The sequence below is a fragment of the Momordica charantia genome, assembly GCF_013281855.1.
Source record: "Momordica charantia cultivar OHB3-1 chromosome 6 unlocalized genomic scaffold, Mcharantia_2.0 BLBB01000006.1, whole genome shotgun sequence".
Taxonomy (NCBI): domain Eukaryota; kingdom Viridiplantae; phylum Streptophyta; class Magnoliopsida; order Cucurbitales; family Cucurbitaceae; genus Momordica; species Momordica charantia.
This window is the reverse complement of record NW_028275164.1, coordinates 18100299-18172096: the sequence shown is the minus strand read 5'-3', so window position 1 is coordinate 18172096 and position 71798 is coordinate 18100299. Positions and strand designations below refer to the sequence as shown.

The window sequence follows — 71798 nt, the reverse complement described above, 5'->3', positions numbered from 1 at the left end:
TTGTTGGACCTTCTTGGTTCTTCAAAATTGTCAAAATTTTCTCTTGGGTCCAATGGAGCTTCCTCTTTTTAGGGGCCTCTCCTCTCGATCCTCCTCCTTGTTGATGTAGGTTGACTCTTGGAGTTTTTTTGGCCAATTATAATCATATCATCTCCTCATTCTTGACAAGGATTCGTTCTCGAATCAAGTTGGGTACCTACATTTAAACAAAGCAACTTAATCCAATGATAATCTTCAATAGTTGAATATTTATTTTTATGAAGTGTAGAAACTTCATTTTTCTTCTTCTCCTAAAAAATCTCCAATTTTTCTTCTTCTTTTTTTTTTTTTGCAAAGGTAAATAAAATACATAAACAATAAAAGCATAAGGAATATCTCACAACTCGAGATCAAGGAGACAAAACAAAAGGTAAAGAGAACAATCGAAATCACGAAAATAAGTCCCAAGCAGAGACAAGCATGGGCTCAGAGCTCCTACAACAACTCCCTGGCAAAGTAGTGCAACGAAAATACACCTCAGCTTTAATGACCCTAAGGAGCACAGATGACGAGCGACCCTGACCACCATGAATACGAAGGTTTCGCTCCCTCCAAATGAGAGAGACAGTCGAAGTCCAAGCTAACCGCCACACATGCCGCCGAGCAAATGACCCACCACTAACATGACAAATCCAAGTAAGCTCAGTAGACCAATATGAAACCCGATGAGACGAACCTGCCCACGTAATCATACCAGCCCAAACCGCTCTACTATAAGGGCAATCAAAAAACAGATGATCCCTAGACTCCAAACCAGCACAAAAAACACAAGTAGCAGGCACCAACGCATTCCACTGGCGAAGACGATCACGCGTAGGTAGGCGATCACGAATTGCCAACCAAGAAATAAACGAATGTTTAGGGATATTCCCACCAAACCATAACAAGGAAAAATAAGGAACTGGGGGACGACGAGGACGAAGAATCCCCCAAGCACTAGAGACCGAAAAAAGGCCAGACACCGCGGGTGTCCAAACAAGGCGATCCTCCTGACCAACCACGGCTCGCACCGACATCACCTTTGGGAGAAGCTCAAGAAGATCCACCGAAACACGAGGCCACCGCCAGGAACCATCAGGAAGCAAAAAGTCAGCAACCTTAGCCATAGAAGAGCTAGCAGCATCATAGATGATCCTATCCCCACACCTCGGGTGAATCGGACCCCCCGACAACCAGGAATCGTGCCACACAAAACAAAGCCGACCATCCCGAAGAACAGTACGCACCAGAAGACGGAGAGAATCCCGAACACCCAGAATATCCAGCCAACACCTGGAAAACCGAGATGAAGGCTGGACAGTCCAAATACAAGAACCCCATAGAGCATAAGCCTCCACCCAAGCGACCCACAACGACTCAGCATGCGTGAGAAGAAGCCAGAGCAGCTTCATAATAGCAGCACAATTCCACGAGGCCAAGTGGCGAACACCCAGCCCCCCAACCTAAGAGGAAGACAAACCTCAGACCAAGTCACCTTCGCCCCAGAGGACCCACCCTTCACAGCCCTTCCACAAAAACGAGCGAAGAAGACGCTCCACCTCATGCACCACCCAGGCCGGAAGAACAAAGACACTGGCCCAGTAAACCTTGAAACTCTGAAGCACCGAGCGAATGAGCTGCAAAAGACCAGCAAAAGAAAGCACACGAGCCGACCAACTCCGAATACGAGCACTAATCTTCTCCAACAAAGGCTTACAATCTCGAAAAGACAACCGACGAGAAAGGAGCGGAACGCCAAGATACCGCACCGGGAGAGTTGCCATCGAAAACCCCAAGAAAGAAGCCAACCCCTGCACCTCCTCAAGAGGAAGACCGGCCCCAAAAACAGAGCTCTTACGAGTATTAGCTACAAGACCCGACAACGCCTCAAACTCCACCAAAGAATCCCGGATAAAGGAAAGAGAAACAACATCCCCATGCGAAAAGATCATTAAGTCATCCGCAAAACACAGGTGAATCAAACTAATCCGATCACACTTCAGATGAAAACGAAACCCCGCCGGAGGTCGATTAAGCATACGCGACAACACTTCCATGGCCATAACAAAAAGATAAGGGGAAAGAGGATCCCCTTGACGTAGACCACAACGACCAGGAAAATAACCCTTAAGCGAACCATTCAGAGAAATGGAGAACATAGGAGACGTAACACAAGCCCGGATCCAATTAACAAACCGAACCGAGGTCCCAATGGCCATTAACAGACCAAACAGGAAATTCCAATGCACCGAGTCATACGCCTTCTGAAGATCCACCTTAAGCACACAACGAGGGATACCCTTATTAAGATGATACCCCCCAACAAGCTCCTGACAAAGCAAAATATTGTCCACAATACGTCGTCCGGGCACAAAAGCAGATTGATTCTGACTAATAAACCGGGGAGCCAAACTTTCAACCGGTTAGCTAAAAGCTTCGTAATGCACTTATACAACACATTACAGCATGAGATAGGTCAGAAATTCCCTAACCCCGAAGGATTGGGGATCTTAGGGATCAAAGTAAGCAACGTAGCATTCACCCCAAAAACCGCTACACCGCTTCGAAAACCAAAGACGAAACCGACTTCGGACTCTTTAGGATATTGGAATCCTTGATCTTGCTTTTCTCCAACGATGGTAGTCTCCTTGGCATCTCCTTGGGTAGCACCTCCTCGAAATCCTATTAAAACTCAACACATACACTAGGTAAAATAGCTTGTCACACTAGGTAAATCATATGATAAAGGAACTAACTCAATTATGCATGAGAACTTCCTTATACAAGGTGAACCCCCACAACAATAATAAGAATAACCCCAATAACAAGATGATGAATCAACCCCAAGAAAGCTAAACAGATTTGTGCTTGGAAAAGATGATCAATGATCAAGAATAAAGGAGAACTTGTTCCTATATTCAAGATTTCGAACTCTCCACAACCTAATGGATCAAACTAGATTGAAAGTTCTAAGACATGCATTCTAACACAAGAATACAAAGAAAGCTTAAAAGCTTGAGAGAGACTAAACTCAATCTGAATTTTTCATTCATCAAAATGTTGTGTTTGAAAAGCAAATGTACATCCCTATTTATAGTAATTCAAAAGACATAATGAAAAGACACAACTCTTGGATGAAAAGACACAACCCTTGAAAAATACATAATAAATTAAATATGTGGATGAATCTGGATTTTTAGATTCATGAAGTTTCTTGGAGGACAAGATGTCTTTTCAAGCTTGAAGGGATGCAACTCTTCACCAAGTGTGAACACCTTAGCTTGGAAGTGACCATTCAACCTTTCTTGTAGTCTTTCAACTCTAGCTCTTGTGATTGGACCTTGTGGCATAATGATTGGCTCATGATTGGGTTGACTTTGAGCATAAGCTTCATTTGAGCTGATTTGAGCTTGCTCCTCTTGTAGACTTTCCCGTGTACTCTGTGATCATTCATTTCTATATCAGATTCCAACCAAGAGTAAGGTTAGAAGATGAATCACTCATAGATCGAACTTAGAATCTACGATGGTCACTCCTAGATCCTAAGACGACTCACTCCAGAATTAGCTTGATCGAGACTAATCCAATGAATCGGTTTAACATCAAACCTAAAGCAAGATTTGAAAGAAGCAACACCAAAAGTGTTAAGGAACAAAAGTTCTTGAATTTCAATATGTTTAATCTTAAGTTATCCCCATAACAAGAGCATTACAAGCCTTTAAATAGGCCAAATGGTCGTTCAACAGAAGAACACCAAAAGTTTTTCAAAATACTACTTAATGCAAATTGTAGAAAATAAGACATGCAAATTAAAACTTGATTGCACATCATTCTAGAAACTTAAATGCGGATCAGAAAACGTAGTCACGCTTCAAATTGTCTTATCTATGTGCTGTAGAAGGCACTTCACATTTGGATGGCATTTGACAAGCTTTGACTTCACAAACTCCCAAGGGGTGCAATCTGCCAAGGCACCTGTTCACAATTATGCACACATTTTTTGTCCTCCGTGCCATCTCTCAAAATAGACAACTTTTCCCATGCCATATTTGCTCCATTCCCTTCTTGACTCATTGAAGTAACATTATGAATAAATTTGGGCTCAAAACTCTTTGTTGATTATTGTGCATTAACAAGTTTTTGAAGGTGCAGTGTGAAAGCCTCTTGAATCTTCTTGTTTTGCTTCTTGTAATTGCTCCTTTGGTACATGTAATTGGTCACAAATGGATTCGTATCAATGAGTCTCCCTTCTCAAAAACACTTTTGGACTTAGACTCTAAGGGCTTGGTCTTAATCTTGTCAGTAGTGGGTTTAGAATTGTACTTTAAGTAAAGCTTAGCCTTTCTTTGGTTTTTTCTCCTTTATTTGACAGTGAGGTGTAGAAGTTCTTCTATGTCTTTTTAGGGTTGCAAGTCAATCTTGTCAGTTATGTCTGGATTAAGACCTTCAAAGAATCGTATCATTGTGGTATCTTCATCTTCCTCTAGTTTCAAACGACTCGTCAACATGTCCATCTATCTTGGAACTCTCTCTTTTTAAGGGTAAGGTTTTCTTTAACTGCAATGAGGTATGTATACACTTACCTTGAACAACTAACTTGGTTGCTTGTGGCAAATCAACCTTGAGTAAGCAAGCAACTGAATTAGGTAAAGACACCAAATGATACCAATGATACAAATTTCAAAGAAACAAAAACCTTTAGCCTAATGCTTTAAGTGCAATCAAGTAAAGAAATAAAACTAGAAACAACACTAACCTTCAAGCTTAATACTCTCGGATAAGGAATAACAGCAATATGTAACTTGAAGTCAAGGAAACAAACAAACAAAAGATAAAGTAAGAAAGTTCGAGAAAATAAAAATGTTTATTCAAACACACACAAAAATGTTTACCAATAAAATAGTAAAGCTTGCGGCAAAGGGGTATTTTAAGAACAAGGGTGTGTGATGTACAAAGCTTGGATTGGGGTCAAACATGAGGTAACTCAAAGCATAGTGAGTGCACAATACCAACTTGGGCTATCGTGAGGTTCGGAAAATGTTTGGAGGGGCGGCAACAAAGAAAGAACTCAATGGCTACAATGAAGAAAGAACTCAGTGGCTGCAAAGGACTCTCTCTTGGAAGGGAATCCATGCGACGGTTGTCCTCATTCTTGGAGGTCTCCTACTTTGGCAACTTAGTCAAAAGTAATTTTAGAATGTTGATAATCAAATAATAAAGATATTTGCTAAAAAGAATTTGATTTGGGAAGATTTTTTTGTCCTAAAGATTTTCCCAGATCTGTCCAATTCGAAATAATGAAAGTTTTTCTGTTGGACATTTCCTTTTTACTTCTGCTCCTAACCTTGATTGTGATCTTAGTATGCATGGAAAAGCTCTTTCAAAGGCCTTCAAAATGATATGTGCTTTAACTATAATCAAAGCATAGGTCAGTAAGATATAAATGATCAAATTTAACATGTTGAACTCTCGAATGCTAAAGGATTGTCTAGAAAATAGTGTTTACCAAATTCGCGATAACTTTTCGACCACTAGATGTAATTTATCGATTTTAGTTTTGTTGGAAAGCTAACTCAGATATCTTTCAAACCACACTGGTTTCACTCCATTTAGAGTCCTAAGAAAAATGATATAGGATTTTTAATTTTGGGTCTTGGTTTTGCAATTTTCAAGCTTCTCACAAATTCCGTGGTTCGAAAAAAAATATTGATGTAACTTTGGCTAGGGGCTTAATTTGAATTGAAATTTTGTTTGTTGGAAAATTTTTTGAATGCTTAACAAAAAACAAAGATTTGAATACGTTAAAATAATTTTCAAATCTCAAACAGTTAATGCAAGAATGATAGACAAAATAGCTATGCGGAAGACAAAGAACAATGGATGAATGATTTTGGATTTTTGAATAAGATGAAAGTAAAGACAATACAGAAAAGTAAAGGGATATCAAATCTAAAGCGTAAGCTCTAATACCAAATGATACACGATAACCGAAGCATATGGACTAAAAAACCTCTAGCCACTTGAATCCAATCGTATATATGGTTCAACTCGAAAAGTCGAAATTAGATAGATTACCTTTGCAGTCAAATACCACGAGTAGACAAATACTCACTATACTCGAGGCTAAAAATACTCCACAAGTTTGGTGACCAACCAAACAAGCATGCTCCGAGATAATGTATCATAACTTCAACCAACCAAAGGAGTACACTATTAGGGGGGTAGGAAGTTGCATAAATACAAGGAGAAAAGAAACCTCTCTATTTGAAATTTACTTATCAAAATCTGTCTTTAAAAGACAGAAAGGGGGCTACTTATGGGCTAAGACCAATATCCTTTACAAGAGAATTTTGTAAAATAAAAAATTGGCTGCTATTGTGGATTTTGTGTGGCCTCCTGAGTGTGGGGTGGAGTTGTGTCGTCCTGTTACTTCTCTGGAGGTGCGGGAGGTGTTGTTTTCGATGTCTAGTGGTAAGGCTCCTGGTCCGGATGGGTTCTCTGTGGGCTTCTTAAGGCGGCTTGGAGTGTTGTGGGTGATGACTTTTGTAAGGTGGTGTTGCATTTCTTTGATACTTCCTTTTTGCCTTCTGGGGTGAATGCTACGTCGCTTACTTTGATCCCTAAGATACCCAATCCTTCGGGGTTAGGGGATTTTCGCCCTATCTCATGCTGTAATGTGTTGTATAAGTGCATCACGAAGCTTTTAGCTAACCGGTTGAAAGTCTGGCTCCCCAGGTTTATTAGTCAGAATCAGTCTGCTTTTGTGCCCGGACGTCGTATTGTGGACAATATTTTGCTTTGTCAGGAGCTTGTTGGGGGTATCATCTTAATAAGGGTATCCCTCGTTGTGTGCTTAAGGTGGATCTTCAGAAGGCGTATGACTCGGTGCATTGGGATTTCTTGTTTGGTCTGTTACTGGCCATTGGGACCCCGGCTCGCTTTGTTAATTGGATCCGAGCTCGTGTTACGTCTCCTATGTTTTCCATTTCTCTGAATGGTTCGCTTGAGGGTTATTTTCCTGGTCGTTGTGGGCTCCGTCAAGGGGATCCTCTTTCCCCTTATCTTTTTTTTATGGACATGGAAGTGTTGTCGCGTATGCTTAATCGCCCGCCGGTGGGGTTTCGATATCATCTGAAGTGTGATCGGATTGGTTTGACTCACCTGTGTTTTGCTGATGACTTAATGATTTTTTCGCGTGGGGATGTTGGTTCTCTTTCCTTTATCCGGGATTCTTTGGTGGAGTTTGAGGCGTTGTCGGGTCTTGTTGCTAATACTCGTAAGAGCTCTTTTTTTGGGGCTGGTCTTCCTCTTGAGGAGGTGCAGGAGTTGGCTTCTTTCTTGGGGTTTTCGGTGGCAACTCTCCGGTGCGGTATCTTGGCGTTCCGCTCCTTTCTCGTCGGTTGTCTTTTTGCGATTGTAAGCCTTTGTTGGAGAAGATTAGTGCTCGTATTCGGAGTTGGTCAGCTCGTGTGCTTTCTTTTGCTGGTCGTTTGCAGCTCATTCGCTCGGTGCTTCAGAGTTTCCAGGTTTACTAGGCCAGTGATTTTGTTCTTCCGGCCCAGGTGGTGCATGAGGTGGAGCGTATTCTTCGCTCGTTTCTGTGGAAGGGTTGTGAGGGTGGGTCCTCTGGGGCGAAGGTGGCTTGGTCTGAGGTCTGTCTTCCTCTTAGGGATGGGGGGCTGGGTGTCCGCCACTTGGCCTCGTGAAATTGTGCTGCTATTATAAAGCTTCTCTGGCTTCTTCTCACGCGTGCTGGGTCGTTGTGGGTCGCTTGGGTGGAGGCTTATGCTTTACGGGGTTCTTGTATTTGGACTGTCCAGCCTTCACCTCGGTTTTCCTGGTGTTGGCGGGATATTCTGGGTGTCCGGGATTGATATGAACCAAAGTGTCTTAGTCCTCAAGATTTAAAGGAAGTTGTTGGAGAATCCTATGTCCAAGATGACAACAAAGTGGAGTTGCATTAAATGCACTCTAGTGTCATTTATGGCAACCTCAAGTAGCATTGAATGAAGTCAAGAACAAGTCCAACTTCATTTACTACAAACTCAAGTTGCATTAATGGAAGTCTAAGTTAAACTCAAGATGCATTAAATGAACAAGACTTCAAAGTAGTTCAAAGTCAAGTTCATTCACTCTTGGAGGGTTACAACTTCTTGGTTTTATGGTGGAGGAGTTTCATTCTCGGATTTAAAGCATGTTTAATTGTATTTTCAGTTTTAAACATTTCATTTATGTGTTTTAAGTTACATTTGAGTTAGTGGTGGTTATGGTATTGATGTAGTAGGGAGTTACAACCTTTACAATTCTTTTAGGTTACTTGAAGGGTTGTTTTGGAGGCTATAAATAGCCTAGTTTGTTCCCTTGGAAAAACAGATTTGATGATTGAATGAAAGTTGCAATTTTGCTTCAAAAGCCTAGAGCTTGTTTTTTCTTTGCAATTCTTGGGTGTTAGATTTGCATGCTAAAATCATTCAAGTAGCCTTGATCAAGCTATCTTGTGGAGTGGTTCGAATCTTGAGTTTAGAAACAAGTTTTCTCTACTCTTGATATTGATCACCAAGGTAAATCCGTTCTAACTTCTTCCGTGGGTTGACATCATCTCGATTTGGGGGTTTTAGAATTTGTGATCTAGGGGTTTGAATAACCATAAGGGTTCTTAGATCCAATTGGCTATTGTTTTTCTTATCAGGGATTCACTCCGTCCTCTGGTGCGTACTGTTCTTGGGGATGGTCGGCTTTGTTTTGTGTGGCACGATCCCTGGTTGTCGGGGGGTCCGATTCATCCGAGGTGTGGGGATAGGGTCATCTATGATGCTGTTAGCTCTTCTATGGCTAAGGTTGCTGACTTTTTGCTTCCTGATGGTTCCTGGCGGTTGCCTCGTGTTTCGCTAGATCTTATTGAGCTTCTCCCGGAGGTGTTGTCGGTGCGGGCCGTGGTTGGTCAGGAGGATCGCTTTGTTTGGTCTCCCGTGGTGTCTGGCCTTTTTTCGGTCTCTACTGCTTGGGGGATTCTTCGTCCTCGTCGTCCCCCAGTTCCTTATTTTTCTGGTTTGGTGGGAATATTCCTAAACATTCGTTTCTTTCTTGGTTGGCCATTCGTGATCGCCTATCTACGCGTGATCGTCTTTGCCAGTGGAATGCGTTGGTGCCTGCTACTTGTGTTTTTTGTGCTGGTTTGGAGTCTAGGGATCATCTGTTTTTTGATTGCCCTTATAGTCGAACGGTTTGGGCTGGTATGATTTCGTGGGCCGGTTCGTTTCATCGGGTTTCATATTGGTCTACTGAGCTTACTTGGATTTGTCATGTTAGTGTTGGGTCGTCTACTCGGTGGCATGTGTGACGGTTAGCTTGGACTTCGACTGTTTCTCTCCTTTGGCGGGAGCGGAACCTTCGTATTCATGGTGGTCAGGGTCGCTCGTCGTCTGTGCTCCTTAGGGTTATTAAAGCAGAGGTGTATTTTCGTTGCACTACTTGGCCAGGGAGTTGTTGTAGAAGCTCTGAGCCCATGCTTGTCGCTGCTTGGGACTTATTTTCGTGATTTCTATTGTTCTCTTTACCGTTTTGTTTTGTTGCCTTGATTTCGGGCTGTGAGGTCCTCCTTTTGCTTTTCTTGTTTTTATATATCTTATTTACCTTTGCAAAAAAAAATTAAAATCTAAGGAATAAAAAAATGCATAATTCTTCCCTAAAATCGAAAACTTGCTTATCAAGCAAGGATAATATTTCATAAATCAAAAGACAAAGCAAATAAAATCTAAGGCAAAATCATTACTTAAATGTTAAGGAGTGGGCCAAGCATATGGGAGGCAGAATGGGCAGGCACATGCGGGCGGTGAAGGCTAACGGGGTGCAAGGCGCCACAACTAATGGGTCGTTATTGTGGCGCTGAGCAGGCTGGCGTGGGCGTGCGCGGCCGTAGGTGGCAAGGTAGCAAAGGTGCGTGCAGGAATTAGGCAGCAAGTTGTGGGCGCACGATCAGCAAGCGATTGGGCGTGTAGGGGAGCATAATAGGGTAATGTGAGCTGTGAAGCTAGCGGCCAAATTTGGTGCGTAGTTGGGAGGCCATGAGTACATGGATCCCAAATTCTTTAGGCACTATCAATTTCTTCGCTCATCTTCAAGCTCCCTCTTCCTCTTTGATTTTGTTAGGCCTTCTTGGTTCTTCAAAATTGTCAAATTTTTCTCATGGGTCAAATGGAGCTTCCTCTTTTTTAGGGGTCTCTCCTTTCGATCCTCCTCCTCTTGATGTAGGTGGACTCTTGGAGATTTTAACCAATTATGATCATATCACCTCCCCTTAGGCTTCAGTTGCAGTGGTGCCCGCAAAGGGTGGGATCTCGTAGAGGAAGGGGACGAGGGTGAGCATGAGGAGGAAGGAGGATGAGTTATTAATATTTATGGGGTTCCATCTCAAAACCAATTGACAATGGAAGGAGTAGCTCACTTATATTATAAACCATTGTTGGGTCTTTTATCTTATCAATGGAGGATCCTTAACATGCCCCATCAAGATCGTGGTTCTTTTGACTCATCGATCTTGCCCGAATTTCATTTTGGATCGGATGCTCATTTGAGCGTTTTGGGCTCTAATACCATATTAATATTCATGAGGTTTCATCTCAAAATCAATTGGCAATGAGAGAACTATATAGCTCACTTATACTATAAATCATTGTTAGGTCTCTTATCTTACCAATGTGGAATCCTTAACAAGGTCATCGTAGAAGATGGAGATGTAGGGATCTATGAAGATGGTAGTGCTAAGGCTGACATAGCCGTTGAGGATGCAAAAAATAGGGTCGTGATTCTTCACGAAGTTTCTGATATAGTGATAGCCTCCAATATGAGCTATATTTTATAATCGTTATAGTGGAACTAATTATTAGTTTCCATTTCTTTATGATAAATTTACACTCATAAATGTTGTTTTGTAGAAATAAGTTATCAACAAGAATCAGAACATCAAATTGAAAAAAAAAATGAAAAGAAAATTAATAGCCCAAATGAATCAAAGGAACGCCACAACATAATTTAGAGACGAAAGACCCGAGGTGATAGCGTTAGAGCATCTCAACGCTCTAAGAGGAAGCCTAGCCAATTGACCAGCAAGGGTAGCATTGACACTACCCCATAGCGTCTCAACGCTTCGATGTAAAGTGTGTTTATTAACACTTCACCTCGTAGCGTCGAGATGCCACTTACAGCATCTCAACACTACGACTCCAGGATCCGCACATGCCAGCATTTAGGGCACAACCATAGCGTCTCAACACTTTCTTAAAAAAATCTTTAAATAAGGACCTTTGTGATAAATAGGAGGGGGAAGTCGAAAGGGACAATTGCAGAGTATTTCAAGGAAGAAGCCGGATTTTGAAGATCGATCGTAGAGATTGAGTCGGGGACAATCAATCAACATGATGGATTCACTTTCTGTCTCTTTTTCTTTTATTTTGCTAGTTTGATCATAAACATGAGTAGCTAAATTCTCTTATCTTAGGGATTGATGTAGTCATTGACGTTTATAGATTGATTGTTTAATTTTCTCGATTGAAGGTATTTGTTTATTCGATTTATGTTTCTCTTTGCTTCATGTCTTTAATCTACTGGCCACAGATTAATTGAACTTAGACTCACAATCTTATGCTCGGGAGAGGTGGTTGAGACTTGAGAACTGAGATTCATAACTGAAGGGGTTTTAAGATCGGGAGATTTAGAATTAGAGGTCGTTAAAAGACTTATTTAATAAAGCCATTACTTGTTATAGAAACTAGATAGGGATATTGGTTTCTTAATTAGTAACAAAAATTAGCTTGCGCTCGGGAGAGATAATTGAGATTTGAGAGTTATTACCTATAGAATTGATAAACTATTTGGACTTGATTAGTTAAATAATTAGTCCATAGATTCAATTGGTGAAATTCATTTCCTAGGATCGTTCTTCCCATTAAATTTACATTCTTTTAATAGTTTATGTTAATTTGCTTTAATCATATTCCAATATTCCAATATTCCAATTTGATTTTCTAAATAAATTTGGGCAAAAGTATATGCGGTTCTTGAGTCATCTCAAAACCTAATCCTATAGACGATATCTATATTGAATTACTACTTTATTAAAATTTGATTCATACACTTGTCGTTAGCAATTTCAACTACAACAGGTCGTCGGCACCGCCGTGTTCATCCAAGTCGTGCTATTTCCACCCATCTGAAGGTGCACATTTGCGTCGTCAACGAACGCCATTTCTAACTAACTAAATTAATAAAAAAAGAATCATACATAAAAGAGAGAGATAATTGAATAAAGTGGAAGTAATAATCGAGTAGTTTGAGCCTTCCTGTTTGAATGAAAAATAAAGTTAGCTGCCAATAAGGGAGTGGGTTAATTATGCCATTGAGCACCATATACCTAAGCAGGCCTCGGATGGATCCAATGAGAAAGATCATCTGAATTTCAAGTGTAAGGCAGGGTGAGGAGGCGTGTTCCTCTATTTTTCTATCTCTCTCTTTTTTAAACTACAAACCTATCCAAATGTAAACCAATCCCGACCCATAATTATGTATATATGGCTTTTTAATTTATATAGTGGAGCATAGTTGGCAGCCACCTCACATTTCTGTTAAATCTAACCTAATATTTAATGATATAAACTAAATTATAACCAATTTTAAAGTGAAAGAATTAAATCGTTACTTTTGAAAGTTTACCAAATTGTTACTTTGACAAAAGTATAGGGACCAAATATGTTTTTTATCCTTAATTTTAAAAGTTAAACAGTTTTTTTTCTCTCAACTTTACCATATCAACTTTCAAAATAAATAATCAAAACAAATATTTATAATGAAATAACCTTTACAAAAAGTTGCTATCAAAAACCTTTATATTGTATTTGAAACTTGACCAAAAGTTACAAAATAAAGGTAAAATTAGGTTTAATCTTAACTTTATTGTGTTTAGTTTTAGTCCATCAACTTCTTATAAATAATTATTTTTAGCTTATTGTTAATATTTTATTAATTAACCAAATTCATTTCAAAATCTTATACCTAACTGTAGTGCTTTGAAGACTTGTTAACGTTGATAGCTACTCATTAATTATCCATCCGAGCCTGGCTTAGTAAATAAGGTCACTTATTTATTCAATCCCCAACCTCATGCTTTTTGAGTAAAAAATATATGTTTGGAAAATGCAACTAAAGTCTCACGTTGGCTAATTAAGAGAAAGATCATGTATATATATATAAGAATTGGACAACATCTCTGATCTCTGTTGATATAATGTCTTTTTGGGTGAAATTAAAAGCAAAGTTACGAGACTTATGACCAAAGCGAACAATATCATATACTCGCTGTGTGGGTACAATCTTCCAATTGATATTTGAGGTACCTTTGTCTTTAACAAAATTTAATAGGTCGCCAAACCGAGCATAGCTCAAGTGGTTAAGACACCTATCTCTGACCACGTACCCTCACCTCCCACAATATTGTACTCAAATAAAATAAAAAAACAAAATTTAATAGGTCCAGGGCATAAGTTATATTTAAAATAGAAGAAAAGAATCAAAATAGGTTGAATTAAATTTGGGTTCTCATTTCTCACACTGTGTCGGTGCTCAGAAAAAGTACACAAGTAATTTTCCAACAACAAATATTATAGATGACGATAGCCTCAAACTAAAATCATGTACTGCCCAGCTACCTGTTAGTTCCCATCGATTGATTCCATTTCTCAAGAAACACAACCAACCACATGAACACCCAACTCCAGAAAATTCATCAGAAATTCCCAAAAACGCCAAAAAAATAATAATAATAACAAAATTAAAAAAAAAATAGATAGAAGAAAAGTTACATCTCTCTTTTAAATCGTTACCATTTGGTGTAGATTCAAAATAACTGTCCCTTATCCTCTAATAACAGTCCGATACAGATTTGAAATACTGTTCTCAAATTCTCTCTAGTGGCGTAAGACCGTCTGCCACATTGTTTTTTTTTTCTGGCTGTACTCTTCAACATGCAATTCTTTGAGAGGAATTGGGGAGGTTTTCCGAGTGGTCAGAGTGGTTTTCCGGGGACACAGCCGGGCAGTTTTCGAGGCGCTTGATCCCTCCTCCTTGGTTGTACAAGTTGCTGAGTTGGTGGAAATAAGGGCAGGTTCTAGAGTCAAGAGATCTCTTCTTGTTGACATCTTTGGTTTTTCTGAAGTACTTGTTTATGTTCTCCCATTTCTCTTTGCACCTCTTGGCACTTCTCTTGTAGCCCAATTGAAGCATCCCTTGTGATATTCTCTCCCACAGTGGAGCTTTCGATGACGCCCCTTGCTCGCCACTGCCACTGCCACCACTCTGATCTTGATCACCGCCACCGCCACAGACACCATTGTTGTAGAGGCTGCACCTCACATTTACTAGAGCCAACACTTCATCTCTAGGCCATCTTTTTCCCAAGTCATCTAGTTCCTTATGATCTCTGGTTTTAGGGTTTTGGGGGAGCTTTTGAAGGGAAGCTGGTGGAGGGTGTGAATTGGGGTCTTGAGGAGCAAGGATTTTGGTTAATGAATAAGGGTTTTTAGGGTTTTTTGGGTCAGTTTGGCTGGTGAATGAGCTTGAATTTTCATGGGGTGGGAGAGCAGCCATGAGAGAAGAAGAAGAAGCTAAATTAGCAATAACTTCTTGGTTCTTGTTGGGGCTTGAATTGGTTTGGGTTTGGATTAAGGAAGAGGAAGAAGGGGAATTATTATAATTTGTGGCATTATTATCATTATTAGTATTGTTATTATTCAAACTTAGGATCAAATTTTGCAGCTCCTTTTTGGCTTGGGAGGAAGAAAAAGGGGTTGAATTTGTGATTTGGTTCAAAATTTCAATGATTGTGGCCTGCCTATCACCTGCCATGGCTTGTTCATGGGCCATCACTTCAAGCTCCCTATGAAGCCTCTCCATTTGTTGCTTCTTCCATGATTCCTCTTTAGCCACCTTCTCTTCTTCCCTCTTCAACATATCATGTAATAGCTTTGAGTGAATTTCCTCTTGTTGGACCATCATTTTCTTCACAATCTCCTCACAATATTCCTTTAGAATTTCAAACTCCTTCTGCCTCATCATCCTCCTCCTCTTCCTGTTCTGCCTTTTCTTCCTACTCCTCATCGCCGTGCTTTCGATTTTCATATCTTCTCCTTCTTCGTCTCTGTCCCTGAAATTCGCTCCGTTTTCTTCCTCCCCCTCCTCAACTTCTGGCGCTCCAACGACAACACTCGGGTCGTCAGGCTTCTCATCTCCTCCAGGAAAGAGAAGGTGGTGATGATCGTGATCTTGATCATCTCGATCTTGATCTTGATGGTGATGAGGAGGAGGATAATTAAGCTCATGAGTGAGGAATCTGCAAGTTTTGTTGTAGTTAATGTGGTTGAAGTATCTGCTCTCTTCTTCAAATTTCTCTTTGCACTTGTCTGCAGTCCTTCTGAAACCCACCTCTCCCAACTTCCTGCACCCACCATAATTAAATAAAAATACTCAATGCAACCCAACATATATGCCTGCATTTATTCCTACTGTTTTAACTATATATATATATATTATAGCTCACACACCCCATCATACTTCCCAAGAAAAATTAATAATAATAATAATTTCTCTCTCCCTAGTCCAAAAGTACAGTAGATGCTTAGAGAAGACAGACCTAAAGAAATTAAATGAAAATTACATTAAATTTTATGATATACCTGGAAACATGTTCCCAATTAGTGGACTCAGGGAAGCAATTGTCCATGTTAGATCTGATTCTGAGGAGGGCAAGAAGCTCATCATTGCTCCAGTGATGTTGTTGATGATGATCGTCCATTAAAATGGATCTGTTGGTGTTGTTGTTGTTGTCTCTCCCAGCCTCCAAATCCATGGCGACAGCGTGCAGCTCGGTGGCCGTTGTCGTCGGGGTTGCGTCGGGTTTCTCCTCGTCGTGGCCACTGCCATTGTTTTGGTGAGGTGGGTTTGGAGAATGGAGAAGATGGGGATGAAGAGGGTTGGTGATGTTGTAGGAATCAAAAAAGGGATGGTGGAAGTTGATCAAATTGGGAGCAAAATTGAGGGGAAGAGGGAGAGAGGAGGAATTTGGAGTTGGAGTTGTTGTTGTTCTTGGAGTTAAGAATTGGTGAAGCTGCTCAGATACTGATCCTTCAAACATTTTTTGAGAGATGTTTTTGGCTATGTGAGTTGTTCTTTATCTTCCTCTCTTCTTTCAACTCTCTCTCTCTCTCTTCTTCTCTCTCTCTCTTATTGTAAAATTGGCAAAATGCTTCAAATAACACAACAAAACACGCACCCCTATACTATACCTCTCTCCCTCTCTCTATTTTTTTCTCTCTCTCTAGATCTCAATCTTCTTTATGAGAGAATTTGTCTTGTTGTGGAAGACAAAAAGATATAGCCCACCACACCCTTTTCAAAGAAATTGAAAGTCACCCTCCAAGAACACACACATAGGGTTATTCACTCCATGCAACAATTACATTAAATTTGGTGTTTGGTTATAGTAAAAAAGTTCAAATTAATGAAACCTACTTACTTATAACTAGTTTAAGTGGGGATCTATCAAGTTAAATTTGATAAGAGATTAATTTACTGTAACCTCATTAACTTAAGTTTTTGGGTTGAAGTGTCATTTAAGATGATATCATAGCATGAGATTGATGTGTTCGAACTCCCAGAATTTTATTTCTTTCACAAATTAATATTGATAACCCATTAAACTTAGACTTTTGGGCTTAATTGGTGATTTAACATAAGATACTTATTTAACTTAGGACCTATTTACTTATTAGTTTCACAAATTAATATTGATAACCCATTAAACTTAGACTTTTGGGCTTAATTGGTGATTTAACATAAGATACTTATTTAACTTAGGACCTATTTACTTATTAGGAATCGGAATGAAAATAATCAAATCAATCATAATCGAAAAATATTACTCATTTAATGTGGTTTAGAAATTTTCTAGAATCAGAATAAAAATTTTTTTGATGTTGTTTACTAAATTTGTCTGGGATTGAATAAGAATTAGATATATAACAATTACTAGTATATTATTCTCTTCTTTCTAGCTAATTACAAATACATTATTGGTACCAATCATTTTTAAATTAAAATAATAATAAGTTTTAATTTTTTAATTATTTTTTCATGGACAATAAATATTTTTTATTATAATAATTTATTTAATATTAACAAATAATAAATAATTGAAATAAAAAAATAAAATTACATCAACTAAAATCCTTTTTTATTAGAAGAAACAACATTTAATATTAAATTTTATTGTTCTAATAATTAATAATTTTGAATCCTTTTCTTTTAATATCGATATTAATTAATAATAACAAATTAAAATTAAATAGAAATTTACAATATTTTATAATAAAATTACATCAACTAATAAAAGTTGTATAAAATTTTTATTAGATGAAAAATTATTAGTAGAATAGATTAAAGAAAAAAAGAAATAATAAAAGTGAAACAATTAATTAAAAAGCTATAGATAGATAGATAAGAGAGAAAGAGTAAAAGTTGTAAAGTAATTATAATAAGAGTGTGAGGCCATGGAATAAGTAATACTATGAGATTGATGAAATTGTAAAAGAGAAATAATAGGATTACACCTTTTTGAGGTGGGTCTGATTCCCATGGAGTAAAGAGGGCGTTAAGTTACATTTTTTTAGTATAACATGTGAAGGTGATTCTCAATCTTATGGTTGGATAAATGTGTTTTTAACCGATTGAACTATATTCTAGTTGGCCGTTAAAATACTTATTATTACCATAAGATACTCTAAAAAAATGGTTAAAAATGTACATAATTCAATTGGTTAAGAGGTTAGATATGTGTTGAAGGCTTCAATTATTCCTACCTTCCGTATTTGTATTTAACTACTTACAAAAAGTAACAACTCTCATTAATTATATAGTTAATTTGAATATAGCTCAACTAATTAAAATACGAGTAACTTTCATTATACGTCCAAGGTTTCAAATCATCATCCCACATTTTTGATACTATATATTTTCATTCAATGTAGCTACAAATCTACCACGATGCAGATAAAATACTATAAAAATAGAAACTAAAATAAAGAGTGTGAATATAGCAAAAATCAGAATAAGTAGTTAAATATATGGTAGGTTTTTAGCAATGGCTTTATTTATAAATATTTGTTAAAAGAAAACAAATATTGTATTTCTAATTTAGATTTAGAAAAATATATTTTTACTAATATTTTGTTAAATGAAGGTGTTCATTTTTTTTTGTACAACAAAAAGTTGGGGCAGAGCTCCGACACACAAAATTTGAAGTTGACATGAAGCTACTTATATAAACAATATATATGATTTTGGTCCTACCAAATTTGATCCATTTATTACCACCACATCTTAGTTTCTCTCATTAAATTTCAGTACAGTTTCTTATGTAAGTGGGAAAAAAATTCAAATCAACCATATTTAATTAAACACGTATTTCTTTAAGTTGTTGATTGTTTTTTATGTAACCATTTACTCGAAGTATGAGTGCTTATATGTACTATGATAAATTTTGTGAATTTATCTATATTATATTTAACAATTAAATAAATATTATTAATATAATTCTTTATGGTAACAAATTTGAGCGCAACTCAATTGGTTAAAGTATATATCCTTAGAGGATATAGATTCAAATCCTTTATCCTTGTACTAAGAAAATACAGACAATAATTTAGTACATAAGACACCTATATTATTATTTCAAAAGTCGATAATCGATCACCTGCACATTTAATTGTTGAATTTATTTATATATATATATATATATATTTTGGTTTGAATTGAATTTTTATTTTGATAATGAAGCAAGAATATAGACTATTTTCTTTTAGATGATTTTCAACCAATCAAAATTTATAAGGCTTCAGCTTTTTGTTGAGGTTTTCTTTTCCTTTTTCTTTAACGATAATTACTACAAGTCTATAATAATGACACGATACCAAATTCTCTCTAAAAAATAATTTGTTAAGACGTATTAGTATTATTTAATTAGAGCTAATCGATAAGGATCTCAGAAAGTTTTTCAAAATCCTAACTAGATTTTCTTCATTTTGACATTTTTTTTGTTAAAATTTTATGGCCAAAATTAGATTGACATATTAGATAGAGATCAAAATTTTGAAAAAAAAAAAGAGAATAATAGTAAATACCTAAGATATGAAAATTTTTTAAGAGAATTGAATTTTTTAGATATAAAAATTTGCGTAGGAAAAAAATTTTAGAGTGGAAAAATAATGTGTAAGAGAGGAATATGTCAAAAAGAGAAAGAATGAGCATTCGAAATCAGAAGAAAAATTAGATTTTAAAAAACATAAATATGTTTTAAAAAAATTATTTTTTTTTTTATTTTTGAAATAAAGGATTTAAAAATCATATAAAAAAAAAAGAAAAAAAACTGAATGTATTATGAAACAATTCAATTTTTATGAACCGTTTCATTTTTGGTTTTTTATTTTTGGTTTTTGGTTTTTAGTTTTTCAAAAACATGCTTATTCGATAAACAATTCAATTTTCTGTTTGTTGTTTTTCAAAAACCATTTTGAAATTGAAATTCTAGGTAAATTTCAAAAATAAAAAAAAAAGTACTTTTCAAAAGAGAGGTTTTTATTTTTCAAAATCTCATTTTTTTCTTTTAATATTCAACTTTTTTTTTCTCATATTTATCTCTAAAAAATTTATTTTTCACTCTAAAATTTTTTTATTTCTAAATTTCTCTTTACAAACTTTATTTTTCTCTCTCTAAAATTTTCATATTTGAAATATTTATTGTTATTTGTTTCCCTCCAAATTTTTATGTATTTTTGTTTTTTTCTAACGGGCCAATTTCATGGATCTCTCTCAAAATTTAATATTTTTCCTAACTTTTTTCTCTCTAAAATTTCATCTTTTATAATTTTTCTTTCTCTTCGTAATCTATTTTTCCTTTGAAAATGATATTTTATTTTATCGTTCAATTTTCTTTCACTCGAACTTTTATTTATCTTTGTATTTATTTATTTTCTCTAAAAATTATATTTTGAATATTGTTTTTATCTCTAAATTTGATCCACGGTAATTTTTCTCTTTCTTTATAATTTTTTTCTTTAACATATCTTTTCCTCTGACTTTTTTTTTCCTCTAAAAATTTTCTCTTCTTGTCTTTATTTTTTCTTTCACTATTTTTTCTAAATATTTTTATTTATCTCTCTAAAATTTAGCTTCCAAAAGTTTATTTACGTCTCTCTAGTATTTTCATGTCTCTACAAAAAAATTTATGCAGAGTCGGGTCCCAAAAATAGAAAATGCATGTCCCGACCCTGTCCTCGTCCCCGATTCCATTCTTTAAATAATTAAAATATATTTATTACACATTTTTTATACTTAAATTATAAAAATAATTAAAAACAATTATAAAACCGATAACTTTTCTTGAGAACATCTCTCAGACCCAAGAACGAGGTGGAGACGGAGACTAAAAATTTTCACGAGCATGAGAATGAGGGAGAGAATCCTCACTCGCACCCACACCATTATCATCTCTACTCTACATAAAATCTTTTCTTTCTAATATGTATTTTCAATTTTCTAACTTTTTAAAAACAAACAACTAAAAATGTTTACCAAAGATGTTTTGGTTTTCTTTTTTTTAAAACAAAAAACGATTATTGGTTTTTGTTTTTCAAAAACAGAAAACCAAAAACCAAAAATTAAAATGGTTATCAAACGGAGCCTAAACTTTTAATTTTGTGTCTAATAAGTTTAAACCTTAAAAGTATCGAATAAATCTGAATTATGTGTGTAATATGTTCATAAACTTTCAATTTTGTATATAATCGATCAAAGATCTATTTAACATTTTTTTTAAATAGAACATATGAGTGTGAGAATTTGAACTCAAAATATTTACCACAATCAGTTAGATATACTCAAGTCAGCAGTGTATCTTAAAGTTAACCTAGTAGATACTCTCAATAAAAATTTAGAGAATTAACCTATAATTCTCTCTTTTTTCTTCGCGAGATTGGTAGAATTGAAGGTATGTGGTGGGAATGCATACGACGGACACGCGCCAGTAGTGCGACTGGGGAAGTGAAGGTGATATATAGTTTTTTAAATTTTAGTATGCAGAGGAAGAAGGGGGTGGGGCCCATCTAGAATCCTATGCAATTGCGAAGGCAGAAGAGAGGGCATGATGGTGTAATTAACGGCAACTGGATGACACAGACACGTGAACACATGCAGAGATTGGGGCCAATTATTTAAGGGAAAAGAGGGAAATGGGCAATATTCACATGCTACGCGCTCTATTTTAACTACTCTACGCCCGCAAATCACAGCCCTTCATTTCTCATCGTCCAGCGGAAGGGGGAGTGTTTTCTGGATCTGGGCACTGAAAAATTTGGATCCTTTCTTGGAGATAGATGGATGGGATGGATTGGACCTATTTTTCTTAAATAAAAAAAAAACGAAAAACAGAGAGAGAGAGAATATTTTCTTTTTTTATTTAGATTTAAATGTCTTTTTTTTGCTAATTTGTTCTCTCTCAAAATGGAAATATAATTCCAGCTTTTTTGTATTTTTTGTTCTAGATGAAATTTATGGTATCAAATTTGACTCTTCTCTCTCCATTCCTCTTGCTTTGTCTTTTTCCATCATTTTGCTAGTGCTAGATAGAAGAATTAATGAGTACTCCTACAAATTGGTTTGCAAAAATGTTTGAGTATTATTTGTTCCTTTTTAATTTGGGTTCAATTTTTTATTTTAAACTTGACCAAATGATAAAATTAAATTAGGAAATTATTTACCAACTAATAGGATTGCAAAAATTTCAACCAATACTCAAAATCAAGCTATATTAATGTTCAAATTAAATTATAAAGATACCCGAAGCTAAATACAAAAATTAAATAAGCAAAAAATTACTTCATATGAACTAGAAAATGAAAGATGTTCGACCTAAACTTAAAAAAAACATCTATTGTGATTAGAAGAACCATTAATTAAAAAATAATCAGACAAATGCTTGTAACTAGTCATAAATTGTAAAAATTAGAAGAAAAAAGTTATTAATTGAGGGTATTAAATTCATTACAATTTCAAGTCCTAATTAGATGAAATAACAAATTTAAGAAAGCAACATGAGTATAATTCAACATCAAAGACCTTAGAAGGTTCAAATTTTTATCTTTATCATTGCAATGCAATAAATTTTATTTTTAGTAGACAACGCAATAATTTAAAAAGGAAAAAAAAAAGTAAACTGAGTTGTTGAATCACGTTAATATAGAAAGAAAAAAAATCAAAATACTTTTAAATGATAAGAACTCAAGGGGAGGTAAGATCAAAAAAAAAAAAAAAAGATACATAAAAAAAATTATAATTTTATTTAATCGCTTTAAATTTGAACCCTAAAAGTTCAGTGGCTTCTAGATTCTAATCAATTAAGACAAATTTTAGTTTTTTTTTCCTAGCCAATAAAGTCAATTTTCTTTAAATCGACTCAGTGGTTTTTTCTCTCCATCGATTTAATTTTTACGGCCTATATATTCCTTAGCAGCACAATTATCGTAATTAGAATTTTTAGTTAAACAATATGTCAACTATGATCAAACAAAAACTCTTTAATAAGTCGGTTTATTTATAAAACTTTATATTAAACTGTTGTTTAGATTTAATAAATTTGGATAAAACAAAAATAGAATATTGATTAATATATTTTCTCAATAGATCAATCTTATAAAGTAAAAACATACTATATTTGCTGGCTCTGTAAAAAAAATATATATTAAATTTTACAATATGGTTAACGTAGCGCCTTAAAATATTAAGGATTAAATTACTATTTGATTAAATTACTAATACTTTATCTACTTATGTTTAAATATTCTCTTTATCATTTTAGTTTCTCTATTAGTATTAGGCAAAATAATAAATAATTAAAAAATTTATGGTTTGAAAAAATTGCGGTAATATCGAATGTATTATTTTTTAATGTAAAGAATTCTAATAAAAGTTTATGTTTGCCGTCTGTTTCTAATTTTTGTCCAACAATAGACCAAATTAGACCATTAAAAATTTCTAAGACTAAACTAGAATTTTTTGTTGGAAAATTAATAATATATCACAGATGCAATTATTAAATGTATTTTGCCTATCTCAATTGAACTCCAAGGAAGTGATTAGATTATGTATTAATTTTGTTAGATGGGAGTTAAAATTACCATGGAAATACATTTATAGATACTATTAATTAATTTCTAATTTAACAAGATCTCAATTAGAAATAAGGGGCACTTATAATTTTACGGTTAATTTGGTCAATTACAAAAGGACTATGGTCCCCGACGTTAAATAGAGTTTTTCATGTCATGTTGCTCTCATCCCTATCAGAGAAAAATTACTTCTCTATATGGAGAAACGAAATTTAAAGCCAAAACGTGATCTATCTTGAAAAATAAAACTTGTACTGTACTCTTTCGATAATAGATATAGATATGCTTCCATATACTTTTATAGATCAATCTTTTGAATTCAACCCGAGAAATGGATTGTTTTAATATTTGAGTTGTAATTTCTTATTATTTCAACTGAAGAATTAGGAATTTGAACAATAATTATGCCCAAAATTTAGTACAATAATTAAAGTGAAAAAGTGATAATGAATATAATTATTACATCATCAATATCATCATTTCTTGGATCATAGCTTCTATCACAAATAATGGAAAAAACTAGAGTTTTCATGTATGCAACCTATATCATGCTATCCCCTTATTTATTTGAAATAAAATTGGAAACTAGGCACACCCTCCCCTTCTTTATACAAATCAGCCCTTATAATTATGTAAAATATTTTATTTCAATTTAAATCTCAGAAGCTTCCATGAAAAAAGTTTTTTCACCTTTTTTAATTAACTTAATCAAACAAGTATTTAAGTATGAAGAGTAATAATTAGAACAAATTTGAGTTCTTATTAAGTGAGGAATGAAAAATTAACAATATGTTAACTAAAAGAAATTTATAGAAAAGTTGAAAGAATAAAACAAAATATATAAAAGTTAAAGGAACTAATATGTAATCTTTAAAAACTTATGGACCAAAACAAAGTAACATAATATAATTTAAGACTATTTTAATTTAAAACTAAATAGCATAAAAATTGTAATATCAAGATGTTATTTTAAAAATAAGTAAATATTTTAGTGCTATTTCCAATTTAATCTTTATTATTTAAAAGATTTTAATTTAGTTTCATGCGTCTCATTTTAACATTTTTCAATTATATCATTTTGGTTGGAAATTTAAAATTAGTGAAAACCTACCTAACATGATACTTGATACTTAATGAGCCAGTATGTAAAAATTTAGAGGAGATAAATTAGGCCACTAATCCAAGAAAGTTTCTAATCATTCCTCCAAATTCCTAATTGTCTCTCAATTCCTGACCTAATTATAAGTTTATCAAATGATGTATTAGACAAATAAAATTTTAAAATATTAGAGATTAAAATGCATATATTTAAATGTACGTGGGACGACACACCGATACCGACGATTTAAGAAAGACAAGAAAGAGAGACAGAGACAGAGACGAGGAGAGAGGGAGAGAGCGCAAGATCATTTAATGGGTTCAACAACCTGCAATGAGTTGTAAAAACATGAAAGAGATGTGTCATAAAAAATTAGTTGTTACCAGCAGAGAAGTTTGTCCAAAAATATATAAAATGGAGGGGAGGATGGCTTTTATTTGCACTTTCTGGCCCCTCACCATAGACAATGCCACTAAATGAACATCATGGCCATGGTTGTACTACCAATACCAAATACCATTGCCCTTTGTTTTGTCAATTTACATCACCATCCATTATCCCCCCCCCCCCCCCCCCCCCCCCCCCCCCCCCCCCCCTCTTCTTCCTTCTCTCACAAGAATACAACCTGCTCTTCTCTTTCATTATTCTTTTGCCTTTGGATGTTTTTGGACCTAATTTTGGGCCTAGGCCCACTCTATCTACATGGGCTCAATCAGCTACTCGACACAAATTAGTCTGGATCCTACACTTTTACATTCTCAAACCCTCTTTCGTAAATTCCACTCGCTTTTTAACCAAAAGATACAAAATCTAAGCGGTAAAGAAATGAGGAATTGTCTTTCATGTGTCAAAATATGAACTATATTTTACAAATGATCTCAGGATTCCGCTCCTTTCGCACCGAGTTTCTCATCGTGATTGTCAGACTTTGTTTGAGTGGTTTGTCTCTCGTGTTCGGAGTTGGTTGTTAATGATGTTGAGCAGATTTTGCGTTCTTTCTTGTGGAAGGGGCGCGAGAGCAGGCGGTCGGAGGCTAAGGTGACAAGGTCTGAGGTGTGTATTTCTTTACGAGAGGGTGGTTTGGGTGTGCGTCACTTGACATCTTGGAATTCTATAGCTATAATGAAGCTGCTCTGGCTTCTCATTACGCGAGCTGCTCTTTGGGTGGTTTGAGTGGAGGCTTATATTCTTCGGGGAATTGTATTTGGACTGTTTGGGCTTAGCTTCCGTTCTCTTGGGTGTTGTCGGGATATTCTTTCTATTTGAGATGCTTTTCGACCTTTGGTTCGGTTTGCTATTGGTGGAGATGGTCAGCGTTTTTTGCATGGCATGACGCTTGCCTTTCGGGGGGTCCGATTTATCTGAGGTTTGGTAATTGGATTATCTATGATGCTGCAAGCTCGTGTCGGGCAGGTTGCTTATTTTCTGTTTCGTGATGGTTCGTGGTGTTGGTCTTGGGGGTCGACTGACCTTCGGCATTTGGTCTCCGAGATTTCATCTGTACCGGTTTTGTTGGGAGGGTTGATGTGCCAATTTGGATTCCAGCATCATTAAGTCTCTTCTCGGTGTCGAGTGCTTGAGGTGTGTTGTGGCCTGCCCGACCTCCTATGCCTTGGTTTTCTTTGGTTTGGTAGGAGTATTTTGAAGCATTATTTCTTGCTTGGTTGTCAGTGTGTGATTGACTTGCTATGAAGGATCGCTTATGTCATTGGGACTCTTCCGTCTCGGCTTCTTGTGTGTTTTGTGCTGGCACGGAGTCCTGGGATCATCTATTCTTTGAGTGCCCTTTTAGTTGGGAGGTCTGGTCTGGCATGATTGCTTGAGCTGGTTCTTCTCACCGGGTTGCATATTGGTTTACTGATCTTGTTTGGGTTTGTCACATTAGTGCGAGGGAAGTTTGCTGGTCGTCGTGTATGGCGCTTGGTCTAGAATTCGACTCTTTCTTTTATCTGGAGGGAGCGATGCTAGAGTTCATGCGGGTGGGGTGGGTCGGTCACATTCTATCCTCTAGCGTGCCTTGAAAGCTCAGGTCTATTATTGTTGCACTACCTGGTCTAGGAGCTGCTCTTTGAGTTCTTATCATATGACTATCTCGACGTGAGATTTGTTTTCTTGATTTACTTTCGTGTTGTGCCTTCACATGTGGTTGTGAGATTTTTTTTTTAATATATTTACCTAAAAAAAAGCATTTGTTTTCAATTTTTACATATTTGAATTTGAATTTTTTTATCTTAAATTTGCCATCAATTATTTCTGTTGCAACGTCATCGCGACGCGTAGCGGGCGACGTCATCCCTTGAAGGGTCTCTTTCGAGATAAGGGTTTGGAGTCGCCACCAATCATCTACGAGGTGTGATTGGTCACCTAAAAATAAAGACAAGGTCTGCGAAAACAGATTGTTGGTTCGGGAGTCGACTAAGCGTAGGGAAGATGTTAGCACCCTACAACACCCGTTCGAAAACGGTACCACATTTTGTCAAAATTTATCCTATTATGTTATTTGGTCCCAAAAAAAAATATTTTTTTATTTTAAATGTCTCATATTATATTAATTCACATTTTATTATAAGATATGAATTAATAGATATGAGTGGCACGAAAGCCATTAGAAAAATTTTGACACCTCGAGAATATTGGCAGGTTCCAATTCCCGTCATTGGAGTTTTTGAAAGAATTATTTAACACAAAATAATAATAATAATAATAAATAAATAAAATAATTTTAATTTTATGAAATATTAAGATTTGAACTTGCAACATGAGTATCGACACTAAAGCATCACACCAATGTGCCACCACTCTGAAATATAAGCTATGCTCTTTTTTTAAAATACATATTTTGTATTTTTAAATTTTGTTTAAAAAAAAACTCTAAATGAAATCTTTTATTTAAAACAATTATTTAGTAAAAACAACAATAAAATGAAACATGTAAAGACTCAAACTTATGTAATGTATGTCAATACCCTAGTGCATTGCCAATGTGACATTGCCTTAGGATACACGTTATACTCTTTTTTAAAATACAAACCTTTGTATTTTTTAATTTTATTTAAAAAAAAAGAAAAAAAAACTATAAACGAAAATTTAAATAAAAAAAACTCTTTATTTTGTATTGGATTTAAAATTCGTATGAAACCGTTTTATACAAAAAAAATAATAATAATAAAAATAAATAATCTGATTTAAACAAACTTATTTAAGATATCTTATTCAGAATTTTCAAATCTTAAATAATAAATCTTCCAAAAACAAACTTTACATACCTATGATTTTAGATTTATTAACTTTAAAACAAAATTTATTTAAAAAAAATCAATTTTCTTTTATTCAAAAATAGAGGGAGAAACCGATTTTAAAAAAATTAATAATAAAAAATAATTAATAATAATAATAAAAAAAGGCAATGCAAGACGAAATGGAAAGAGACAGAGACGACGTGAATTGAGACTGCCATTAGACCATCACGAAGAATCTCTATTTCTCTGTTAAACGGGGTGAAAACTCAATAATTCGTCCCACTATAAAACTTGTCTATTCTATTGCAAAATCACGGATTCATGCTTTCCCCATTCCCTGTTTATCATCCACTTGGGACAAGAGAAAAGAAGGGGGAAAAAAATAATAAAAAAAAAAACTTTCATAGTTGACTGATGTAATCGAAATAGGGTGGGATGATTGAACTTACCATGTATGAATTGGAATTTGAGGAGATTTCCACAATGAGAGTGAAGTAAAGTTAGATTTGATGCCCAGACAAATTCTCGAAGTTGTGTTATGCGCAAGGAAATTTGAATAAAACGAATTTCTATGAGATTTCTGTTGCCCCTGTTCTCAAGTTGTGTTCTTTGTGTGTCAGGTCCCTCTCATGCATGCTCTCTGCTCCTCTTAAATACACAAAATTTAACGGTAATATGAAAAATTTAAACAAGATGAGGAGAAAATCAGGGAAAGGAAGCTACGTTGGTGGGTGGTTTGACTAGGAAAAAAACGATTTTTTCATTTACAAAAAATAAAATCTTTTAATAAAATCAAATTTTATTTAAACAAATCTAAACAAAATCAATTATTAATTTCTTATTTATAAAATCGAAATCCTTAAACAAATTTAATTTAAGGTAATTTAAATTTTATCTTAAAATTAATAATAAAGTTAACTTATAGTATTTAATAAAATAAAAATTAAATAATTAAAAATAAAACTAAAATGAAGCCGGACCAAATACGGTGTCTACAGCTTGCCCCCCTTTTTGTATCCTTGCAGAACTAAAAGGGTAGACAAAGGCAAAAGACAAAGTATTTGGGAAGGCGAAAATTTTATTAAGCCAAGACAAGATAGAGATGGACCCAACTGGACACTAGGCGGGATCCCGACATGCAAAGAACCTCGTACTTGATACAGGCCTTAACCTCGATCTTGGATCGGGTTTGATTTAATTGACATGATAAGTGCGATGGACCTGGCTTGACACAGGCTTCGACCTCAATCTTGGATAGGGTTCGATTTAACCAAATGATAAAATGCAACAGACCTGACTTTAACAACAGGCTTCGACCTCGACTTGGATCGGGTTCGATTTAACCAAATGATAAAATGCGATGGACCTGGCTTTAACACAGGCTTCGACCGCGACTTGGATCGGGTTCGATTTAACCGAATGATAATGCAATGGACCTGACTTTAACAACAGGCTTCGACCTCGACTTGGATCGGGTTCGATTTAACCAGATGATAATGCAATGGACCTGGCTACAACACAAGCTTCGACCTCGACTTGGATCGGGTTCGATTTAACCGAAGATAAAATGCAACGGACCTGACTTCAACACAGGCTTCGACCTCGACTTGGATCGGGTTCAATTTAACCGAAGAAGAAATGCAACGGACCTGGCTTTAACAATAGGCTTCGACCTCGACTTGGATCAGGTTCGATTTAACCGAATAAGAAAATGTGATGGACCTGGCTTTAACAACAGGCTTCGACCTCGACTTGGATCGGGTTCGATTTAACCAAATGATAAAATGCGATGGACCTGGCTTTAACACAGGCTTCGACCGCGACTTGGATCGGGTTCGATTTAACCGAATGATAATGCAATGAACCTGGCTTTAACAACAGGCTTCGACCTCGATTTTAATTGGGTTCGATTTAACCAAATAATAAAATGCAAATGACCTGGCTTTAACACAGGCTTCGACCTCGACTTGGATCGGGTTCGATTTAACCAAATGATAAAATGCGACGGACCTGACTTTAACAACAGGCTTCGACCTCGACTTGGATAGGGTTCGATTTAACCGAAGATAAATGTTTGATTACAAAAATTACCAAGCTTACGAGCTCGGCTTGGACGGAATGATGACCTTGAGGATTAGCTGAATTTTACTGAGCAAGAGACTTGCAAGAGAAAACAATCCGATGCCCAAGTTAGGAAGAATCCGAGTTGTATTCGAGGGAAAATACAGTGTTTGTGTACCTTTGATAGAGGCAAATGGTTTCTATATATAGGCAGGGTCTCTGACAGGATTCCTGATAAGGCCTTAACGGCCATTTAAGGTAAGCTTGAATCACGACATGCTATTGTGGAGTTTGTTGAAATATGAGGCTAAGCGAGACACATATAGGTCAGTTCAAACAAAGAATGGGAACATGACCAAAGGAAATCTTGGTCGGATCGGTCATAACGGCACCGGCTCGAAAGACAGTCGAAATACTTAGGTGATAAAACTTGGCTTCACAAACTTAATGACACGTGTGAGGTAGAAAACTAGCTCCAACAGATTAAAATGCAATTTCTCAAAAAAAAAAAAAACTGCAGTTATTTGATTTACTAGAGGTTTATTATCTAAGTGCAGGACTTGGAATATCCTCCTAAAAGCTAAGTGCATGAGATATGCACTTTGACACATGACAACAAGACTAACAAAAACGACGTGTTCATGCTAATGGGAACTTCCAATGGCATCGTAGCGGGAGTCTGACATCCGAGCGAGAGGTCAGACCAATTCTATTTATCTTGGCAACCGACACTACACTGTGTAGGTACCTGTGCAGGTGAGACGTCGATCGGTCATTTAATTGCGTCCTCTTGTAAACGAAAGAGCTTCATGCCAGAAATAGTTAATGAAAACCGGGTACCTTGTTGCTGACAATTGAGTGTGGCCTATCAACTAGCTCTAACTCTAAAGGCCGAGAAAAAGCTAAAGAGATTTGTAGGAGGCTCTACGGGAAGCCGCTGCGCGACCTCTGACGCAACTATTTTATGATGGATTGGTGCATCTACAAATGTGTATTGCCCCAATATCAGAATGACAAATGATGCTCCATTTATTACTTCCATTTATTCTTATCACTTAACAATGTGTGATAGTATATGATCTGTTTTTTATTTAGTTTAACCAATGAATTTGAGCCTCAATACATGATGCAATAATGTATATGCATTCTAAAAGCTAAATGGTTGCAACATGTATGCATGATGCTCATTTTATTTTTGCTCAAATAATAGAATGTGGCTATGAATGCAAAATGCATCATATTTAAATTTTCACAATTTAACCATGATGTGAAAACGGTTTATTTTTTTTGAAGAATATATATGCAAGTGATGTGAATGCATGATTGTGAAAATATGGTTGAGAAAACAAGAAGTTTTTTCATATTTTGCAAAGATATTACTTTTTTGTATACTCTCATCCTTCTTATTAACAATGATTTAGCAAAGAATCAAATGAGAAAAGGTAATGTCAACATTGGAAGAAACACATCAACTGTTTTTTTTTTTTTTGAATGCCTTCACTCGATCAAGGTAATTTCTCAAACTATATCAAGCTTGGTGGGCTTCTTTTGTAGAGGTAACTCATGTGCCAGTTTAGAGTAATTCATAGCATTGTACATCTTGCTTGATTAAACTGCTTCATAACCTCGGCCTTGCAACTGACAAGAGTGTTGGATGGATTTGGCTTTATGAACAAACGAGGATGAAAACCATGATTTTCCATCAAGCTTAACGATGACAGAAGTCAGCGAGCTTCCTTTTTAAAGAAAATGAAACAAAGAGTTCAAAGATATTTTGTCAAATCTCTTGAACAATAAAAGAAATTTTTTTTTTGAAGCTTTTATAAGAGATTATGACCAAGTGAATAAAAGAGTCCAGTTCTTTGGATAAATGATCTTGAGAATGGGTTGCGTGACTCCCCAAGAGTTCATCTCGTGTATCTTGCCCCTTTTTGAGTTTAGCTCAAGATCTTTGATAAAAATATTCTTTCTCGCCTTTAGCTTCTGATATGAACCAAGGAGCTACCGTTGTTATGCCTCATGGACCGATTACAAGATCGAGAGCTAGGAAACTTCAACAAGCTTTGCTACTTCGTGTCCAAGCGTTCTTGAACTCGACAAGAGAAATAAAGGAAGATGTGCAAGAAGTTAGAACTATGCACTTCAATTTGGTGCAAGTTATGCATTTTTAAGTGTTTTTATGGCAAGTTAAAGTCCACTTGGTCAAGGTCAAAGTCAACTCCATCAAGACAAGTCAAAGTCAACTCATTCAATTCAAAAACCAAGTCAAACACTCACATCCCTCATTATGGACGGGATTGCAATTATTTTGGTTGGCTTTCCATGTTCTTAACCTTTTCATTTGCTTGTCTTTTCATTTCTCGTAAGTTATGTCTTTTCATTTACAAGTCTTTTCATTTCTTGTAAGTTACAAGTCTTTTCATTTGCTTAAGACTTTTCATATGACTTGTTAGGATGGCTATATATAGCCTTGAGATGTCTTGTTGTAACACAATTTGAAGTTGAATGAAAAGTGAGTTTTCTCATTAGCTTGGTTGAGAGATTTATCTCCCATTTCTTGTGCAATTTCTTGTGTCTTTAGAATTTGCATCTTAGGATCATTCAAGCGGTGTTGATCATACCTCTTGTGGAGTGATTCGAATCACGAGTTTAGAAACAAGTTTTCTCTACTCTTGATATTGATCATCAAGGTAATCCGTTCTAAAACTTTTCCTTGGGTTGATTCCATACTTGTTTTCGGGGTTTTTGGGATTGAGTTCTATGGGTCTTGTTCGTTAGCAAGGTTCTTAGATCCAACTCTCAAGGGTTTCTTAACATTTTGGTATCAGAGCATTAGGCTCTTTGATCGGATATATGTTTCCTTGCATTTATCTCTTTGAATTCTGTGTTCCTTGCTTATGTTTTATTATATCTAAGCATATGCATTCTGTCAAAAAAATTACAAAAAAAAAAAAGTATCAATTCCATTCATCTTTTCCAATTTTCGTCTTCTGCATTATTATAGATCTGGATCTTATCTACAAATCTGTCTTCTTTGAAGTCTTATGATTCGACTTTCTTAGTGGTGAAATTCGTGCACTTTGCTGATTGATTTATAAAAAAAAAAAAAAAAAACTGAACGTGAAAGCATTTATTGTTAGCATTATTGTGCTTTTGCTGATCCATAACTGAAAAAAAAGAAAAACGAAAGAAAGAAGAAAAAAAAACATAGAAGACCCCATTTGTCATTACTTCTTTGTGTAGCCTTGCATTGAAATCTCATGCTACTTCCTTGTTGCTTAATTCCCAACCATCTTTATCTTTAACTCTACTTTCGTTTCTTTCTAGCTTCCATTATAACTCTGTCCATTATTTTTTTTTCTTAACTTGTTTCTTTGTTGTTATTCGGGTTACTCCCAAAATCACACTCTTGTTTGAGTTCTTATGTGCTGTCTAAACCACTTGAAATGCACATAGCTTTTAACTTTGCTAGACTCACTTACCGATTTGTTTGAAGTGCATAAGAGTGTACTAAGTTGTGAGGGAGAGATTGTAAGGGAGCGATACATTATTTTGAGTGTTGAGGGTTAAACACGAGTGAACTTCACTAACGAGTGAATTAGTGAGGGAGTGCTTGTGAGGTCCATTTCTTGTCACTCTATTTTGTTTTTACAGCATGGCTAATCTTGGAGATGAAGGCAATATTTCTGATGCCCGGAGGAGAGAGGCGCTAGAAGGAACTGTTGAACGAATGATTCGTAGCATGGAGGCATTGACAGAACGGATAGGAAGGTTGGAGACTCAAAACCAAGCTCAGGAGAGAGTTCCACCACCTCCACCACCACGTGTTATGGATGAGGATGAGTATGAAGGTGATGGATCCGATCATTGGGAGGACGATCAGGCTACAGTTTTAGCGGGTCCAAGAGGGGGTGATAGACACGTTGGTCGTGGCTTAGATCGAGGGAGAGGCCGGGGAAGAGGCTATCATAATTTCCAAAGAGCCCCACGAGCGAATGCTCAAGTTGATCGAAACTTGGGAAACATCAAATTAAAACTTCCGAAGTTCTATGGTAAGACTGATCCGGAAGCGTACATTCAATGGGAGAAAGAAGTGGAGTTCGTGTTTGATTGCCATAATTTCAGTGAAGAAAAGAAGGTACGACTATGTCTTGCTCAATTCAAAGATTATGCAGTAACATGGTGGGACAAATTAATGTCAATTAGGAGACGAAACCTTGAGGCGCCAATCGATTCATGGTATGAGTTCAAGGAGTTGTTGAGGAGGCGATTTGTTCCTAGACATTTCCACAGGGACACAGCGCAAAAGCTCCAAGTGTTGAGACAAGGTAGTAAGTCTGTGGAGGACTATTACAAGGAGATGGATACGTTGATGAATCGGCTGGATCTTGAAGAGGACATGGAGAATCTCATGGCACGGTTTCTTAATGGCTTAAACAAGGAGATTGCGGATAAGGTTGATCTACAACCTTACTTTAACATCGAAGAGATGTTGCACCTTGCCATCAAAATTGAGAAGCAGCTCCAAAGGCGATCTCAAAGGTATTCTACTAAGCCCTTTTCCCATTCATCTTCTACATGGAAAACGGATAGTAAGAGTGCTGATTCTAAACTTAGAAATCGAGAGGCATATGAGAAACCAAAAGAAAAGTTTGAGAAAGGAGAGAGTTCCAAGAAGGGGAAAGAGAAAGTTGATGAACCTAATGTGAGGAATCGGGATATTAAATGCTGGAAATGTCAAGGAGTAGGACATTACAGTCGAGACTGCCCTAATAGAAGAACTATGATAATTAGAGAAGGAGAGTTTGTAACAGAAGATGAGAAGGAAGATGAGGTAGAAGAGGACGACAATGGTGAATGTGAGAGTGAGGAGTATAGTGAAGAGGACCCTACACATATGTCCTTAGTCACTAGGAGAGCTCTCAGTACTCAAATTAAGGAGGATGGCCTAGACCAACGAGAGAACTTATTTCACACTAGGTGTCTTGTCCAAACTGTGCCTTGTAGTGTGATTATTGATAGTGGTAGTTGTACCAACGTTGTAAGTTCTATTCTGGTCAAGAGGCTTAACTTAGAGACAAAACCACATCCTAGACCATATAAACTTCAATGGTTGAGTGATTGTGGGGAGGTAAAGGTGAGTAGACAAGCTCTTGTTTCTTTTGCTATTGGAAAATATGTTGATGATGTTTTGTGTGATGTTGTACCTATGCATGCCGGGGATATATTGTTGGGTAGACCTTGGCAATTTGACCGTCGGGTAATGTATGATGGGTATGCCAATCGCTATTCTTTTACTCATCATGGAAGAAAAACTACTCTTGTACCTTTGTCACCAAAAGATGTGCATGTTGATCAATGCAAACTTGAAAAGAAGAGGCAAGAGGCTGATGCAAAAGCAAAAAGTGAAAAAGAAACAAAAGAAAATGAGTTGAGAGAAAAAAAAAGTTTGAGTGAAAAGCAAGGGAGTAGCAATCAGCCTAGTGGGAAAAATGAGAGAAAAGCCAAAACGGTGAGCTTGTATGCTAGTTCAAGTGAGGTTAGGAATGTTTTAATGGCGAAACGGACTGTTCTTGTACTTTTGTACAAAGGGTCTTGTTTTCTTACTAACGAGCTTAACACCTCCTTGCCTAGTATTTTTGTTTCTCTTTTACAGGAATTTGAGGACTTGTTTCCCGAGGAGATGCCCAAGGAATTGCCACCACTTCGTGGCATCGAGCATAAGATTGACTTCATTCCAGGTGCTACCATACCTAACCGACCAGCTTATAGGACTAATCCTACTGAAGCCAAAGAAATTCAAAGGCAAGTGGATGAATTGTTAGCTCATGGGTATGTACGCGAAAGCCTTAGTCCTTGTAGTGTGCCTGTTATTTTAGTGCCTAAAAAAGATGGAACTTGGAGAATGTGTGTAGACTGTAGGGCCATTAATAAGATCACTGTTAAATATCGTCATCCTATTCCTAGGTTAGATGATATGTTAGATGAATTGCATGGCTGTAGTCTCTTTACTAAGATTGATTTGAAATCTGGGTATCATCAAATTCGTATGAATGTTGGAGATGAATGGAAAACTGCATTTAAGACCAAATATGGATTGTATGAGTGGCTTGTTATGCCTTTTGGTTTAACTAATGCTCCTAGTACTTTCATGAGGTTGATGAACCATGTATTGCGTGAATATTTGGGAAAATTTGTGGTTGTTTATTTTGATGATATACTTGTGTATTCGAAGTCTTTGGAAGATCATGTAATGCATGTGCGTGCTGTTCTGACTACACTTAGAAACGAGAAATTGTATGCTAACCTAAAGAAATGTAATTTTTGCATGGAAAGGGTTAATTTTCTTGGTTTCATTGTGTCTAGTCGAGGAGTTGAGGTGGATAGTGAGAAAGTTAAGGCTATTAGCGAATGGCCAACTCCCACGAATGTTGGGGAGGTTCGAAGTTTTCATGGGCTAGCTAGCTTTTATCGACGTTTTATTAAGGACTTTAGCACCCTAGCTTCACCTCTAAATGAATTGGTAAAGAAAAATGTTCCTTTTGTTTGGGGTACATCCCAAGAGCATGCTTTTAATGTTTTAAAGGATAAGTTGTGCAATGCTCCTCTACTTGCTTTACCGAACTTTGATTTGACTTTTGAAATTGAATGTGATGCAAGTGGGATTGGAATTGGGGCTGTACTAATGCAAAACCATAAGCCACTAATGTTCTTTAGTGAAAAGTTGAGTGGTGCTTCTTTGCGGTACCCAACTTATGACAAAGAACTTTATGCTTTGGTACGAGCTTTGCACACTTGGCAGCATTATCTTTGGCCAAAGGAGTTCGTCATTCATACGGATCATGAGAGCCTAAAGCACTTGAGAGGGCAAAGCAAACTGAATCGCAGACATGCCAAGTGGTTGGAGTTTATAGAGACATTTCCATATGTGATTAAGTATAAACAAGGTAAGGAGAACATTGTTGCAGATGCTTTATCACGAAGGTATGCTCTCTTTAATACTTTGAATGCTAAGATTTTAGGATTTGAACATCTCAAGTCCTTGTATCTAGATGATGTGTTCTTTGCTCCTTTTGTTGAATCGTGTGAAAAAGGACTTGTTGTTGATGATTACATGTTGTTTGAAGGATTTTTGTTTCGAAAAGGAAAACTTTGCATTCCATCTTGTTCAATTCGTGAATTGCTTGTAAAGGAAGCTCATGGGGGTGGTTTAATGGCTCATTTTGGTGTTTCTAAAACTTATGATATGCTTGCTGAACATTTTTATTGGCCTAAGATGAAGCATGATGTGCATAAAGTGTGTAAGCATTGTATTGCATGCAAACAAGCTAAGTCTAGGTTACAACCACATGGTTTATATTCACCTTTGCCTGTTCCTACTACTCCTTGGGTTGATATTTCTATGGATTTTGTCCTTGGTTTACCAAGAACTCGGAAGGGTAGGGATAGTATATTTGTAGTGGTTGATAGGTTTAGCAAGATGGCGCATTTCATACCATGCCATAAAACCGATGATGCTAAATTGATTGCTGATTTGTTTTTTAGGGAAGTTGTTCGTTTGCATGGCATTCCTAGAACTATTGTTAGTGATCGCGATGTAAAATTTTTAAGTCATTTTTGGCGTGTGTTATGGGGAAAGTTGGGAACCAAACTTGTTTATTCTACTACTTGTCATCCCCAAACTGATGGACAAACTGAGGTAGTAAATAGGACAATGGTTACCATGCTTCGAGCAATCATAGATAAAAATCTTAAAACTTGGGAGGATTGTTTGCCATTAATTGAATTTGCATATAATAGGGCTGTCCATTGTACTACTAAATGCACACCGTTTGAAATTGTATATGGTTTCAATCCTATCTCCCCACTTGATTTGTTGCCTATGCCTCCTAATGAATTTGTGAGTTATGATGCTAGCACAAAGGTTGATCTTGTCCATAGGCTACATAAAGAAGTTAAGGAAAGGATTGAGAAGCAAAACACTAAGGTTGCTTCCCGCATCAATAAAGGACGCAAGCTCCTTGTTTTCCAGCCAGGGGATTGGGTTTGGGTACATTTTCGAAAGGAACGGTTTCCAACTCAACGAAGGTCTAAGTTGCTACCACGAGGCGATGGTCCTTTTCAAGTCCTTGAACGGATCAATGATAATGCTTATAAGATTGATTTGCCAGGTAAGTATGGAGTGAGTGCTACCTTTAATGTTTCTGACTTGTCTCCTTTTGATGTAGTTGATGACTTCGATTCGAGGACGAATCCTTCTGAAGATGGGGAGGATGATATGAACCAAGGAGCTACCGTTGTTATGCCTCATGGACCGATTACAAGATCGAGAGCTAGGAAACTTCAACAAGCTTTGCTACTTCGTGTCCAAGCGTTCTTGAACTCGACAAGAGAAATAAAGGAAGATGTGCAAGAAGTTAGAACTATGCACTTCAATTTGGTGCAAGTTATGCATTTTTAAGTGTTTTTATGGCAAGTTAAAGTCCACTTGGTCAAGGTCAAAGTCAACTCCATCAAGACAAGTCAAAGTCAACTCATTCAATTCAAAAACCAAGTCAAACACTCACATCCCTCATTATGGACGGGATTGCAATTATTTTGGTTGGCTTTCCATGTTCTTAACCTTTTCATTTGCTTGTCTTTTCATTTCTCGTAAGTTATGTCTTTTCATTTACAAGTCTTTTCATTTCTTGTAAGTTACAAGTCTTTTCATTTGCTTAAGACTTTTCATATGACTTGTTAGGATGGCTATATATAGCCTTGAGATGTCTTGTTGTAACACAATTTGAAGTTGAATGAAAAGTGAGTTTTCTCATTAGCTTGGTTGAGAGATTTATCTCCCATTTCTTGTGCAATTTCTTGTGTCTTTAGAATTTGCATCTTAGGATCATTCAAGCGGTGTTGATCATACCTCTTGTGGAGTGATTCGAATCACGAGTTTAGAAACAAGTTTTCTCTACTCTTGATATTGATCATCAAGGTAATCCGTTCTAAAACTTTTCCTTGGGTTGATTCCATACTTGTTTTCGGGGTTTTTGGGATTGAGTTCTATGGGTCTTGTTCGTTAGCAAGGTTCTTAGATCCAACTCTCAAGGGTTTCTTAACAGCTTCACTTTATGGTTATGTTGCTGCAACCCACTTTTTGAATGTAAGACTCTCTTTTAACCTTAGCTCCGAAGTGCAGTTGATGTAGTCCACTTTTGAATGCAAATGACCTCTTTTTTTCTCAAAGTGAAGAAGATTTTGTGCGAGGAGAAATGTAACAATATCAGTCTGAAGATGACCTTTGCCTCAAAGCTTTGTATAATGTAGTTACAAATTTGCCTCGACATAGCATTGCTCGACTTTGCCCCAGTCTGAAGATTTGCAAAGAAGATTGCTCTAATCATTGAACTAAAGCACTGTCATGGCCTTAGACGAAGTTTTTTTTTTTGGCCAGACACAACCCTTTTATAAAAAAAGGGTGCAATAACATATAAAAAGTTGATCATGCGTAGTCGCCTTTTGCAACTCTAATTGCTGTTCCAAATTATGTCTTTGCTACTGCTCCAGTAAAAATTGTTCTCAAACGAAACTTATCAAACTGAGATCTTGAGACTATTTGTCAGGTTGCTAACTTCCCAATTCTCAAAACTATTATCCTCAGTCTTGGAATCACTTTTACTCAAAAGAAGATAAGAGACCAAGAATTGAGTAGGAGAACACGATGAAATAGAAAGTGAAAGAAGGAAGTCTTAGTAGGGAAATTTTTGGGCAACTACAAGTACCAATTCATGAAGCAGTCAATCATAAGAGCTCAATGCTATTTTATTACTTTCAAAGTTCTTAGGGCAACACTAGGTGGATAATTTTGGACATTTGCCACGCAATTAGATGTGGCAGGCTTGGTAAAAGGCCTTTTTGGTAAGTAGGCAAATATGGATATTCATCACAAAAATTGTATGTGACGGACTGAGTAAAGGATTTTTGCAGTAAATGATCAACTCTCAATGTTGACCATATTTACCATGTATCGATAGGCTAGGCTCAAGGTAGATTAGGCTTAAAGCAGGCTAGGCTCAAAGTTTTATAGAGAGTGAGTAATTTTGGATTCTCACCTGAAAAAGGCATCATTGCCCCAGTATGATGGTTTACTGGTTTGCACATGAGAAGAAATACGGAGGCTAACATAAAGCTGCTTTGGGTTAAGATTTAGCCCGAGAACAAAGCTTGGTAAAATGGTTGAGTTTTGAAAAAAAAATTATATCTCGTTGAAAACTTTGATTTTTGATTTTTTTATTTTTTATTTCCTTTTTTCACTTTTTGTTTTGTTTTTTTTTTTTGGGTTTTGTTTCCTCCAATTGACTTACTATGATTGATTTATGATTCTTGCTAAGGTCTCCACTAACAAGAATTATAAGAGTAGACCATATAAAAAATTATCATTGAAAATCTCAAATCATGTAATTTTTTATTGAGAGCATTTAAAAAAAAACTATTTTTTCCACCAATGATATGATATGAGTGATGCATGAGTGAATGTATGACTTTGATTTTTTTTTTTTAAGAAAAATAGCTCAATTTCCACACACTCACATTCTTTCTTACAAGTACTTAGCTAAATCATGGGTGACTAAAGTTTCATTGCCGTTTTAACACTAGCAAGTAATCTCAAAGATGACTTCAAAGGAGAAATAAACTTTATTGATAATGCAAAGCAATAGGTCAACATTAATTTTAATAATCTTGTACACTCATGATTCTAGTGCTTCATGTATTGACCATCTTCCTTTGAAAACTTTAGCCATCCTGCCCTCATTAGCACTTGCACTTTATGCTTCAGTGAGGTACAGTTCTCAATTGAATGACCTACAGCTCCTGCATGATAATCACAACGAACATGCGGGTCGTACCACTTTGGATAAGGTGGTTGTAATGGCTTTACGGGTACGGGAGCTAATAGATTACCTTGAAATAATTGGGATAAAAATTCGGTATAGGATATTGGGATCGAATGAAAGCTCTCTCGCTTTAGTTGTCTCCGACTACTATGATTGTCAGGTAATGTTTGTGGATCATCCTGCAGAGTCAATGAGTTTATGGGTACCGTAGAAGGACTGTATGCCACGAATCCTTGTTGGTACTTCCCCTTGCGCTTCGAAACTACTGCCTGAACTTTATTTTTCCTTTTAAAAGAGCTTCTATTCATTTCAAGGTGTGGCTCTTTATTAATTAAAGGCACTGACGATTGTTCCATTGTTTCTCCCCATCTCTGAGCATATTCTTACCCTGCAGTCTCTTCAACATTTCCATTGGTAACATTTTCTTTTTCCTTACCTTTTAAAATATTTGAGTGAATGGCCTTTGATGCTTGTCCATCTTGGAATGTGAATTCAACCTGACAGATTGTAGGAGCTTGTTGGCCTTTCTTGGAAAGCTGAGCTTCATGTGATGAATTATGTTGGGGGAAGCTCTCTGTTGGTTGACAAAGAGGTGGGTCCAACCTAGGTGGTGAATTATTATGAGGTTCGACTAAATTGTTAGGTTGAGAAGTATCCCCAACTGTAACAATATTCTTTAAGACATTTAAAATTTCCATGACTTGCTCCTGAATATTATCGATGTCTTGTCTCATCTTCTTTAGCTCTACATTCTGCACCTCCATGACTTGTTCTTGAATCTCGTCTCTTATTTTCTTTAGCCCAATATTCAATTCTTCCATGACCCGGTCGTGGATTTCGTCTCTAATTTGCGTTAGCTCAGCATTAAGTTCTTCCATGTTATGTTGCTTTATGTACCTTGAATATAAAGAATAGTAAATATGTGGTTCTTGAGCTATTTTTCTAAGAGTTCGTGTTAATTATGATGTAATGAAAAATGCACAGATTTTGATTTTTTAAGATAAAAATTGATATGAATGAGACGATGAGATGCAAATGTTGGATCACCAATTAGGGGAATTATGCGAAACAATGCCTGCAAAAATATTGCTTTTTTTTAATATATATATTTAGACATATGAATGATGCATTAGAACGATAAATTTTAATTTATGATATAGACATGTAAAACGATGCATACAAAAGATAGATATATTTTTTTAATTTATGATATGGACATGCAGAATGATGCATGAGCAGGATAAGTTTTTTTATTTTATTTTCTTTGGAGGAGAAAAAAAAATTTATCTAAATATGCTACAAACTGCCCTAAGAATATGATAAATACTTCATGCAATCATTAATACATTCCAAACGCATGCAAATGTAATGGTAGACTCTAATTCACCCTAAGAGAGAGAAACATAAATATGTGCATAAAATTAAACTCTAGGGTTATAAAGCCGAACTCCCAAGTGAGTAAATAAGTTTGAAAGTGTTTATGTGCCTACAACAGGGACATTTATAACCCCTTTGAAAGGCAACACTCTATCCAAAACTTAAACAAATAGTTAGGAAGAAATAAGGTAAATCATTTTTTATTCTTTTTTTTAAGTGGTTCATTTAAAACCTAATGGTTAAAACTCCAAATCGACCCTAATTTTTTATTAAAAACAATATGCCATGAACGACAGAACAACCCACATAAAATGCAATATGAATATGGTGTGAAGTTATGTACTAATGCATCCTATAGGATAATGGCCCACAAATCTTCCATATGCTTTGGCAGTATGGTCAACTTAAGTGGAGAATTTCATGCGCCTGCACGGGAACCGAAATTCCACGAAGGTCACACTACTCAGTCTCCGATCTAATCCTAAAAGGTAAAGTCCGGGTAGGAGGCTTGTGAATGTGTGTGAGATGCATGATGATGCAAAATAAAATAATAATACAATTAAATGAAGAAAAAAAACAAACAAAAAAATGGACCCAAAAACATATTACAATAGGGTAATAAATGACAAACTAAATGGCTTGACTCTCAAAGGTCCCCAGTGGAGTCGCCAAGCTGTCGCAACGTCATCGCGACGCGGAGCGACCGACGTCATCCCGTGAAGGGTCTCTTTCGAGATAAGGGTTTGGAGTCGCCACCAATCATCTACGAGGTGTGATTGGTCACCTAAAAATAAAGACAAGGTCTGCGAAAACAGATTGTTGGTTCGGGAGTCGACTGAGCGTAGGGAAGGTGTTAGCACCCTACAACACCCGTTCGAAAACGGTACCACATTTTGTCAAAAATTATCCTATTATGTTATTCGGTCCAAAAACAAAATATTTTTTATTTTAAATGTCTCATATTATATTAATTCACATTTTATTATAAGATATGAATGGCACGAAAGCCATTAGAAAAATTTTGACACCTCGAGAATATTGGCAGGTTCCAATTCCCGTCATTGGAGTTTTTGAAATAATTATTTAACACAAAAAAAAATTTTAATAAATAAAAAAAATTTTAATATTATGAAACATTAAGACTTAAACTTGCAACATGAGTGTCGACACTAAAACATCACACCAATGTGCCACCACTCTGAGATATAAGCTGTGCTCTTTTTTTAAAATACATATTTTGTATTTTTGAATTTTGTTAAAAAAAACTCTCAATGAAATCTTTTATTTAAAACAATTATTTAGTAAAAACAACGATAAAATGAAGCATTTAAAGACTTGAACTTATGTCATGTATGTCAATATTTTACTGCATTGCCAATGTGACATTGTCTTAGGATACACATTATACTCTTTTTTTAAAATACAAACCTTTGTATTTTTGAATTTTATTTGAAAAAAAGGAAAAAAAAACTATAAACGAAAATTTAAATAAAAAAACTCTTTATTTTGTATTGGATTTAAAATTCGTATGAAATCGTTTTATACAAAAAAAATAATAATAATAGAAATAAATAATCTGATTTAAACAAACTTATTTAAGATATCTTATTCAGAATTTTCAAATCTTAAATAACAAATCTTCCAAAAACAAACTTTACATACCTATGATTTTAGATTTATTAACTTTAAAACAAAATTTATTTCAAATAAAAAAACAAATTTTTTTTTATTAAAAAATAGAGGGAGAAACCGATTTAAAAAAAAATAATAATAATAAATAATTAATAATAATAAAAAAAGGCAATGCAAGACGAAATGGAAAGAGATAGAGACGACGTGAATTGAGACTGCCATTAGACCATCACGGAGAATCTCTATTTCTCTGTTAAACGGGGTGAAAACACAATAATTCGTCCCACTATAAAACTTGTCTATTCTATTGCAAAATCAGGGATTCATGCTTTCCCCATCCCCTGTTTATCATCCACTTGAGACAAGAGAAAGGGATTCATGCTTTCCCCCTGTTTATCATCCACTTGGGACAAGAGAAAAGAAAGGGAAAAAAATAATTAAAAAAAAATTTCATAGTTGACTGATGTAATAGAAATAGGGTGGGATGATTGAACTTACCATGTATGAATTGGAATTTGAGGAGATTTCCACAATGAGAGTGAAGTAAAGTTAGATTTGACGCCCAGGCAAATTCTCGAAGTTGTGTTATGCGCAAGGAAATTTGAATAAAACGAATTTCTATGAGATTTGTGTTGCCCCGGTTCTCAAGTTGTGTTCTTTCTGTGTCAGGTCCCTCTCATGCATGCTCTCTGCTCCTCTTAAATACACAAAATTTAACGGTAATATGAAAAATTTAAACAAGATGAGGAGAAAATCAGGGAAAGGAAGCTACGTTGGTGGGTGGTTTGACTAGGAAAAAAAAAGATTTTTTCATTTACAAAAAATAAAATCTTTTAATAAAATCAAATTTTATTTAAACAAATCTAAACAAAATCAATTATTAATTTCTTATTTATAAAATCGAAATCCTTAAACAAATTTAATTTAAGGTAATTTAAACTTTATCTTAAAATTAATAATAAAGTTAACCTATAGTATTTAATAAAATAAAAATTAAATAATTAAAAATAAAACTAAAATAAAGCCGGAACGGTGTCTACAATTTCTATTTTATTTAATTGGATTTTTGGATTAGATTTGATTTTTAGTTAAAATGTTCTCCAATTTAGATTTTCATAAATGATTAGATTTGATTTTTAGTTAAAAAGTTCCAATTTAGATTTCCAGTATTAAATATGATATGTTTAAATTTTCAAAAATCAATGTCTCGTGGATCAACTTCATTGGAGATATTATTAAATTTGAAAGATGATGTCAATTTATCAAACCTTTGAACACGTGGGACTATTATGGCTATTTCAACACTTTTGCGGGTTAAATTGGAGTATAGCTTTTTTATGTTTGAATTTTCACGTTTTATTTTTCTTTAATCAGGGCTTGGATTCCAGTGTTATTTTCTTTTTCCTTTAATTATTGATTTGCATAACTTTTGTGTTGATGCTGTTTGGGGGTAAACATACCCAGGACACGTGGAGGACCCTTATTGGTATCAGAGCGGTTCGCTCCATGGGAAAAGGGATATGATAGACGGTGCTAAAAAGAATCTAGAAAGTAAATGGTTGGACGTGAGTCAGCTCAGATAGAACTAACAGAGTATCGTCGACATGTTGTTGACAATTAGTCTGGTCGGGACTTGTATGAGGGTATGAGTTTAGTATTATGCATTTGGGTTAAATATTTATAGCATGTCTGGTGTGTTAATATGTTATAGGAGCCATGCCACCACGTACTGGCAAACGACGTAAGCCGAATCAGGATGGGACGCAAGATCCTACCCAGAGTCAGTCTGAGAGAGGATCCAGTACTCCAAGAGTCCAGAAAGATGCAGGGGGTGAGCAGTTTGTTAGACCCGTAGAGGAGGTCGGTATGCCAGAGAGAACAGGGCCTAGTGACCCAGAAAGGATGTATGGGATAGAACGGTTGAAGAAATTAGGAGCCACAACATTTGAGGGCTCTACAGATCCCGCTGATGCTGAGGTTTGGTTAAATATGCTTGAGAAATGCTTTGACGTGATGAATTGTCCTGAGGAGCGAAAGGTCAGGTTGGCCACATTCCTGCTACAGAAGGAAGCGGAGGGGTGGTGGAAATCCATTTTAGCCAGACGCAGCGATGCACGTACGTTGGACTGGGAGACTTTCAGAGGCATATTCGAGGATAAGTACTATCCCAGCACGTACTGCGAGGCGAAGAGAGATGAATTTCTAGAGCTGAAGCAAGGTTCACTTTCAGGGCCGAATATGAAAGGAAGTACATCGAGCTTTCACGGTACGCTGACGTGATTGTGGCATCCGAGAGTGACAGGTGTCGAAGGTTTGAAAGAGGGTTGCGCTTTGAGATACGTACACCGGTTACAGCAATAGCCAAGTGGACAGATTTTTCCCAGTTGGTAGAAACTGCCCTACGAGTAGAGCAGAGTATAACAGAGGAAAAGTCGATGGTGGAGGCTAAATGTGGGGTTTCAACAGTTGGTGACTCTCGAGATCGCGGGCAGCGGAGGTTCATACCTGGAGTGAACGTTTCAGGTCGACAAGATTTTAAGCGTCGATCTGATGGACAGTCATCGAGACAGGTGAGTGCAGGTAGTGTCTATCAAAGACAGACTCAAAGAGCCCCCAGACAGTCTGCGAGTTCAGTAGCAAGGCCATGGACGGGTCAGGGGTTCGCTGCTAGCGAATCCAAGAGAACTCCTTGTCCGAGTTGTGGCAAGAATCATCGAGGTCGATGTCTTGTGGGCGCTGGTGTGTGTTATCAGTGTGGACAACCAAGGCATCTAAAAAGGGATTGTCCACAACTGAGGGAAGTTATACAGAAGAACCAGGGCATCGAATCCCATACAGTTGAGCAGCCAAGAGTCTCAATCGCTGTAGGAGAGGCCACCACTGGTGTAAGGCAGAAAGGAGTCGTGGGGAGACCTAAGCAGCAGGGAAAAGTCTTCGCCATAACTCAGCAGGAAGCGGAGGATGCACCAGACGTGATTACTGGTACGATTTTGATTGATAATGTACCTGCTCATGTTTTATTAGATCCAGGTGCTACGCATTCCTTTGTTTCTAGAGTGTTTCTAACTAAATTGAATAGGATGCTAGAGCCTTTATCTGAGGAGTTAGATATATACACACCAGTCGGTGATGTTCTTTTAGTTAATAAAGTGTTGCGTGGTTGTGAAGTTTTTGTAGAAGGTCTCAGTATGTTAGTGGATCTTCTTCCACTAAAGTTGCAGGCATTGGATGTAATTTTGGGAATGGATTTCTTATTCACTCACTATGCTTCTATGGATTGCCATAGGAAGAAGGTGATTTTTAAGAAACCAGGTTTAACTGAAGTGGTTTTCAGGGGCAATAGGAAGATTGTTCCTATGAGTGTGATTTCAGCCTTGAAAGCTGAGAAGTTGTTAAGGAAGGGTTGCACAGCGTTTCTTGCACACGTTGTAGGGGTGCAAGAAGAAAAGCTGAGACCACAAGATGTTCCTGTAGTGGATGAGTTTCTTGATGTTTTTTCAGCTGATCTACCAGGAGTGCCACCTGATAGAGAGGTGGAGTTCACGATTGAATTGTTACCAGGAGCAGCACCTATTTCGCAGGCACCGTATAGAATGGCTCCAAGCGAGCTTAAGGAGTTAAAGATGCAGCTACAAGAACTAGTTGACAAGGGATACATTAGGCCTAGTGTGTCACCTTGGGGAGCTCCGGTGTTATTTGTGAAAAAGAAAGATGGTACCCTGAGATTATGCATTGACTACAGGCAGTTAAACAAGGTCACGATACGTAACAAGTATCCTCTATCTCGCATCGACGACTTGTTTGACCAATTAAGGGGAGCATCAGTGTTCTCCAAGATTGATTTGAAGTCAGGATACCACCAATTAAAGGTTAGGGAATCAGATATTTCTAAAACAGCTTTTAGGACGAGGTATGGGCACTATGAGTTTGTAGTGATGCCATTTGGTTTAACGAATGCGCCAGCAATGTTTATGGACCTTATGAATAGGATCTTTCATCAGTACTTAGATCAGTTTGTGATAGTGTTCATCGATGACATACTAGTGTATTCCATTGATAGAAAAGCTCATGAGAAACATTTTAGGACTGTTCTACAAACACTACGTGGTAAGCAATTGTATGCTAAGTTCAGCAAATGTGAGTTCTGGTTGGATCAGGTAGTGTTCTTAGGGCATGTAGTTTCGGCGAACGGAGTACGTGTGGATCCGCAGAAAGTGGAAGATGTTGTTAACTGGGAGAGACCAACTAGTGCAACGGAGGTACGTAGTTTCCTTGGCTTGGCCGGATACTACAGACGTTTTGTTGAGGATTTCTCAAGACTAGCTTTACCCTTGACAACTTTAACAAGGAAGAATGTTAAGTATGAGTGGTCGAATAAATGTGAGCAAAGTTTTCAGGAACCGAAGAAAAGGTTAGTGACAGCACCTATTCTGGCACTTCCTGTAACAGGGAAGGAGTATGTGATCTATTGTGACGCTTCGAGGCAAGGACTAGGTTGTGTGCTTATGCAAGAAGGAAAGGTAATAGCTTATGCTTCAAGACAGTTGAAGAAGCATGAGTGTAATTACCCTACTCATGATCTTGAGCTAGGAGCAGTTATTTTAGCACTGAAGATTTGGAGACATTATTTATTCGGTGAGAAGTGCCACATTTTTACAGATCACAAGAGTCTAAAGTATATCTTTGACCAGAAGGAGCTAAATCTGAGACAGAGGCGATGGCTAGAACTGATTAAAGATTATGACTGTACCATAGAATATCATCCAGGTAAGGCTAACATAGTAGCAGATGCATTACGTAGGAAGTCAAGACTTCCGAAGAGTGCCTGGTGTGGTATTCGAGCAAGCTTGCTAAGTGAGTTAAGAAGTTTTAGAGCGAATGTGACCGCAGGAAGCTCAGGGAGTCTTTTAGCTAAATTTCAGGTTAGGTCGTCTCTAGTAGCAGAGATAATGAGAAGGCAGCCTGGGGATAGTAATTTGCAGAAAATGTTTGCAAAGTCTAAGGAAGGCCCGGGGTCTGAATTTGAGTTGAGAGCAGACGGAGCCATAGTTAAGCAGGGAAGGTTATGCGTACCGAGTATTTCTGAGCTTAAGAATGCTATCTTAGAGGAAGCTCACATCTCAGCTTACGCTATGCATCCAGGAAGTACCAAGATGTATAGAACGCTAAAGGGAACGTATTGGTGGCTTGGTATGAAGCGGGAAATAGCTGAGTATGTTGATAGATGTTTGATCTGCCAACAAGTTAAACCAGTTAGACAGAGGCCAGGAGGACTCCTCAAACCACTGCCAGTGCCAGAGTGGAAGTGGGAGCACATTACCATGGATTTTATGTTTGGTTTACCTCATACCGCTAGTGGCTGTGATGGTATATGGGTAATAGTGGATAGACTTACTAAAACAGCACGGTTTATACCGATCAAAGCGACTTCTACACTAGATCAGCTAGCTAGGTTATACATTGATAAGATTGTAAGTCAGTATGGAGTGCCGGTGTCCATAATATCAGATAGAGATCCGAGATTTACCTCTAAGTTTTGGCCAAGTTTGCAGAAAGCAATGGGAACAAAGTTGAAGTTTAGTACAGCATTCCATCCTCAGACAGATGGTCAGTCAGAAAGGACTATCCAAACCTTAGAAGACATGTTGAGAGCATGCATTCTTCAGTTTAAAGGAGGTTGGGATACCCACTTATCACTTATGGAGTTTGCTTATAATAACAGCTACCAGTCTAGTATCGGCATGGCACCATTCGAAGCTTTGTACGGCAGACCATGCAGAACTCCTGTATGCTGGAACGAAGTGGGGGAGCGGAAGCTAGTTGGTCCTGAGTTGGTACAAGTTACGTCCAATAGTGTCAAGCTGATTAAAGAGAATCTAAAAATAGCTCAGGATCGACAGAAGAGCTACGCAGATAGGCGACGAAAAGATTTAGAATTTCAGGTTGGAGATCAAGTTTTCTTAAACTTATCTCCGTGGAAAGGTGTTCTTCGTTTTGGAAGGAAAGGTAAGCTGAGTCCCAGATATATTGGTCCTTATCAGATAACAGAACGAGTTGGACCAGTAGCCTATAGACTTGAGTTGCCGGCAGAACTTGCTCAAGTACATGATGTTTTTCATGTGTCCATGCTGAGAAAATATATTCCGGACCCATCGCATGTGTTGCAAGAGCAACTGTTTGAGCTGAAAGAAGACTTAAGTTATAAAGAGGAAGCGGTTCGGATCCTCGACAGAAAAGAGCAGGTTTTGAGGAACAAGACGATCCCATTCGTGAAAGTTCTATGGAGACATCACGGAGTGGAGGAGGCAACCTGGGAGTCAGAGGACCAGATGAGGAGGAATTACCCGACACTCTTCACCTGAGACTTCTAAATTTCGAGGACGAAATTTCATAAGGGAGAGGTGAGTTGTAAGCCCGAGACTTTCCTTGGATTACCTTTTCCTTGGCACAAAGTTGTATAGTTTCATTGTCAAAGAAAAATGGCAAAAGTTTATGGTTCATTGTGGTTATGGTTAGTTAAGTTGTTGGAATTATTAAATTAAAGAAAATGGAAATAAAAAAAAAAAGAAAGAAAGAAAACCTGCGGTGCTCCAACAAAACCCACCGCCAAATCCATTTATTTTCTTTTCTTTTTATTTTATTTAGACCATTTCTTTTCTTGTCTTTTTCCATCCCATTTGCAGAGGTTCTCGAGGGAGAGAGAGTGAAGGAAGGGGGAAAAAGGAAGTTTCAGAGAAATTGAGGTTGAAGAAGAAAGGAGAAGCTGAAGTCAAGACAGCTCGGCAGAAGTTGTTTTCAACCTAATAATTTCTAGGTTTTGAAGCGGTTTGAGTTTCTCCAAACGAACCAAGGAAGCACGGGATTTCCGTACAAACCAAGAGGGGTTTTGGGGCTTCTCTGGTTTTTCAAGCGTTCTGAGGTGTGCAAGCTGGATCCGAAGCTCCATTTGGTGAAAGATAGAGAGGAGCAGAGAGACGCAAATCTGAATGTTCGGTGTTCAGGGCATTTCTGGGCAAAATCGGGTACGAATCTCGTTTTCATTCCTTGAGATAAGTTGTAAGGGATTCGGAAATGGAGAGGTTGATATGTGATGTGTTAGTATTGGTTAAATATTAAGGGAGTATGGGGGTTGGTATTTATGGTATGAAATCTGGAAAAAAATGGGAAGGAAAATGTGAATGGTGGTTTAATTCTAAGTGTTCTAAACTCATAAATGTGGGAAAATAAGACTACTTATGGTTCTAATGTTCGGTTTTGGATGTTTAACAGGCCAATAGGAAATAGGTCGAGCTTGCAGGTCAGGAAACTAGCCAAGACTGTGAGTGACAAAATGAATTTCGAAAATTATCCCTAAATGGTTGTTCATGTTTGAATGTCTTATATGTTTTATTATAAATGATCCATGATTCCAATGAATGGTTTCAAGCTTAAGTTGAGAGCTGGATTTTCTAATGAGATTTAGGAACGAGCACGTGGTTGATGGTTTTATAAAAAATGGTTGAAATGAGTTTATTTTGGGTAAAGTATTGTTAAAAGATTTTACTGCTTTTCCATGAGCATGTGGAGTAAGCTTAAGTTTTTCGAAGCTAACGATAGCAAGCATGTTTTAATGTTCCCATATTTTTTCTTGAGATTCCTGACTGAGATGTGGAGCTCGAGGTTATATGGTACTGTGTGCACATAGGTTATATTCCGTTGTTGACATTGAGTTTACTCCGTGACAACGATGCTGTTGTGAGTGCTGGGCGGGCCCCATTACGACAAAGACGATGGGAGTGCTGGGCGGGCCCCACTACATCGTAGAACTAGTAAACGTTGATTGAATCGGGCGTGCTTTGCACAACGTGGTCATGACATGCTAGTTAAGATGTATATTATACTTGATATGCCTTGCTGAGTTTAAAATAACGCGTTTGCAGATCTGTTCCTAGGGAGTTTTATTCGATACACGTTTCGTTAAATACTTTGACTGAGCTAGTTATACGCTTAAAGTATTATCACGTGTTCTGACCTCTGAATCTACAGTTTTTTTTTTTTAAAAACTATGTCAGTCACAGGGCTTGTAGCTCACTCTTTAGAAATGTTTTTTTTTTCTGGTTACCAGGTAGAGATTGAGCTCTCGGAGCCTGATACGTCGCTAACGTCCGCTGAAATCCTAAACAAGCTCCAGTACGTGGGTAGTGTTGTACATTGAGTCTGTTCATATTGTGCAGGTCTGTAGGGATTGGAAATTATAATTATGTAAGTTCTAGAGGGCATGGTTGTATATGTCCCAGGTGGTTGTGTTTTTGGTTGTAGTATCTACTGAGTTATTTTCCAAATCAAGTTATGTTGGAACTGTGTTTCATGTGTGTAAAAAGGTTCTCAGAAATTCCGCTGTGTTGTGTGTTACATTAAACATTTGTTTCAATGAGTAACGCGTTTATCAGGGTTAACGTTTTGGTAGGGTCGACAGGGATCGTTAAGGGAAGACGATGTCTGTTGTCTTCGCGCCAACTTCTAGACTAGGCTAGCAGGTGGTCCGGGAGGGGGTGTGACACTGGTCCGGAGCTACATGTTGATCCACAGCAGGAGTGACTGGATCAGAGCTTCGAACTGTCTTAAGGGCGTGAGCACGGCCCTTAGACTTAAGCTTCACGCTGCTCGTGAATCCACACACCATGGCTGCAATATAAATAATATGAAAAGTCAGAAGTGAAAACTTGAAGCTGAGATTGAAGTCGAGATCGAACACGGCTTACCGAGCTCGGAGTTTGGCCTTGAAGCTTCAATTTGATGAACTAAAGGGTTGTAGTCCAATAGCCCTGACTCTAGGAGCAGCTTGTCGGTGACCAAGGTCCCGATCTTCCGGCCCCTTGGGAAGTGGTCCTTGTAGTGTTTGAGGGTGTCGAAGGTGGCTTGAGCGAGCTCGAGAATCGGCTTAATCGATACTGCACAAAACGAACAAAGGTTCGAGTTAGATGTGAAAGGCAAGAAATTAAAAGGAAAGGAAACAAGAAAGACTCCATACCTAAGTTCCCAAACCTAATGGGAATATCAAAGAAGGCGCGACCAGACTCGTCCTTTGCTAGCCACTCCCCTGAGGCAAAGAACCGCTTCCGTACCCATCCTTTGATGGAGGTCGGCCCCTTGACTATACCACCTGCGCCTTTCTTTGCGCACATGTAGTACCGACCAGGCTTCTTAGCTATCCTCTTGGCTTCGAAGCATCCCAGAAGTTGCTCGACACTTAGTAGCTCGGCCTCGTCCTCATCCCGAGCTCGCAACCAAAAAAGAATGGCTAAGGCAAAAATGACACCCCATCCATTGGGGGCCACTTGTGCCGGTGCCAAACCAGTTCGGTTGAGGAACTCTTGAGCAAAAGGGTGGAGAGGAAGTCTGAGGTTGTACTTAAACATCTTTAAATAAAGAGTGACCATCCCTCTGGAGGATTGTCAACTCTTTCCCCTTCTTCCAGAATCCTAAGAAGGATATCATTCAGAATTTTAAACCCCCTACGGAGGGGTCCAAGATAATGTTAAGGCATTTTAGAAGGGTATTCCAAACCCTGGCCCGAGGTGGAAGTGTCACTCTCCTCCCCGTCGTCTGAGAACCTAAAGTTCTCTATTTCTTCCAGCTCGGACTCTAACCTATGAGCTAAGCCCTCCCAAGAATCACTTGGTTTTGGGGGCGAACTACTTATGGTATGACCCGCACTACCTAAACTATCACTACTGGAGGGGGAAGACAAGAAAACCACCATATTTGAAAAAAAGAAAGAGAGAAGAAGTAATGAGAATGACTGACCTACAGAAGGTTCGAGCTGGTTTCAGATCGAACTCCAGAAATTCAGGAAACGTAAGGTCTGACCTGAAATCTCGGGACTATTTATAGCTAATTGGAAAAATCTCTGCGCCGTACACGTGTAATCAACGAGCGGCTAGGATCATCTCGAGATCCGTAACGACGAAGTACTTGAGTGCTCCGACAACTTGGCAGATCGAAACGTCTTCTGCAACGGTCATATTCCCTCTACGAATTAAAAGTCACCACGTGTCCAAAATGGATTCGGATGAACTTCTCTGCCAGGTCGAGATCGAACCTGACAGAGAGGGGACCAATGTTTGGGGGTAAACATACCCAGGACACGTGGAGGACCCTTATTGGTGTTTGAAGAAACTGGATAAGAGGGATTGCCTAGGTCCACCTCGGCCTTGCCGAGGAGATCGGGTTCGCCCATTATAAAAGGCTAAGTATGGGCGTCAAGGTTCGACCTGGTTGGGGTCCGACCTGCTTGGAACCCGACAGGTTCGACATGAGAAAAGACATATAACCGCCAGTCGTGTGTACTGTTGGATCCATCACCTATAAATAGAGGGCTTCATTTCACGCTCAGGTATCGAATCTCACCTCGAACTAAATACAGAATCCGATCTATACTGACTTGAGCGTCGGAGTGCTTACCTTCTTGTGCAGGTCCACTCTAGTGTTCAGATCGAAACCGGAGGCCGGGTTCGAGCTTGATTCGTGAAGAATCGTTGTGCAAACTCTTGCATAAACACATGCGAATCCTGACCTGCCACGTGTCGTGATCGAAAAGGTGAGTTGGATGAACACGCAGACGAAACATAGAAATTGACTCCAAAGTACTCAGGTCGGCGGATAGGGCCGGACCTAAAGTGCCGAGCCGACCTGAAACAAAGTCCGTGACAATGTCTCTTCCGCACCTGACAACATGCCGCGATTTTAGGGAGTGTCAGAATTCCTGTCGGGCCCAGTTTCTATAAATAGAAACCCTTGCCTTAAATGCAAGGTACGCAATCCTAAGTAGACTCGGCAAGTTAGCTCGGACTAGGACTGACTTGCCTGTCGGAGTGCTAACTTTGTTTTGCAGGTCTCCAGAGTGTTCTGGGAAGGTGTTGGACCGTTGGCCATAGTTCATCCTGAACGTTCTGATCTACGTTACATCCGAGCTCAGCAATTTCGGGCTCAAACATCTGGCGCCGTCTGTGGGAAAGACACATCTAGAAGTTAGTCTCACCTTTTGCAATCTGAGCCAATGGCCCAAACCCGCTCCCAGCAGTCACGATCTCAACTTTCACCAATCCGCTCTCCGATGAGGGATGCTGCCACTTCTCGTGCCCAACCTCGACTCACGTACTCTCAGGTGGCAGGAACTCCCATCATCAAACGACGACCCCAGGCGAGGGTGGTCAAGGAGAATGGAGGTCGGCCGGCCACATCCGATCCAGTAGCAGTCCGGGACTTCCACCTCGCCTCAGATCAGTTCCCGCCACTACAACCTCAGAGGAATGGGTTGCCGCCCCATGCACCTCGCCTCCGCGGTTGGGGAAATACAGGTGCACGCTTCGGGGCAAGTGCCGATGCAGGCGTGGACCCCGTCATGGTAGCCAACGTGATCGCCGAGCTCACAGAAGTCAAGGCGAGACTCGAGGCTGTCGAAAGGGGCAGCGAGGTGTCAGGCTCTTCCGTCTCCAGGGATCCCATTCGAGGAAAGGGACCGATGCATCCGACCCAAAGAACGGAGTATCAGTTCCGACCTCGCAGGGAGGCCCGAGCTGGAGCACCCTTACGAAAGCCACAATGGGCGAGGACATGCAGTGCACTGGAAGCACAGGTGCGTGACCACCCTCAGCAGGACAACCAGGTTGAGGGCTGACGCCCGAGGATGCGACCAATTCGGACTCCCTTGGCATTTTCGATAGCTCCAATGCCCATCTGGGCCGAGGTGAAGAGACGCTGAGGCGACGGGTAGTGGCACCCGGAGATCGAGAGTATCTGTTTGACGACGAGGAGGAAAGCCCAGAGGTCGACGTTCAAGAGAGGTCCTCCCACGCTGACCATTCGTTTCGGTCTGAAGTGGACCTCCTCCGGGATAAGTTTCAGAGGGAGATAGAAGATCTCAAGCGGCAGTGCAGGCCTGTAGACGCGCATCGCGTAGCCGAGCAAGAGGAATCGCCTTTCTCCCAAGCGATCTTGGACGCACCTATCCCACCGAGGTTCAAGGCTCCAGTCATGAGTTTTTACGACGGATCTGGAGATCCGATCTCCTACGTGGAAGTGTTCGAGGGGAAGATGGATTTCCTGGCCGCGAGCGACGCCATGAAGTGCCGAGCATTTCAAATAGCCTTGGAAGGCTCGGCAAGATTGTGGTACCGACAGTTGAAGCCCCGATCCATCGACAGTTATCAACAGCTGAGAAGGTTGTTCATCAACCAATTCTCAACTCGGCAGTTGTTGAAGTTGCCGCCCTCTCACCTCGGAACAGTGAAGCAACGGGACAATGAGTCCCTGACAGAGTACATCACTCGGTTCATGGACGAGCATGTCAAAGTGGTAAGTTGCACCGATGATATCGCCATGATGTACTTCACCACAGGTTTAAACGACAGGAACTTGACGATAGAGTTCGGAAGCCGACCGCCGGCCTCACTGAACGAGATGCTCGCTGGGGCTCGCCAGTATATCGACGGCTTGGGGTTGTGGAGCTCGACGAAGCAACCGTGGTAAAGATCGGGACTAAAAGTCCCCTCCTCCCAAGAAGCAGCGCAGTGATGGTTGGGGCTCGTCTCGGCGGGCCGACGACAATAAGAGTAGAGGCCGTCGAGACGAGAAAGCCCCTTTAGACCGACGAGGGCCGAAGTTCGACAAGTTCACTCCGCTGAACGCCTCAATCACAGAGATCTACGCGGCGGCTGAAGATACCGACCTGGAGGCGCTTTTCGCAGCCCCAGAAAAGCTTCGCCGACCTCCAGGGAAACGAGACAAGCGACTGTACTGCCGATTCCACAAGGATCACGGCCACGACACTTCACATTGTTTCCACTTGAAGGAGCAGGTCGAGGATCTGATCCGGAGGGGTTATCTGAAGAAATACGTCGGCAGGCGTGAAAGGGCAGAGCCAGAACGGTTGGCTCTGGAGGAGAAGCGAGAGAAGTCGCCACTGCCGAGACGGAAGGAAGATCGTCTCGCCGTTATAAATACCATCCATGGGGGCCCTAGTGGCGGACAGTCGGGACAGAAGAGAAAAGCTCTGGCTCGGGAGGCGGCACGCGAGGTCTGTACCTTGTACCCCAAGGAGCAAGTGATGCGGATCTTATTCGACGACCAAGACGGCGAAGGAGTACATATGCCCCATAACGACGCCCTAGTAATCGTCCCACTCATAGATCACGTGAAGGTAAGAAGAGTCCTTGTCGATGGAGGAGCGTCGGCTAATATCTTATCGTTCTCGACCTACACGGCCCTAGGGTGGGAGAGGAAGCATTTGAAGCTCAGCCCGATGCCTTTGGTCGGTTTTGCAGGGGAGTCAGTCAACGCGGAAAGATGTGTCTCGCTCCCTGTTACCATTGGCAAGGGAGATCAACAAGTAATTAGAGTCGCAGAATTTGTTGTGATAGATCGAAGCTCCGCGTACAACGTCATAATTGGTCGGCCCTTGATTTACGATCTCCGGGCAGTTCCATCCACTTATCACCAGGTCCTGAAGTATCCCACCTCGGCCGGAATTGCGACAGTCCGGGGTGAGCAAAAGATGTCTAGAGAATGCTACGCAGTCGCGATGAAGGGAACAACCACTTGTGCAGCGGTCACGGGCGCGGCAGGGCCGTGTGCCGACGAACCAGAGCCGAGCCGTGGTACCCCAGCTGAAGAGCTAGAACTTGTCGCCCTGCTGGGGTCAGAAAAGCAGGTCAACGTCGGCAGCAGACTGGGGGCCGAGGTGAAAGAAGAGCTCGTCGGTTTTCTGAAAGCAAATGCTGACGTGTTCTCATCGTCTCATGACGACATGCCAGGCATAGACCCAAGTATAATGGTGCATAGGCTTAATGTAGATCCTAGTTATAGGCCTGTGAGGCAAAAGTGTCAGCCTGTCGACGCCGAGCGAAGTAATGTAATTTGTAAAGAAGTCGAGTAGTTGCTACGAGCTAAATTCATAAGAGAAGTTCATTACCCCGCGTGGTTGTATAACGTAGTTTTAGTTAAAAAGTCCAACGGCAAGTGGCGCGTCTGTATTGACTTCACGAGCCTCAATAAGGCGTGTCCGAAAGACAGTTTTCGCCTATCTCGGATAGATCAGCTCGTCGACGCAACGGCAGGGCACGAGCTACTCTCCTTCATGGATGCGTACTCCGGGTACAATCAAATTCAGATGCATGTGCCCGACCAAGAGCATACCGCTTTTGTTACCGACCAAGGGCTGTATTGCTACAATGTCATGCCTTTCGGTCTGAAGAATGCCGGGGCGACCTACCAGCGGATGATCAACATGATGTTCACCAAGCAGATCAGACGCAACATGGACGTATATGTAGACGACATGTTGGTAAAAAGTAAGCAGACGAGCTCCCATTTAGCCGACCTAGCAGAGGCCTTCAGCGTGCTTCGAAAGTATCAGATGAAGCTCAACCCGAGCAAGTGCGCCTTTGGGGTCTCGTCGGGAAAGTTCCTCGGGTTCATGGTCCACGAACGCGGAATTGAAGCGAATCCGGACAAGATAAGAGCAGTCCTCGAGATGGAAGCATCGAGGAATGTTAAACAGCTGCAGAGGTTGAACGGTCGACTGGCAGCCTTGAATCGCTTTGTATCTCGCTCCACAGACAAGTGCCACCCTTTCTTCCAAATACTAAGGAAAAAGGGTCGGTTCGAATGGACCGACGATTTCGAAGCTGCACTTCGGCAGTTGAAGCAATACCTCAGCTCGGCTCCCTTGTTGTTAAAGCCGCTGCCTGGCGATGTGCTCTACCTGTACCTAGCAGTGTCGGAAAATGCAGTGAGCTCAGTACTTATCAGGGAGGCGGAAGGGCGGCAGAGCCCTGTTTACGACACAAGCAAATCGTTGACCGAGGCCGAGGCTCGTTACCCCTGTGTTGAGAAGCTGGCCCTAGCCTTGGTAACCTCGGCACGACGTCTACGACTGTACTTCCAGGCGCACAAGATAATCGTTTTGCCAAACTTCCCCTTGAGGCAGATTTTCTATAAGCCCGAAACGTCGGGTCGACTGATGAAGTGGGCACTAGAGCTCAGTGAGCATGACATCGCCTTCGAGCCGAGAACAGCGCTGAAAGGTCAGGCAGCTGCAGACTTTGTTGTCGAGCTGACCCCCCCAGGCGTGGGGGCGATGTTCGTGACCAGTGGACACTCTACGTAGATGGTTCGTCCAACGAGAAAGGTTGTGGGGCAGGCATGCTGCTCCTCGGCCCCGGTGGTCTTCGGTTTGAATACGCACTCCGGTTTAACTTCCGAGCTTCCAACAACGAAGCCGAGTACGAGGCATTGATAAATGGACTGAAGGTCGCCAGAGCGATGGGCGTGAGGCAACTTTTGATTCTCTGCGATTCTCAGCGATTCCCAGCTGATTGTAAATCAGGCTACCGAGGAGTACCAAGTGAAGGAAGCTCGTATGGAGAGGTATCTGGCCAAAGCCCGAGTGCTCCTCGCCTAGTTTGAGTACTATGTGATTCGACAGGTGCCGAGGTCTGAAAACTCCAACGCCGACGCACTGGCTCGCCTAGCCTCGGCATACGAGACCGACCTTCCGAGAAGGTTTCAGTTGAAATACTCGCCGAGTCGTCTATCGACCAGCCTGACATAATGGAGATCACGTCAGCTCGGCCTACATGGATGGACCCAATTAAGGACTTCCTGGTCAATGGCTCAGTCCCTGCCGATCCGAGCCAAGCCAGAAAGCTCCGACGCCAAGCTGCTCACTACTTGATGCAAGAAGGCAAGCTCTTCAAAAGGGGATATTCCCTACCATTACTGCGGTGTCTCGACCCAGAAGAGGCGAGGTATGTCATGCGCGAGATTCATGAAGGGGTTTGCGGAAACCATGGAGGAGCTCGGTCCATGGCCGCGAAGGTTGTCCGCCAGGGCTACTACTGACGGACGATTGAGCGCGACACCAAGGAGTTCGCCAAAACATGCGACAAATGTCAACGCTTCGCGAGCATTTTGAGGCAAACCCCCGGAGATGCTGACGTCGATCTCCAGCCCTTGGCCTTTCGCTCAGTGGGGGATAGATCTGATCGGCCCACTACCGATGGGGAAGGGGCAGTTGAAGTTCGCCATAGTAGCTGTAGATTACTTCACCAAGTGGGTGGAAGCGGAACCTCTGACGTCTATTACCGAGGCGAAGGTCGTCGGCTTTGTATGGAAGAGCATAATATGTCGGTTCGGTATACCGAATGCCATCATTACCCACAATGGGAAGCAGTTTGACGGTGCCCGGTTTAATCAATTCTGTCAACAGCTCAACATACATCACCTCAGCTCGTCGCCTGCCCATCCGCAGTCTAACGGGCAAGTTGAAGCTATCAACAAGATCAAGCGTGGACTGAATTCATCCGCAGTCTAACGGCAATGGCCTCCTCCGAGCAAGCAGTGTCGAGCCGGTTGATAGCATAATAAAAGCCCTTGTCCGCCAGGTCGCGAGCTAGGCCATCGAACTCGGGAAATTCTTTGACCTTCTTCTCCAGATAGGCCCAGCTGGCCAGATTCTGCTGAGCTTCATTCCAGCCCTTCTCTGCAGTCTCAGCTCGGCCTCGGGCGTTCTTCAGATCGGTGCGAGCTTGGGCTATCAAGGCTTTCGACCTATCGGCCTTGGCCTCCTTCTCACCTCGCGCCTGGTCGACCTCGGCTTGGAGCTCAGCGATCTTTCGCTCATAGGAGGCGTTCGTCTCCTCCTCCTTCAGGTCCCGACCTTCGAGCTCCAGGCTCATCATCGATGCCGAGAGGCAGGCGTGGTAGTGCAGCTACAAAGGCCAGAGGTTAGGTCAAGAGGATTAAAGGAAGAGAAGAAGGGTAGAATGGTCACGAGCTTACCTCGGCAGCAAGAGCTACAGTCTTCCTTACCGCCTCCACTGGGTCCTCGGGCACCCGAACGGCTCGTTCTATTCGGCGAGAGCTCGAGGACCTTACTTTCGTCGCAGCCTCGTGGATGCTGAGGCGGGAGAAGGCGAGCTTGAAGGGTAGCGGGAGCTCGTCGCAGTGTTGTCGGCCGTGTTGGGACCTCTCCTCCGAGTCAACCATGATGGGGGAGGTGGAGAATTGGAGTTGACCTCCTCGGAAGGAAGAGTCTCCTTCGCCCGTTTCTTCCGATGCAGAGGAGTAGCCGACTCTTCGCCCCCAACCACGGTCTGCAAGGGTTGAGCTTGGAGGGCCTGGAGCTTGGCCAAGTTGGCCAGCCCAGGAGCTGAGACGTCGGTGCTGCTCGTACAACGACGAGCTTGAGGAGGCGCCGGCGGAGCAACCGAGGCCGAGGCCCGCTGCCGTTTTGTACTGCTGAGTGCGAGGAATTTGGAAGCCATTCCTGCAAAGAAGACGAGGTTAATTAAGAGACTTTCATTGAACGAGCTGAGGTGCCGAGAAGAAGTTACCTTCAGGAGCTTTCCTCTTTTGCGAGTTGCGCTGACGAGGTTTTGGCAGTTTCTTGAGCTCGTCCGGGTGGTTGAGAAGACTGAGGCAGCAAGAGAAAAGGTGGGAGTTGGAAACCAGAGCTTCACCCCACAGTGCGTACTTCAATCTCCGACATTGAGCTCGCTTGATGATCTCCCAGGACTTGTTGTTGATCCTCGGAACAGGGGATGGAAGAGCTGCAAAACAAGCCGACGTCAGCGATGAGGTTACTCAAGTTAAGGAAACAAAAAAAAAAAACCCCTAGCTCACACCTAAGACACTCACGTACATCACCGAACTCTACTGGGACTTGGCAAGTCGGCTCACCCCCTTCATCCCTCCAAAGCCACTCGCTAGAGACGAGGAACCAACACTCCTTCCAGTTCTTGTTGGAGGAGGGGTTCCTAATCAGCTGACCCACGTTCCTCCGAGCTGGGAGGTAGTACCGACCCTCTCCCTCGTTGGAGGCTTTGACGGTGTCGGTCGCTAAGAGCTGGTCTACCGTGAGCCTATCCTCGTCCTCGTCCCGGAGGACCCACCACAGAACGTAGGCCCCGAGCACGGTAGACCAACCGTTAGAGGAGAGCTGAGCTGGGGCGAGGTTGACTGCACTAAGGAACCTTTGTATGAAAGGGTGGAGTGGAAGTCTGACCCCCCTGTGGAACATCTGGGGGTAGAAACTGACGAAGCCCGGAGGAGGGTCGTCGAGGTGTTCCCTGATGTTCGGCACCCTAAGCTCTATAGAGTTGGGGATCGAGTAAGTTTGGCGGAGCTCGGCCAACCTACCTACCGAGCAAGATGAAGGAGGAAGCTCCACCGCCGGGCCAGGGTTAGGGTTTCCCGAGGTAGAAGCTATATTAGGGTTTGCCGAGCTATCCTCGACGTAAGGATTCCCTGAGATGGAAGTTAAGGTCGGATCTCCTAAAACGTCGTCTGAACTAGGGGAACTAGACGACCCAGACGACAAATCCCTAGACGAGCTACTCATCGTTAGACCTGACTGGGGAGACTTAAAAGAACTACCTGAAAGAAGAAAGAGAGAATACCTGACTTTAACAACTACCGAGGTATACGAAAACTTGAGAGTGAAAAAAAGTGAAAAGTGAAAAGTGGAGATGAAAAGCGCCCCGCCATTTATAGGACAGCCCGGAAGCACGAGAGCTGTCCGATCGAGGAAGGATCAACGGACAAGATTTGTCCACGCTAGGCAATCCTCGTGACGACGTTTGGGTTCTCGAAGCAGAAGCTAGGGCTGACGACATCCGTGACGTCACACATGAACGCGTGGATTCGACCCTTCTTCAGTTAGCTCGGAGGACTTCGCCGAGCCGACCTCCGCCCCGCCGAAGTCGGGGCCAATGTTGGATGCGAATCCTGGCCTGCCACGTGTCGTGATCGAAAAGGTGAGTTGGATGAACACGTAGACGAAACATAGAAATTGACTCCAAAGTACTCAGGTCGACGGATAGGGTAGGACCTAAAGTGCCGAGCCGACCTGAAACAAAGTCCGTGACAATGTCTCTTCCGCACCCGACAACACGCCGCGATTTTAGGGAGTGTCAGAATTCCTGTCGGGCCCAGTTTCTATAAATAGAAACTCTTGCCTTAAATGCAAGGTACGCAATCCTAAGTAGACTCGGCAAGTTAGCTCGGACTAGGACTGACTTGCTCGTCGGAGTGCTAACTTTGTTTTGCAGGTCTCCAGAGTGTTCTGGGAAGGTGTTGGACTGTTGGCCATAGTTCATCCTGAACGTTCCGATCTACGTTACATCCTGAACGTTCCGATCTACGTTACATCCGAGCTCAGCAATTTCGGGCTCAAACATTTTGTGTGGTATTTTTTTCATTCATTTTGTTAACTTTGTTAAATTTTATTTAGATCAAATTGAAAAATTTCGAAGCTTTTATTTCCACTCGTATTTTGTTACTCTTTCATCTTATCTATGTACCAAGCAATTATTTTGTCACTCTTTCATCTTATTTATATACCAAGTAATTTATATTTTGTTTGCCTCTATGATATGTGTAACTTCACTTTTATTATTTACCACATATAAATTACTATTTACTATAATTTTTTTTTGCAATATACACAAATTATTTTTCAACCAATTTGTATGTTTATACCTCATTTTTCTATTTACACCCACCTTGGGTTTTACCTGAAATTCTATAAAATTATCTTCTATAATTTGCACTATAAAATAGTGTTTTTTTAGTACTATAAAATAGCGTTGTTTCTGTTACCCCTCTGTTGAACTTTTCTTTTCTTTCTATTTTATTCGGTTACCCTCTTTCGAACTTCTTTATTTTTTGTTTTCTATTTTATTTATTTATTTTTTAGACCTTTTTAAACAAGTTATTCGCTTCTTTTCTCTTCAGGAAGGGAAAAAAAAAAAAAAAAAAAAACCTATTTGGACCACCTCAATAAAGCCCAAATACAGAAGAATCTAAGAAAAGGAAAAATATTTAATTTGCACCAGCTGGGAATCGAACCCGGGGCTGTACCGTGGCAGGGTACCATTCTACCACTAGACCACTGGTGCTAGATGTTTGTTGAGCAAAAACTACTGCATTTGCAATTTACTGAATCATTTACGATTCAGAAATTTTATAATTGAAAAAAAAAAGAAACAGAAAATAAAGAAATAAAGCTATCATTTTCTCTCATAAGTATCCCAATTTTTAAATTTCATTTTCACGTTTCCAAAGTTTTAGTTTTGTCTCTTAATTCTGAGCTATTGAATTAAACCTAAAATTCTTCTTCATAAATCAATACACAAGTAAAACAGAAACTTTTTGTCATTTTTTTTGAGAGAGTGAAATAGACGCTTGAAGGAGATATAGTTGAGAAATAAGATTATGCACAATATAGTTTATACTAGTTTGTCTCGGACTTAAAACCATATTCTGCTTTGTGGCAAAATCTATATCATATATTAAACAGGCTATAGAGAGAAACTTCACAATATGGTTTATACTAGTTTGCCTCGAACTTAAAACCATATTCTGCTTTGTGCAACTGCAAGATCTATATCATATATTAAAGAGGCTATAGAGAGAAATTTTATCTCTCTATTTAGCCCTCTAATTTTAATATTTTATTTATTATTTTGATGACAATTTTGTCATTTCATCCCCTCCTAAAATTCTACTCACTTCTCCCGCTCCAAATCTCTTTAAATTTTTACGCATTCTCTCTCCCCTCTCTTCACGCCACCCTCCAATTTTTTTTCTTATCTTTTAATATCTTTATTTAAGTTAAAATGAACTAGGAAAAAATAAGGAAAATGATTAGAAAAGTTTGAATAAGATTGTTGCCAATTTATTCGTAAAAATTAATTATAAAATTAATGACTTTATTTTTAATTATGTAATTAATAATAGAATTTCAAAAATTATAATATTTTAATGGTTAAATAATTATTTAGAAAAATAAAAATATAAAATATGTTAAAATGTGCATTTGAGATGACTAGTGTATTACCACGTGCAATGCATGTAATAAAAAATGATTTTATTCATTATAAAAATAATTTATTTAACTGAATTAGTATGTGCTTTAAATTTATAGAAACGTTATAGTTACATTAAATATATTTTATTATTTAGAATGAGTGGAAATGAATTGAAGACATGAAATTATAGCGGGGGGAACTAAAAAATTATAAACTTTTTAACATTCCAAAATCTTCGTATTCTACAATTAAATATTAGAGATAATGTCTTGGATAAGCTATTTTGGAAACTTATTTTCACAAATGTCCAAAATTTACAAATTTTATAGTTTTAGATTTTTAGATTTTAAAATTTTTTCCAAATTCCAAATTTACCCTTATTTATGGCATTTATATTTATTATAATTCGTCTTTTATTTAAATGCAAAAGATTAATATTCCAAATTTGATTTCGTAAATATTAAATTATTGTGGGACCTAAATCAATCATTCTCATAATCCCCTAATTTACTCTTTAATATATTCTACTAAATAATGAAATTTATTACAAAATATTCAATTATTATCATAATCCCAAAATTTACTCCTTAATATATTCTACTAAATAATGAAATTTATTGTAAATGATTTTTCATTTTATTATAATTTTTTTATCAAATTTCAATAATATAGTCATTATAACATACACTTATATGGAAATATATATATATATATTTATATAGAAATATAAATTATATTCGGCTACCTTTTCAGTTATATGGAAATATAAACTATATCCGAATATAAACTTAAGCAACATATACTTAACAATGGTGATATAAACTATAGTCATTATAACATACACTTATATGAATGAATATATAACCTATATCTGGCTATAAAGTATATACGACTATATCCCTCTACAATTAACAAACAAAGCAAATAACCTACAAACCTTCCAGCCGACGACTAGACAATGGTTGGGATAAACAGAGACGGGCGGCCGAAGACAAAAAAGAAACCTCGGGATAAACGAACGGAAACAATGGACGGGCGATAGGAGACGAAGGAGAAGCTAGACGGATTGTTCCGGCGACGAAGAAGAATGGAGACGGCGTCCGGAGACGAAGGAACGCAGACGGCGGCCGAAGACGAAGGAACGCAGACGACGGCCGAAGATGAAGGAATGGACAGAAACAGAACGACAAAAGAAGAAAAAAAGTTGGAGGAATGAGGTTTTCAAATTTTTTCAATAATGGAGGATTTTGGGGAATTGATATTTTTTAGTTTTGGGAAGTCTAATTAGTCAAAATTTAAGGGATTTAAAATCTAACCTCCCAAGTAACCAATTTTGGATTTTAAAAATTAATTAATATTGATGTGAGATACAAAAGAATATATTAGTAAATTGGGTGATGGGTGCCATTTTAAATGGGGTTGTTTGATGACAAAAGTGTAAATTTTATACAATCCAATCCTTTTATGTAATTATAGTCTGTAAATAGTCTATAAATGTACTAATCCCTAAATATTATTATATATAAATACTTAATTATAAAATTAATTTATGTAAATGATTACAAAACTTTTTACCTTCTAACTTTTCACGTGCATATACATTGCATTATCTCATACAACATTTTTAATCACATTATCTTTAATTATATATAAGTATTTTTATATTTTAATTTTTAAAAAAATACATTTTGTCTAATTTAGGCCTTTTTCTTGTTATATATTTTCAACCTGATCACTAACGAAATTTTATTTTACTAATTATAAATGGCATCAATAAGTCTCTAGCAAAACAAATGAATACAAACAAAGATGATAAAGGTTGGCCGACAGGACATGTCCTTAACTGGCATCTTATCTCTTTGGAATCTACTTTATGAAAAGTAAAGATAAGATTGGCACATAAGTGTGGCCGACAGGGAATCTTATCTTTGAAAAAGTAAGAAAAGAAATAAAGAAAAAGCTGAAATAATTAAAAACTGACAAACGACTTACAAAAGTAAAATAAGGATAGATTATGCATTATTCAAGCATCTTTCCGCTCCTTCGTCGTTAAGGCAATTTGATGAAGTCACCCAGCTTCGTCGAGGTACTTCGCACAATCGTGAACAAGAAGTTTCTTGAAAGTTACTCCTTCGGATATAGGATGAAGAACGGCAAACTTACAAAATGGCTATCCCTGCCTAACGTTGCCGCCATACATCCAGGACACTTCCATTGAAGTAAATATGAGTTTATTCTTGTATCTTCACGACACTCCTGTGTAGAACACTACGAAGTTTGCGGTCTTGGTCAGCTATCGCCCTGTTGAAGCTATCTCCATCATGCCCCCGCCTTATCGAGGATTCACAGAATCAACGAGATAATTACAGAATAAAATTTACAGAAATAAAAATTCAAGAAAAACAACTAACAAGTGGTCGCTAAAAAGCACTTTTTTGTGGAAATAATGACCCGAAGATCACACCTTAGTAAAGTTGTGTATCTAAAAACGGATCATTTACGTCTATCTCGACGTCTTGATCAGAGTTGCCGCTGATTGACGAACTTGATGAAGATATAGAAACGCGTTCACTGGCGCTTTCGTTGGAGATGCGATTAGTGACTCGTTGAATAAGAGAGTTAAACTCTTTTGTTGAGTGGGTTCCTGCAAGAGCTGACATGATATCATTACGGAGAAGAGCATGCTCCTCATGCTCTTTTCGCTTCATGTCTTGCAGGTGGACGTTAGACTCAAACCATACTTTCAGGTTTTCTTCCTGTAGATGGCTGTATTGGTATTTGTCCCACCACTTGACTGATATTGCCTTTGTTAAGGCTTTGAAGTTTCCAGATCGTCCTAGTTTGAACTTAATCGAAACGTAATTGATATGGGGGTTCCATAATATTTGTTTCGAACAGATGATATGATTTTTGGATAGGTAAGGGAAAAATCTCCTTACATAATCCAAAGGTATTCCACCATGATTGAAACCACAGAGGAAAATGCATTTTGTAAGCAGTTTTACAAAATACGATAAACCATGAGTGGTTATACGCTTGGTACCAAAGGACGTTGTACCAAGCACGGATATAACCTCTGTATGAATATGTTGATGGTACGAATTTCTTAGTGAACGTCTCTGGAGTATGAAGTCCTTGATTCCAGTGGGATGGAGTCAAGGCCTTCTGAATTTTCATCTTTAATAAGATGATCTTTGACGAATCATTTCGATCCGACGTATGAAGTATTTCTACAGATTTGGTATCAACAAGGATGAATTCTGTTCGGGGATAAAAATACCCTGGACACGTGGAGGACGCTTATTGGTGTTTAAAAAATAAAAGAAGTGTTCCAGGTCTACCTCGAACCTGCCAAGGAGACTGGACTCGCCCGTAAACAAGGTTAAGTGTAAAAAGCCCTGGTTCGACCTGGACGGGTTCGATCTATTCAAACCCGACAGGTTTGACATAAAAAAGACAAAGGTTACCGCCGGTCGTGAGCACTGTCGGACCCACCATCTATAAATAGAAGGCCTCATTTCACGACTCATGTATCGAATCTCACATCGAATTTAATATTGAGTCCGACCTGAATTGACTTGAGCGTCGGAGAGTTTGTCCTCTTTTGCAGGTTCACTCTTGAGTTCAGGTCGAGTCGGGGACCGGGTTCGAGCTTGGTTCGTTAAACAGCGTTGTGCAATTCTTTGCATAAACAAATTCATAGAACCTACGGTTCTTCTGAAAATCATCAGGGTTGAAATTGAATCCAATAGGATAAACAATTGAGTAAATCTCCTGTACCAACGTACTGTCGTATTCAGGCTCAATGATAACTTCGATTGTTTCAGTCTTTGCATGATACCCCTTAATCTCAGGGTAAGGTTGGAAAACCTTAGGTTTTAACACCTGAGAATAGGATGGGTTTTTTCCCCGTAATTATCTAGCGCTAGGAATGGATGACTGCAGACGCTTTCCTTTCCCTTTTTGGACTGATCACCCCTCCTTAGGTCGGAGCAGGCTTGATGAAGGAAAGGGAGGAATGGTGATATGAACCAAGGAGCTACCGTTGTTATGCCTCATGGACCGATTACAAGATCGAGAGCTAGGAAACTTCAACAAGCTTTGCTACTTCGTGTCCAAGCGTTCTTGAACTCGACAAGAGAAATAAAGGAAGATGTGCAAGAAGTTAGAACTATGCACTTCAATTTGGTGCAAGTTATGCATTTTTAAGTGTTTTTATGGCAAGTTAAAGTCCACTTGGTCAAGGTCAAAGTCAACTCCATCAAGACAAGTCAAAGTCAACTCATTCAATTCAAAAACCAAGTCAAACACTCACATCCCTCATTATGGACGGGATTGCAATTATTTTGGTTGGCTTTCCATGTTCTTAACCTTTTCATTTGCTTGTCTTTTCATTTCTCGTAAGTTATGTCTTTTCATTTACAAGTCTTTTCATTTCTTGTAAGTTACAAGTCTTTTCATTTGCTTAAGACTTTTCATATGACTTGTTAGGATGGCTATATATAGCCTTGAGATGTCTTGTTGTAACACAATTTGAAGTTGAATGAAAAGTGAGTTTTCTCATTAGCTTGGTTGAGAGATTTATCTCCCATTTCTTGTGCAATTTCTTGTGTCTTTAGAATTTGCATGTTAGGATCATTCAAGCGGTGTTGATCATACCTCTTGTGGAGTGATTCGAATCACGAGTTTAGAAACAAGTTTTCTCTACTCTTGATATTGATCATCAAGGTAATCCGTTCTAAAACTTTTCCTTGGGTTGATTCCATACTTGTTTTCGGGGTTTTTGGGATTGAGTTCTATGGGTCTTGTTCGTTAGCAAGGTTCTTAGATCCAACTCTCAAGGGTTTCTTAACATTTTGGTATCAGAGCATTAGGCTCTTTGATCGGATATATGTTTCCTTGCATTTATCTCTTTGAATTCTGTGTTCCTTGCTTATGTTTTATTATATCTAAGCATATGCATTCTGTCAAAAAAATTACAAAAAAAAAAGTATCAATTCCATTCATCTTTTCCAATTTTCGTCTTCTGCATTATTATAGATCTGGATCTTATCTACAAATCTGTCTTCTTTGAAGTCTTATGATTCGACTTTCTTAGTGGTGAAATTCGTGCACTTTGCTGATTGATTTATAAAAAAAAAAAAAAAACTGAACGTGAAAGCATTTATTGTTAGCATTATTGTGCTTTTGCTGATCCATAACTGAAAAAAAAAAAAAACGAAAGAAAGAAGAAAAAAAAACATAGAAGACCCCATTTGTCATTACTTCTTTGTGTATCCTTGCATTGAAATCTCATGCTACTTCCTTGTTGCTTAATTCCCAACCATCTTTATCTTTAACTCTACTTTCGTTTCTGTCTAGCTTCCATTATAACTCTGTCCATTATTTTTTTTCTTAACTTGTTTCTTTGTTGTTATTCGGGTTACTCCCAAAATCACACTCTTGTTTGAGTTCTTATGTGCTGTCTAAACCACTTGAAATGCACATAGCTTTTAACTTTGCTAGACTCACTTACCGATTTGTTTGAAGTGCATAAGAGTGTACTAAGTTGTGAGGGAGAGATTGTAAGGGAGCGATACATTATTTTGAGTGTTGAGGGTTAAACACGAGTGAACTTCACTAACGAGTGAATTAGTGAGGGAGTGCTTGTGAGGTCCATTTCTTGTCACTCTATTTTGTTTTTACAGCATGGCTAATCTTGGAGATGAAGGCAATATTTCTGATGCCCGGAGGAGAGAGGCGCTAGAAGGAACTGTTGAACGAATGATTCGTAGCATGAAGGCATTGACAGAACGGATAGGAAGGTTGGAGACTCAAAACCAAGCTCAGGAGAGAGTTCCACCACCTCCACCACCACGTGTTATGGATGAGGATGAGTATGAAGGTGATGGATCCGATCATTGGGAGGACGATCAGGCTACAGTTTTAGCGGGTCCAAGAGGGGGTGATAGACACGTTGGTCGTGGCTTAGATCGAGGGAGAGGCCGGGGAAGAGGCTATCATAATTTCCAAAGAGCCCCACGAGCGAATGCTCAAGTTGATCGAAACTTGGGAAACATCAAATTAAAACTTCCGAAGTTCTATGGTAAGACTGATCCGGAAGCGTACATTCAATGGGAGAAAGAAGTGGAGTTCGTGTTTGATTGCCATAATTTCAGTGAAGAAAAGAAGGTACGACTATGTCTTGCTCAATTCAAAGATTATGCAGTAACATGGTGGGACAAATTAATGTCAATTAGGAGACGAAACCTTGAGGCGCCAATCGATTCATGGTATGAGTTCAAGGAGTTGTTGAGGAGGCGATTTGTTCCTAGACATTTCCACAGGGACACAGCGCAAAAGCTCCAAGTGTTGAGACAAGGTAGTAAGTCTGTGGAGGACTATTACAAGGAGATGGATACGTTGATGAATCGGCTGGATCTTGAAGAGGACATGGAGAATCTCATGGCACGGTTTCTTAATGGCTTAAACAAGGAGATTGCGGATAAGGTTGATCTACAACCTTACTTTAACATCGAAGAGATGTTGCACCTTGCCATCAAAATTGAGAAGCAGCTCCAAAGGCGATCTCAAAGGTATTCTACTAAGCCCTTTTCCCATTCATCTTCTACATGGAAAACGGATAGTAAGAGTGCTGATTCTAAACTTAGAAATCGAGAGGCATATGAGAAACCAAAAGAAAAGTTTGAGAAAGGAGAGAGTTCCAAGAAGGGGAAAGAGAAAGTTGATGAACCTAATGTGAGGAATCGGGATATTAAATGCTGGAAATGTCAAGGAGTAGGACATTACAGTCGAGACTGCCCTAATAGAAGAACTATGATAATTAGAGAAGGAGAGTTTGTAACAGAAGATGAGAAGGAAGATGAGGTAGAAGAGGACGACAATGGTGAATGTGAGAGTGAGGAGTATAGTGAAGAGGACCCTACACATATGTCCTTAGTCACTAGGAGAGCTCTCAGTACTCAAATTAAGGAGGATGGCCTAGACCAACGAGAGAACTTATTTCACACTAGGTGTCTTGTCCAAACTGTGCCTTGTAGTGTGATTATTGATAGTGGTAGTTGTACCAACGTTGTAAGTTCTATTCTGGTCAAGAGGCTTAACTTAGAGACAAAACCACATCCTAGACCATATAAACTTCAATGGTTGAGTGATTGTGGGGAGGTAAAGGTGAGTAGACAAGCTCTTGTTTCTTTTGCTATTGGAAAATATGTTGATGATGTTTTGTGTGATGTTGTACCTATGCATGCCGGGGATATATTGTTGGGTAGACCTTGGCAATTTGACCGTCGGGTAATGTATGATGGGTATGCCAATCGCTATTCTTTTACTCATCATGGAAGAAAAACTACTCTTGTACCTTTGTCACCAAAAGA

The 71798-nt window shown here is 38.9% G+C and overlaps 5 protein-coding genes across 5 annotated transcripts in view; 4 read left to right on the top strand and 1 right to left on the bottom strand.

Moving 5' to 3' along the window:
- Positions 1-13874: 13874 nt before the first annotated feature.
- Positions 13875-16380, bottom strand: LOC111024738 (Duplicated homeodomain-like superfamily protein). Its single transcript, XM_022302509.2, has 2 exons — positions 15741-16380; positions 13875-15502 (listed from the first exon to the last, which is right to left on the bottom strand). Exons 1-2 carry the CDS (start codon positions 16196-16198, stop codon positions 14029-14031), a joined length of 1932 nt encoding a protein of 643 aa, XP_022158201.1. The 5' UTR covers positions 16199-16380; the 3' UTR covers positions 13875-14028.
- A 16956-nt stretch (positions 16381-33336) lies between these two features.
- Positions 33337-40772, top strand: LOC148210835 (uncharacterized). Its single transcript, XM_088125211.1, has 6 exons — positions 33337-34223; positions 34440-34941; positions 35338-35513; positions 36048-37380; positions 37606-37852; positions 40465-40772. The coding sequence occupies exons 1-6, from the start codon at positions 33337-33339 to the stop codon at positions 40770-40772; spliced, it is 3453 nt and encodes a 1150-aa protein (XP_087981337.1).
- A 4514-nt stretch (positions 40773-45286) lies between these two features.
- On the top strand, positions 45287-45850 carry LOC148210834 (uncharacterized). Its single transcript, XM_088125405.1, has one exon. It carries the CDS (start codon positions 45287-45289, stop codon positions 45848-45850), a length of 564 nt encoding a protein of 187 aa, XP_087981531.1.
- Positions 45851-54608: 8758 nt separating this feature from the next.
- LOC148210833 (uncharacterized) lies at positions 54609-58718 on the top strand. Its single transcript, XM_088125210.1, has 5 exons — positions 54609-55187; positions 55238-55906; positions 55963-56076; positions 56118-57456; positions 57544-58718. Exons 1-5 carry the CDS (start codon positions 54609-54611, stop codon positions 58716-58718), a joined length of 3876 nt encoding a protein of 1291 aa, XP_087981336.1.
- Positions 58719-70110: 11392 nt separating this feature from the next.
- The window catches only part of LOC148210832 (uncharacterized), a 5758-nt gene continuing 4070 nt past the window's right edge, over positions 70111-71798 (top strand). Inside the window, exons 1-2 of the mRNA XM_088125209.1 lie at positions 70111-70997; positions 71214-71715. Coding sequence (XP_087981335.1) covers positions 70111-70997; positions 71214-71715 — 1389 coding nt within the window. The remainder of the gene's footprint in view (positions 70998-71213; positions 71716-71798) is intronic.

Bases quoted from the DNA above. Each gene is read 5' to 3' on its own strand.
- LOC111024738 (XM_022302509.2), bottom strand. From the start codon at position 16,198: ATGTTTGAAGGATCAGTATCTGAGCAGCTTCACCAATTCTTAACTCCA. The intron at 15,503-15,740 runs GTATATCATAAA...TGGTGGGTGCAG, and splicing joins AATTGGGAACATGTTTCCAG to GAAGTTGGGAGAGGTGGGTT.
- LOC148210835 (XM_088125211.1), top strand. From the start codon at position 33,337: ATGGCTAATCTTGGAGATGAAGGCAATATTTCTGATGCCCGGAGGAGA. The intron at 35,514-36,047 runs GTATGTACGCGA...CATTGTGTCTAG, and splicing joins GATGAATTGTTAGCTCATGG to TCGAGGAGTTGAGGTGGATA. The intron at 37,381-37,605 runs GTAGTAAATAGG...GCTAGCACAAAG, and splicing joins AAACTGATGGACAAACTGAG to GTTGATCTTGTCCATAGGCT.
- LOC148210834 (XM_088125405.1), top strand. From the start codon at position 45,287: ATGCCACCACGTACTGGCAAACGACGTAAGCCGAATCAGGATGGGACG.
- LOC148210833 (XM_088125210.1), top strand. From the start codon at position 54,609: ATGGCCCAAACCCGCTCCCAGCAGTCACGATCTCAACTTTCACCAATC. The intron at 55,907-55,962 runs GTAAGTTGCACC...TTTAAACGACAG, and splicing joins TGGACGAGCATGTCAAAGTG to GAACTTGACGATAGAGTTCG. The intron at 56,077-56,117 runs GTAAAGATCGGG...CCCAAGAAGCAG, and splicing joins AGCTCGACGAAGCAACCGTG to CGCAGTGATGGTTGGGGCTC.